The 72089-nt window shown below is 44.0% G+C and overlaps 4 protein-coding genes across 5 annotated transcripts; all 4 read right to left on the minus strand.

The window, feature by feature from the left end:
- Positions 1–12951: 12951 nt before the first annotated feature.
- LOC139660244 (CD109 antigen-like) lies at positions 12952–29959 on the minus strand (the record flags this gene model as incomplete). The annotated part of the gene is made up of 32 exons (XM_071538339.1): positions 29880–29959; positions 29012–29172; positions 28898–28926; positions 28495–28731; positions 28254–28379; positions 28078–28117; positions 27894–27975; positions 27755–27773; positions 27417–27549; positions 27212–27321; positions 26911–27102; positions 26578–26682; positions 26391–26453; positions 25846–26016; positions 25239–25391; positions 24241–24310; positions 23890–23974; positions 23588–23705; positions 23280–23393; positions 22818–23036; positions 22357–22498; positions 21070–21246; positions 20798–20879; positions 20108–20339; positions 19708–19876; positions 16285–16475; positions 15685–15840; positions 15390–15455; positions 14448–14590; positions 14094–14250; positions 13371–13473; positions 12952–13113 (listed from the first exon to the last, which is right to left on the minus strand). Coding segments are annotated over exons 1-32 (4087 nt in total), but the record flags the coding sequence as incomplete, so codon positions are not given.
- Positions 29960–31370: 1411 nt separating this feature from the next.
- Positions 31371–44865, minus strand: LOC139660253 (cytospin-A). Of its 2 annotated transcripts, none has more exons than XM_071538351.1 (12): positions 44737–44865; positions 43803–43937; positions 41487–42071; positions 41225–41277; positions 35025–35554; positions 34160–34253; positions 33905–33971; positions 33585–33645; positions 33083–33179; positions 32760–32876; positions 32611–32670; positions 31371–32499 (listed from the first exon to the last, which is right to left on the minus strand). In XM_071538351.1, the coding sequence occupies exons 2-12, from the start codon at positions 43840–43842 to the stop codon at positions 32410–32412; spliced, it is 1794 nt and encodes a 597-aa protein (XP_071394452.1). In that variant the 5' UTR covers positions 43843–43937; positions 44737–44865; the 3' UTR covers positions 31371–32409. The 2 variants fall into 2 exon arrangements, with proteins under 2 accessions (XP_071394452.1, XP_071394451.1); XM_071538350.1 differs by having other exon boundaries at positions 34160–34256.
- Positions 44866–48854: 3989 nt separating this feature from the next.
- Positions 48855–51341, minus strand: LOC139660243 (uncharacterized). The gene is made up of 2 exons (XM_071538338.1): positions 51175–51341; positions 48855–49374 (listed from the first exon to the last, which is right to left on the minus strand). Exons 1-2 carry the CDS (start codon positions 51223–51225, stop codon positions 49090–49092), a joined length of 336 nt encoding a protein of 111 aa, XP_071394439.1. The 5' UTR covers positions 51226–51341; the 3' UTR covers positions 48855–49089.
- Positions 51342–53842: 2501 nt separating this feature from the next.
- erich1 (glutamate rich 1) lies at positions 53843–62046 on the minus strand. The gene is made up of 6 exons (XM_071538352.1): positions 61761–62046; positions 60640–60777; positions 60214–60360; positions 57196–57603; positions 55989–56186; positions 53843–54046 (listed from the first exon to the last, which is right to left on the minus strand). The coding sequence occupies exons 1-6, from the start codon at positions 61777–61779 to the stop codon at positions 53928–53930; spliced, it is 1029 nt and encodes a 342-aa protein (XP_071394453.1). The 5' UTR covers positions 61780–62046; the 3' UTR covers positions 53843–53927.
- Positions 62047–72089: the final 10043 nt, after the last annotated feature.

Genomic DNA, 72089 nt, shown 5'->3' on the forward strand with positions numbered 1-72089 from the left:
GTTCATTATTTAGAAATCCAAGGCCTCGTTATCGCTGTCATGTCGGACTGTTATGAAAGTGATTGTGATTTTAGGGTTAGAGTTGGTGAAATACTTCATGTATCCAATCAAAGGTCATCTAACTATTACCGGGTGCTGTGCCTTCAATGAGTCAGCCAGTGTAATATCCTAGTACACGTGTTGAAATTATGTTAAAAATGCATATAAACTGTAACACACCCGTTGAAGTGAGATTGTTTTTTTAAAGGGCCAGTAAAAACAAGACCACAGTGAAGGAAAATCCAAATGTTGTTTCTATGAAATTAAGTCATATGTGCTTAGGAAAGGCCTGCTCTCTGTCTGCAGCGGGTATTGCAATCTGTTGCTTAAATCTTTACACAATAATGACATCAACACCAATGTGTGCCGTAACTCTCATGCTCACTGACAGGGATGGCAGAAATGTAGGACAACAGGAAATCCTTTTATTTGGCGTGCATCTGCTCAACAGCTTAAGAACCAGGCCGAATGGATGAATAAGTGTGTGGCTATGTTATCGGACAGCCAAGGACTTCTAATTCTCTCCTGGGACCTCCCGAGACTGTCGGTAGTTAATGAATGTACCGAGCCCAGAACGGTTACGACAGCTTATTTGATGTTAGACTCATTTATTAATATTTATATAAACGGCGGTGAAAAACCAGAGCTAAAAATCATTTTCCCCAGCAAAGAGATTCATCACTCTTTAAGCATTTGAAGCTTAGGTCAAACTTCGGAACCATTCCTCTTGGCCGCCCTTATACCTTGAGAGCAAGTTATCCTTTAGCATGAGGGTTCATTGGACTATAAAGTTTATTATTTCCCCTTTCTATTCTGGTCCGCTATTGTTCTCCGGCACTGGGGTGGCCCCGGCCTAGGCCCCCCGGGGCCGCAGGGTCTGCTGACTTTCATAGCGCTTCAACGCTCAAGTGGCATAACGACTTGGCCAGAGCGACGCTCACCTGGGTGTTCCGCTAGAGAAAAGCAAGCGCTGATGTAAAGATTACTGTAAATGCAGCAAAAGCGTGGCCCGCCGAGAGCTGTGAATAACCCATGTGCTGTAGTGCAAAGTATATAGTGCGCTCATATTGGGCCAAGTGTCTCTCTGCGGGTTTGTGAAAGCGAATACAGGAAGTTCAGCGGTAACGTGGCCCACTTTTCACGCTACTCTGGAACAGAGGAGAAAGGAATCGTATAAAAGACTACAGGAGGATGAGAACTTGCCAGGTTTGTACAGCAATACACAGCGCAGATGATTTACTGACCTGGTGGAATCACAGATAGTGAGGACGAATGAAACCTGGAGTGCTTCAGCCAACAACCAACAAGAAAAAATCTTCAACAGGTTAAATGAGATGTTATCAACATTCCTCCAGTGTGTTCATTAGGACCCATGTTTCACTTTTACTGCCTGCTGTTGGGGGCGGAGGAGGAGGTGAAGTCTGAGTCACCAGAGACAAGACACAAATCACTCCCCACCCCCCCTCAGGTCCAGGTCTGTATCCTCAATGACCAGCGGCCCCAGCATGTGAGGCTTGTGGTGAGGAGTGGAAGAATGGCTGTGAGTCAGGGAACCGCAAATCACAGGGAGGCCCGCTTCATTTCCAATACGCCGCCCGGACGCACATGCAGGCACACGCACACACCTCCGAGCCTCAGCCTTCTGGTTTATGTTTCGACCGTGAGAATGTGTCTATCTAGACAAGGGGATAGAAAGACAGAGAAAGAGATTGGGGGGGGGGGGGGCTATCCAATTAACCAATTACAAGCTTTGGGGCCCACAGTTTCCATGACTTCATCTCAGCAGCTTCTGGTTGCTCACCATGGAGGCTCCGCAGCGTCTCCTGGAAAGAGGCGGATGGTGGCTTCTGATACAGATGGATGTCCACCCCCTCCACTACCCCCTGCCCCCCCCCCCCCCCCCCCCCCCCTTCAGAGACAGTCTAGACAACATAATGGCCCCTACGATGCTGAGGAGAAACAGGGGGCCACAGTCGCCCAATACTCAATCTTTTCTACCTCAAATTCTCCTGTTTCTCTTCCATGTGTCGTCGCCTGTACCTCTCTTTCCTTTTCTCTTATACTCTCTTTCTTTCTTTCTTTCTTGCTTTCTGACCGACTTTATTTCTGCTTCCTCTCTGGCTCTCTCCTGAAGATCACCGCAGCGATAATTCAGCAAGGTCAACCCCTCTAGGAAGCGCCGTCTGCTGCGGTTACCTGGGGGAAAGGGCCTGTCTTTAGGTTGGAGCGAGCTGGACTCGGCTGTCTGGGCGGGGTTATGTAAGACTTGGCACGCCTGGCCCTCTCTGCTCCCTCCGGTTCTCCGTGATGCAGGCCGCGGCCCGCATGGCATTGAGCTTAACTCGACTATTTTTCATGTCAGACTCCGCACAGGAGAAGACAATGTCTGCCGCTCACCTCCACTTGATGTTTTCTGCATATGTTGGCTCCCCCAGCGTGGAAGGAGCGGCTGTAAAATCTATTTAGGTCAGAGCTATTACGTTTCAACCCTTGCTCCCTGTCTCAGCAGTTTAGGGGGGTTCAGAGTGCCTCGACTCCATTTGTCTCTATTCAGTAGATGTTACTGCCTTATGTATAGTGCTCCGTTTACAGGAGGCAAGACGGACAATCTTCACGATGATGAAACGCAGAAAAGAAAATGGGAACTGTTTTGTTTTTCTAACCTTCCTTTAATCCAAGGAGGGATTTGCTCAGCATGCTTGCTCTTTTTCAGCAACACCTTCTTGACTTTCATCCAGTTATGCACATCCACACCTTCTGCACTTGGCCCCTAAGCAACTCCACTGGAGGAGCTTGAGGTTAAGTGCCTTTTTATAAGGGAACCTCAATAATGGTTGATAAGGAATGGGAAAGTGCTAAACGCAATCTCTTACTTGGGATTTAAGAAGTTTTTAATAGTTATATTGTGAATTTGAGAGATCTCTGCAACCGTAAATATTCAACTTTATGTAAGTAGAAAAACAGAATCACATAATATAATAGTTTCAGAGAGTATACACTTTTTCTCTGACAAACCATATACTTTTTAATGACATTTACAGCCCAGTATACAGTTCAACATGCCACAAATCATCACGTATCATAATTTTGTCACAATATTACAGCACCTTTCATGGATATCTTGTTCCCAAGCACTGGACTGTAATGATTTCCATCTCATTTCGCTCCAAGTAAAGTATCCTTTCAGGGTGTGTGTGTATTTATATATGCAGTGCATCAGATGGGTGCGCCTATGTGTGTGTGTGTGTGCGCTAGACTAGACATGTTTCCACGTACATGTGCACCTACACGAAACCGGTGCTGGAGAAGATCCATTGCAGCAGATGACCGAGCGGCCTCATGTGGACCTCAGATGTTGGAAGTGAGCCGTCAGAAAGGGAAATTCCACAGAATACAACCCGTACTTCAGCAGCAACAAAGACTGCAGCAGCCTGACAGTGTATGGTGCGGTATTCAGAAGAGGGAGTCAGTAGGGAACATAAAGCAACATGCCTGACGGGGCTGTCAGTGAAGACTTCAGCAGACAGGTTGCTCGAGATGAGGGAGGATGAGGGTACAGGAAGGGTACGGTCCCATTGTGAACCCCGGGACCGTCCCACTCGGGGTGACGGAGAGAGATAGACGGCCCTTATATAAGTGCGGGGTCTCCCTGTCAACACTGGGGTACGATTGAGGGTCTGAGCACATATCATTCCTTTATTTTACTGTCACTGTCTGTTAATGCAGTGGAGATGGAGAGGTTTGGAACTTTTGATGAGCTACTTTTGAATCCATTGTGTCATTTGATGGCCTTTTGGTCTTATAATAGTAACTTTATTCATATAGCACTCTTCTAATACAAAGTTTAAGTGCATGACAAACAAAAGGTACAGACACAAGCAACAGAAAAAAAGACATAACTGGTTCGGGGTAAGTGGTAGAGGAGGGAGTTAAAGTTATGTCAGCAAACCTATGTAGTGGAACAATAGTAGTCATTATACTGGTACTTGTATAACACATTTCAGACAGAGTTCCATAATAGATTCACAAAGTTAAAAAAAAAGAAAAAAGATGGTGCACCTGCTGTCAGTTCAATTCCCCAGTGGCCTCACAGAGGACACTCACGCATGATTCCACACATAGCTAATTCCCAATTCCAAGAAAAGACCTCTGTTGTTATGCGTCAGTGTCTGAGCAGTAGCAGAAACCATTTCCCCACTTAGTCATGTATTAGAATGGCAGCTCGCCATCAGCATTCTCATGCCGCATGCTTTGGACGTGCAACAGTCCATTCATTATAGTGAAGAATAATATGAGACTCAGATAAGCAAGCACCTAATCTTACAAGTTGTGTTATCTTGCATATATCTGTATATCTATCTATCTATATATGGTGCAGTGCTACTGACAAAATGGAGATTCAAAACTGCTTGGTTTGACTCCAACCAGTCACATATCAAGTGCTGACACATTCCTACTCCGTCTGTCTGCCACAACAAGATATCCTTTTGTCTCCAAACATCAACAGACCGACAGGGGAAATTTAGAGTGTAAAAATTAAGAGCAGATTGGGTGTGTTTCCCTGATGTGTGGTGTGTCAGCAGCCTCTGGCAGGGCGGAGTGCTCGATGACTGGCAATTATCTACATGCACATACAGATGCAGGCTGAGGCCGAGAGGAAGGAACGGATGTAGCAAAGATCCATAAACGCAGCACACCTTCAAAAGTGTGACTACATACCACATACAGCCACTGTAGAAATACCACCACCAGCACCACCATGCTGTATTCATCCTGCATTGGTACAAGAGAATCCTCCAAACAATTCCTCCTTGGTGATAAGCAACAGTTCATGGAGGAACGTGTGTTGGACTTCAGGAAACAAGCTCACATTGCCTTACCGGTAGAGAAATGGTAAAGATATTATCCTCACAGTGTCTATATGACATGATGACGCAGCCTATCTGGCACTCGAGAGCAGTCAGAATGTCCTGTAGGTCGAGTGTTTATGTCACCAATAAATGAATTTTAATGGGACAGAACAGAAAAGATGAGAAACCAGCAGCACAGAAAGGATTGTTGAAATCATCGCAAGCTCCATTTCAGATTGTAAAGAGAGAGCTGGATGCACTCTTGTCTTTACAATGCCAATGGCCGTCTTCCTTCACGAAAATCTGTTTTCTAGAAATGGCCTTCTTGCTTACCGTTTCTGACCAAAGTAGTGGTGCAGTTCCCTCGACCTGGGTCTCAGGCAAGAAACAACATTTTTGATATGGGTCCAGGCTGTTAAGTTTATGAGCCCTTGACCGAGACCAACTGAAATTTCAGCTTGGGGAGATTGTAAAAGGTAAACTCATTTCAGGCAATGTGATTACAGGAACAATGCGTCTGAACTGTGAGTACGAACATACTTGTAATTGGGATTTTTCAAGGCTGTGTGCGTTTTATGGTCCGGATTTATGACTCTTGGTCACTACTGAGTAAAGAAATACATCTACACACACGCGCTCACACACATATATATACATTTGCGCTCATTAATGGTAATGGAGTGGCACCCGTCTTACACCAGGGAGAGTTAGTGCCGGTTATCTTGCCTGCGTCTACCCAGGGTGCCTCCCTATAACTCTGTCAGTCAGAGTGAGGTCTGGGCCCAGAGTGCCCCGCAGCCTAGTAGCAGTGGAAATATTATGCCTCTGAGTTTTATACCATCTGCCCTCCTGCAAAACTGCTTAAACTGTGACAGGAAATATTTAGACAACAAGCTCAACTCTGTCAGAATCACAGGAGAGAGAGATCTGACAGCAGAGAGAGAGAGAGAGAGAGATAGAAAGAGAGAGAGAGAGACCACTGCATAGCACTGTAGTATCTGAACTGTCTCATTCCTGCTCCATGAGAGTGTTTACACACACCTCCAGCTAGGCCAACATAGTATGTCACTGATGGTAGTTTCATTTTCAAATGGAATTCTGCTTCATATACATTATCAGAACTAATGTCCCTTTAAGTCTTGAAATCGTTTTACATCTTCATTATTTCGTTATCTATTTCTAGTCTTTCTGCTGCTCTTTCTTGGGGTAAAGAGAAACCAGATGAGTCCACATTGGGCTTTGCGATCTGATTTTTTTCTATTCATTGACAAGGATATATAGTAATGGTTATTTTCCATCCCAAGAATCAACTATACAGCTGGGAAGAAAGATCATCTACTTGTTTTTTGAGTTGAGTCGACAATAACACATCATCTTAGAGACTTATGCACATCATCTTAGAGACTTATGGCATGAATAAGCCACTGTATGGATAAATTCTAGCTCTAATAATGATGTGATACTTTACTGATCGCCACAGTAGACACAGAAGGTCATATCTTCTTTAGCTTGGTGACTCAAGTCTTTTTCAGCAGCATTCAAGTCCGCGCCGTTTAAGTGTTCATTATCAGCAAGGCATATGTCAGTGGAATAACAGAGCAGGAGCGTTTATTTTCACAGTTCCCTCCATTCATCAATCCCATGATCTCGGCTACTGCGTAAACCCTCGTGTCACGCGTGTTTAACTGAGGGAAGCACGGCCCGCGTGTTTTTTTTTCTTCAGCGCAGAGTAATCAAAGCAGTCGATCACACACATGGGTCTGAAATCCAGACAACTCAGACAGCAGCGGTGTTTGGGTCCCCAATCAAGCTGCAGGAACTCCCACTCTTTCTGTGGTTTAGACCCATAATAATCCCATGTCAGTCAGATATGTCTATGCAAACACATATGTGCTGTGTTCATAAGCTCCACCCCGCCTTCTCTCTCTCTCTCTCATACACACACACAGAAAATCTTTCTTTGATTTTGTCTTTTTTTTTGTCTCTCTTACGCTCACATACACACAACCACAAATACACACACACACACACACACACACATACACAGACACATACAGGAGCAGTGGTGTAAACCCTGTAAAACCTATTTCCACCTGTTTCTGATTACTCTAATTGGCCATTGTGGCTGAGGAAATGTGTGACAGCTGAATCTGGGGTAGAAAAACTGACCCTGGTGAAAAATGAGTGGAAAACGAGTCATATTTGGATTCAGGGGGTGCTCCCTGTGTGTGTGCAGGACCATAGTTAAGTTTAGTCTGTCTCCTACTGTGAGACATTCTCTCTCTCTCTCTCTCTCTTTCTCACACACACACACACACAGACACACACAAAGATTTAACACAGCCACCGCTCGCTGTGCTTGACCGACCCGCCGAGTCATGCCAAAGTGTGAGGCTGGTTTAATGGAGCGCGCAGGCGATGAGTCAAGGAACCAACCTGAGCCAGACAGACACAATCAATCACAAACCGCGAGACCCGGGTATCGCCGACGCCTCTTCCCCGCTGATGCCCTTTCACCGCGGCGAAAAAACGGCTTCATTCTGTCGTACGAAAAGTGAAGGGCGTTGATGTGGTCGTTCTCTTGAAGGATGCGCACTTCAGAGGGAACATATATGGTAGGCCAGCTGTGAAGCCTGTGAGGAAGAGGAACGGACAGGGAGAGAGGAGGCCCGAAGGCTGTTTGGTATCGTGTCTCAGCGGGGCTTGCAGTAACTCATCCTTGTTCAAATAACAGTGACAGATACAAATAAAGGCGCTTAGATACACGCATAGGTAGCTACCGAGAGACAGTGACTCACATAAGCGTGCACACACACCTACTAGTCACCTCAACCGCAGTCTGTGCTGGCGACAAAGCATTTTCCACGCCGGTTGAGTTGGGCATCGCCTCTACCTGGAAGGGTCATACCGGAGTGATAAGGGGATGGAATCAGGGACGGTTTGCCTCAAGTAGGACGCCTGTGCGGACCGTCAGGCTTCCTCTGCAGTCCTCTCTGTCTGGAATGGGTTTGTCCCTAGCCGGCCCGCGCGGGGTCGCCTGGGGGTTGTGTAAATACACACTCACTCTGGGTGGGATGGAGGCTCAAAAGGGATTTTCCATGACTCGCCCGTGCTCTCGTCTAGAGCGTGCCCTGCCAAACAGACGCATCACCCCCCCCGGCAGACATAGGGAGTCATTTAGGTAGCATCGCTAGGGAGCCGGGAGTTTTCCCTTCCAATTCATCTTTGTTGTTGCTGCCGCCCCCGTTTTCTGTCATTACACCGACGGCATCGGGTTTCCATATGATCCGGTTGTTTGTCGTGATGGTAATTCTTTCCTACTGATGTCATCTGCAGCAGGGCCCATCGGGAGTGATTTTCTATCTGTTTTTGCAATGATTGACCAAAAAATAGCATCAAACTTTGTGTCAAAGGCAGTGCCAGGTTTTCCTAACCACATGGTCTTACATGGAATAACTCCATGTTCCAAAATGTAACCTATACAGCATTTATTTTGCAATATATCATAGAAAAAGGTTGTTATTGTTAACCGTTCACAGATGATAAGGGCCTTACACTTTTATTAAAAGCACATAATCCTCATATCAGACTTTTCCTAATCAGTACATTTGTTTTTTCTTAATCACTGTGCTAATATTCAGTGAGTTCAATATTTAGTCAGATCTCTATCAGTTATGCAATACGTCTCATTCTGAAAAATCATCTGCACAATTCCCCCAGCTGACCCTCTGTCAATGTGGATTGCTTATTTGAGCACAACACACACTTTGTCTTGCCTCATGTCACAGTGTGTCCAACAACAATATTGCATGTTTCTCTAATGGCTCCCATCAGGGGATGAGAATCATAAATAATCATTTCCTTCTCTTTGTTTATCCCATCTGCATCTCCTTGGTGACAAGGCCCCGTTGCCAACGCTGCTCCTCTCAGAGCCACTTTGATGTGACTGAATATCAATAAATGTCATCAGACTCAATGGCCCCGATTTATGATTCGCCCTCAGCGTCATGGGCATGGCAAGCTCAGCGAGCTCCGAAAACCTGCGTAGGAGTGGAGAAGTGCGATTTCTGCAAAAGCAGCACTTTAGGGGATATTGTGTCACTTTTTGTTTATATCTGGTTGCTCTTCACAACAAAATGGCAAAAGCAAAATCATCACACACCCAAATACTGTACATGTATCCACACATGTAGACACAATGCATTCTCTCTCTCTCTCTCTCTCTCTCACACACACACACACACACACACACACACACACACACACACATTGACTTTGCCAGTGAAGGTTCATTCCTTCAGTCCATCTTAAACTCTTAATAGTTACACGGCACTTAACCTAAGCTCTCTGTCATTTTAGTCCACTGCATTTGAGCATTGCCAGCCCCCTATCACATAGTTACTGCATGACATCATCGCCAGTGCATGACCTCAGGCTGATAGTTTGTTTGGGTAGTTTGACCCACAACAAGGCCCTTGTTAGTAAGGGTCATCTGTCATGACCTTAATGTGATTTTATCCCTCTTTGAGCACACATAGAGCCAGAGCATGGCTAAAAATACTGTTATTTACAGGCTAAAAAAGTCTGTAGACAGTCCACAGGATTCAACTGATCATTTTTTCCATTTTTCTATGTATCTCAAAAATAAAAACAAAATAAGCTCTGAGGCATTCTCTATCTCTTTACTGACTGAAAACTGCCTTAGTTGTGGATTCCTTGAGGAAGGGAATAGCCTGCCTGACATATAACATCCCATCATGATAAGCTATATTTATTTGCGATCACAAAGTTATCATTCAATCACGGATATGTATGCAGGCCAAAAGCATTTCCTGATGTTTGTGATCCTATCGGTTTCTTTGGGCTTGAGCTTTAAGAACCATCAGAAATATGATACCAAGCCTGCCATCTAGTGTTCTTGGAACTGCTACTGCAGCGTTTTGTCTAATTTACTGGACAGCTGCTGTATACAGTGCAGTGTACCAAGCAATTTGCCATAAAACATGAAAAAAGAGGTTTTGTTTTTGATGGAAAATGTATGGAATCGTTTGACAGGCTTTATTTCTGCTTTGGGGTAACTGGGATGATAATTGGTGGTGCAGGGGGAAAAACCCTCTGTATTATGTATATACAGCAGGCAGACATGTTTATATCCGCCAATGATAGATTTGTGTGTCTGTGTGCACGGGTACATGTATGTGTGTGTGTGTATCCCCCCCTCCCCCCACCCCCTGGTTGGTGAAGTTGTTTAAACTCCCATAGGCCTTGTGAATGTAGCTGTGTGTAGTCACAGTCGGTAAAGCAACATGTTTGTATGAGGTCATGTCTTTGATTACGATGTGGTTGCCATATTCCCAGGATGCAGGGTAAGGGGAGGGTGAGAGCCTAGGAGGGAGAACAAGGGACGGGACAGTGCGGTGGTGACTCACAGACAGTGGGAATTTGGGATACCCCTGCATATTCACATGAGAAGTGTATTTACACAGTCTCTGATGAACAAAACCCTGTGATCATCCACTGTTGTCCCATGTGTCATCGCCCAATTCTGTCTGGCTGTGATGATATTCTCATCGGTTTGGTCTTTCTCCTGGGAGCAAGAGGAGAAGAGAGCGGATAACAATAATAATAGTAATAAGTAAGCAACTTATTATTAGTAGTATAAGTAACAAGTAATAACTGTAACCACTCCCCAGCCTTTTGGGTTTTCCCAATGGTCTATGAATTGTTTCTTGAAGACTTCTTCACAATTGACTGATTCTAGTTCAGCTTACCTTCAGATGTCTAAAAGAAGAGTTTTGATGCAAGCAACCTTTCAAAAAACATGACATGACATGACATCATTGATAGTAAAGGGTAAAACAAGGATAGTCGGTAACATAAATCCTACGTTCACACAATTACAACACTTCTACAGACTTGTTCCTCTAAGTTTATGAAATATTGAATCATCAGGATTTTTTTCCTAAGGGGATATACAGTGTTTTAAAATGGAACTCTTTAAATAAAGAGATGATAATTTTAGTTCATCACCATGTAATGCATTCACATTAAGCTAAAATGTTGCAGGTTCAAATAGAGAGAAATGTGGATGAAAAGTGTGTGTGTGTGTGTGTGTGTGTGTGTGTGTGTGTGTACTTTTATGGTATCAAGTGATATTCTAAACTCCATGTCCTTTTATGTTTGTGTTAGACTTCCACAAACAGGCAACAGAATATAATAATAATAATGTGACATTACTTTGATCCCAGTATGGAATAATTTTTTTGCTTGCCCTCTTCCACAGAGGTCAGAGGTCAGGTTTGACTACAGAGCAGCACCCCTGGAGCTGGTAGGGATCAGTACAACAGAGTCTATACAGAATAAAGTAGGTTCACCAAGATGCTGTTTTTCTCATATTTTTGTCATCTTTAAAGTCATTCTGCTTGTGTGAAATTATTGATAAAAAGAGAAACCTCTGAAATGCCAGAATCATGAGTATGCCGGAAAATGTTTTACCATGTTGTTCAAACTGAAATATCGCTTTGACTGAGCACAGTAGGCTAAAATCTTAGAAATAACATTCATATATTATGATACATCAGCAATGTCAAACTTGATTATTCCCTGGTGATGGTTAGCATGTGTTCCCTCAGCGTACTACTGAAGGTCAGTCTGCATTCCTTTGGCTCTGAATCACATGACGTGGCTCTGGAGTACGGTGGGTTTTATCTCGCCCCAAGCGACCTTACAGGTTATACACTTCCTTGATGCCATATTCACACCAACTCAGTGAGGTCTACTGCACTCAATGACCAGAAGCTGCCAGGAGCGTTATATATCAACATGAGCAGAAACACATTGAACCCAAAAGTCAGGTTGCAGGGGAGTACAGGGGAGCCGGTAGAATAAATCTTAATTTAGCCTTTATATTGCTTCAGGCAGCTTAACATGTCTGCCTTTTCTGCCAAAAGGGCGACGACGGGACACATGTGGAGCTGGGAAATAAATCATTTTCATTTGTTCTGCTGCCAACTGTACATCAGTTCTTTATCAAAAGTTATCCTCAAGTCATCAATATCATATGGAATATGGAGAGTGGTAGGATAAAAAGTGAGGTATTATTTATTTGATTTGTTTTCTAACGTATCCATCCCCTCCCAGAAAAAAGAAATTGCATTGAGTACAGTTGAATGGTGAAATTTTACAGATACAATATTTCATTAGTAAGACAATAATTCCTGATGCACATTCCGTCTATCAAAAACACTCAATACAGTAGCAGACAGCAGAGGGCACATGGGCACTATACTTTATATACTACTTTGCATATAAAAATACATTCAAAATTGCATCCAGTGCATATCAACATGGCATGACTATTACTATTACTATGGGTGCGCCACAACTCCGCGCAGACTTGCCAAAAATGTGCATAAACAGCGTAAATTTGGGAAAATTGCCTATGCCAATGCTCAATGCCCATGTGCAGTTTCAGATTGATTGGCCAACCCATTGAGGAGTAGAGCTGCAACGATTAATCGATTAGTTGCCAACTATTATATTAATTGACAACTATTTTGATAATCGATTAATCGGTTTGAGTAATTTTTTAAGAAAAATAAGTCAAAATTCTCTGATTCCAGCTTCTTAAATGTGAATATTTTCTGGTTTCTTTACTCCTCTATGGCAGTAAACTGAATATCTTTGGGTTGTGGACAAAACAAGACATTTGAGGACGTCATCTTGGGCTTTGGGAAACACTGATCGAATTTTTTCACCATTTTCTGACATCTTATAGACCAAACAACTAATCGATTAATCGAGAAAATAATCGTCAGATTAATCAACAATGAAAATAATCATTAGTTGCAGCCCTATTGAGGAGCAAAATGGATACAGGCAGACAGACAGAAGGACAAAGTTTTCCTCATTTTATAGTAGGATTCATTATTTTTCATTAAATCAAATAATATAGTAGCTTTTTTTCACATTCCAACATTTTGTTCTCCAAATATGGCTTTCAAGTGAGTGCATCAATCTAATTAGACTACAATAAAAAAAGCAGTGATTGCAACAAGTAGGCATCCTAAGCTGTAGGTGGCGCTGCTTGTTGAATGAGACAAGAAGGTGGAGGACACACTGATGCTGATCCCTGCCATGCAGCGACTACAGTCTGTACCACAGAAGGCACAGGAGTCCATGTTGTGTATGATATCTGAGTTGTATGTCCTTATTGCTCTTCTTTCTGTGGAACAGGGGGAATAAGATAATCAGAAAATTATGATCATCAGTACGTAATATATGTAGATTTATTTTATGATATTGGCCAGTATTAAGTGGGTCTGTAAATCGGGAGTTTCTTGAGTTTCTGGATTTTGCCACAGTCCAATACTAATCCATCACAATTAACCACTTGGGGAAAGACTAAGCAGTACAGCTAAAGCAGGATAGTTATATACATACGCATACTATGAAACTGCAGAAACTAGTGACAATACTTACTAGGCTCATAGTAGTCGTAAACCTGCACCACAGCATCTTGTACATGGGCCACTCTGTATTCTCTGATCAATGGAAGTCTAATGCACACTTCTGATTTGGTAAGCTGCAAAGGAACCAGGAAGTGAATGATACATGCTGTCTGTAAACACAATATAGTAGATATCATAATAGATCTCCAGCTACTAATTGTGCCTTCATGTGCTGGTGAGAAAGTACGACATCCAGGACTTCCAAGTCGGCTGCTCACCAGCGTTGCAATCACATGATTTTGTAGGAAAATCAAACCCGGACGACAAACGATAAATGAACATGGATGTCCTGTAGCTTAACAAGCTAATTTAACTGACACAAACCTTCTGCCATGTTGAATAAGTTAAAGGTATTTTCTCCCGGTTTCCGACTTAATCATCCGACTTTGAAGGGCGTTCATGTGAAATCTCCAAGTAGGAAATTCATTTTTCCGATAGAACCGATAGCACACGAATGCACAATTAAGTGGAGAAAATGTGGTTGTTTGGCTTTGAGGTTTGGCATTGAGGTTTAACTCAACCAATGAGATTATTTCTGTCTCCAGAGCAGCTCTGCCTGCAAGGAATGTTTGTAGAACTAAAACCTAGAACCTAAAAACTAAAACCTAGAACCTAAAAACTAAAACCTAGAACCAATCTGCCTCCAACTCACCTATCTGACCATGGAGCAATGACATAATGCTGAAGCACTTACTGAATCTAGGTACAGGCTGACTTTCCCAGGCGATGTCTCCACCTTTCTGATGAGGACCCCAGGGGCAGTGGCCCTGGGAGCGAGAGTGAAACCACTGAGCATGCCCACATCTACCATGACCATGCCTGTTTGAGATATCACTTGATTCTCCTTTAGTCTAGAGAGCAAAAAAACACAAGAGTCAGATATTGTGTGATTTGAATGCCCTAGTTTTGTATAATGTGTTGATACGCACAATGACAAAAAACAGAAAGATGGATGAAGAAGTCATACAAAATGATGTATAAAAGTGAATATACATATATGGAAACTGACATTTATAACTTGTGTTGCCTACCAGTAGTCACTACTTACCTGGTGCATATAGACAACAGCATGTGATTGTGGTCTCTCTCATGATCAAAGACATCCACATCTAATGAGAAAGCCTCATGGTCTGTGGCATGCTGGAGTCCTTGTGAAAGCGATCTGCTCTCCAAGTTGTAAAAGACATTCATCTGGATGGATTCATGAAGGTGTTTAAGAATGTGACTACTGAGATTTCGTAGTGTGTTCGCTACAGTTTACTGCAGCGCCTGGTACCATGGCCAGGGAATATATGATCCTTTAGATGATGAAGTGCAAATGCCTCAAGGTCGGGAAACAATATCACATTAGCTGTTAAAGTCTTGAGTAAACTCACCATTCCATAAAGCCAACCAAATAAATAAAGACCGAATCTCTGGATTTGTTTAACGCATTTCAACATAATGGCCCTGAATCAAAGACACAGTAAAAAACAGGATGTGTAGTAGAGGGGGTCTGGAACTGAAGACAACAGACTCTAAATTGAACACAGTGAAAAGATTAACCTTTCACCATAGTCCTCTGTGTGATATTATCTGGACACACTAAACACAGACAGGACATGAAGCTATGTGTTCCAGATGTTAATTGCTGAATGAATGCAGTCCATTATCATGCTGCATTTGCATTGACCTGTTTTGCTTTAGCATTCACAATACAGTACATTGTGCTAGGCGGAGCTATCATGCACAGCTGTTGCGTTCAATTCATTCTGGGCATGCTCCAGTTGTCAAGTCATACTTTATGTTGAGGTGGGAGCGCTGGATGCATGGAAACATCCCTGCTTTGTAAGGAGTTGTTTGGAGTTGTGCTGTGACATTTTCCTGTAACATGGGTAGGTTTAGCAGAATTCGTGCAAAATTGTGTTCAGATCTGCAGTTTACCATGAAAATGTAATCAGCAGTACAGAACTGATTCAGCACAAGTAGATAAAATAGTATTTAACTGTACCTGAAATAAGGTGTATCCTCTTCCTTCCATGTATATATCTATGTGTAGATCTTTTTCTGCATCAATCTAAGAAACATACAGTAAAAAAAAAAAAAGTTATACAGCAACATGATACTGTAAATACAGCGTCATACAAAATATCCCAAATATTAAATCCTATATGCATGAGATAAGAAACTCTACATAAAAGCAGGGGATCAACTAACATTTTCAACATTTAACACACTGTTATACCTATATAGATACAATTCAGAAACATCAGATGATCTGTATTCCACCCAGGTGAATCTATTACCTCCTGTCTCTGATACACCAGGTAGGTGGAGGAGTTGATACTCAAGTGTGACACAGAGTTAGAAGTTGGGATTGACATCCTGAGCCTGAGATCAATGGCGTCAGCCCCACTGAAAACAGCGTAGTAGCTCAGGGCCTGCAGGGCAACCACTGTGTCCTGAGGAAAACAAAGAATCAAAGGTCAAAATGACAAATCTGGATTAAGAGATATTTCACTTTCATGTGTCGATGGTGCGAAAGTGGGGAAACTATTTGCTATACATCTTTGGTGCCACAGTTGGTTAAAGCTGCAGGATGCATGTTTTTCACATTACAATAACAATAAATAAATATGATATTACAGTGTCTGTGTCTGTGTGTAACCCTGTGTTCATGCCTAAGTCCCCTGTTTCCCTGAAATTAGCTTTTTAATGATGTTCAGGACATTTTGGGGCGTATACCATTTGCTGTGGGTGTGGCCAGAGATGAGCTCAGCAGTGGCTATCAAGGTGAGGCTAGCGACCACAATGCAGGGAAGTCATAGAAACAAAAGGGCTGAGAAGCGACACAGTTGCATAGTTAAACATAAGTTCCTTGATAACAGAAAATGTTTTAGGCTCACCTGTGTGGTCCCAAAGCCTCCTAGATGGTTTCTCTGCTTGCTGAGCCACTTCAAGAGGACAAAGGCCTCCACGAATCGGAAATTCTTATGAAGAGCCAGCAGCACATAAGAGACCATCTCAATCTGTGCTGCGTGCAGCTGCCCTTCATCTGGCTCCAGGCCATCGGAGGATCTCCACATCTTGACTCCACCTGGAGACAAAAAAAAAACGACAGTCAAGGTAACATATCACCATGTCCAAAAACGACTCCTACAGATTTAGCATGCGCACTGTGTGCTAACCATCCTATACTGTTAAATGTATACTACTCACGTAGGCTACAGTATATGCAGCAAATGGTCTCTACCAACTAAATTTGAGGCACAACTTGTTTGGTTAATTTTACCATCACTCACTTCACATGCCGTCAGAGGGACATGGATGGATTACTGAATGGGCCAACCGGGCACAGGCCCAGGGGCCCAAGAGCTCAGGGGGGCCCCTAAGCCAGAGCCTGATACATGATGATACTGTCACTAACTTTACATTTACTGCCCAGTCGAAGGGCTTAGTCATTTATATCAACAACAAAGACCCAAAATTCCCCCTAAACATTTGTTTTGAAGGTGTCACCATGGCACTGTCACAGTGAGTGTTCCCCTTGGTTTATCTATAGCGCTTTAGCAGTAAAGCGCTGCATTATTGTCCAAAGGCCTCGTAATATAAAGTCATGGTTTACGAAGACCCCAAAATGTTGTTTTCCACTCCTGATCTGTCAGAATAGGGCCCAGTGAGTCATGTACCATGCAGCTACTGTGTGGCCATACAGTAGATTTTGGGGCATTGCAGGCAATCAGAGGCATTTTGCACTAGAATAATATGTGTTTGCACCTTGTAATTCCTTTGCAATTTTTTATTAAGTTTTCTCTCCCATAAGTGCAATAACAAAAAAAGATAATAGGCATAGCAATATTATATACGCAATGAGGGCATACAATTGTTTTTTATGTTCATCTCACTTTTGTATCTAAAAAACTGTTTTGAATATGAATTTGAATGCAATCTTTAATAGCCTAGTATCCCTATGTTATCATCATCTTTCAAAAAAGATAAGCTTGTGTAGGCTTCCACTTTCATTTCCATTCTCACTAGATTAACGGGTGTGTAGGGGCCTGTCGATAGAGGGCGCTGTTAAAGTTTGTGGACTGTCCACTCAGCAAAGTGGAACTCACTGTGTCCCTTTGCTTTTCCTCTCTTTCCTTTCTTTCTTTTCTCTTCTGATGCCAGATTATGAACTTTTTAAATATTTCTGCTCTAAGATTTTTCATTTCAGATGTGACAGAGTTGCTGCTCCCACCGGAAAGACACTGGGGACCATGGGGACCATGGGGACCATGGGGACCATGGATCCCATCGAGCTAGCCAGGAAGCTGAAGGTGTGTGAGGCAGAGAAGGCGGACCTTCAGCGGAACTATAAGGAGCTGGCCTCCGAACACGAGGACCAAATCCACGCAAATATGGGTCTGCAGCATCAACTGAAGGCACTCAAGAAAGAGATGGCCAAAAGCAGACGCCAGAAGCCTAAGGCAGACAAGGACCACGAGTTCCTCTGCCGAGAGAATGAAGACCTCCGCAGGAACCTGAAGGAGCAGGCCATGAAACTGGAGGCCTGCGAGAAGGACAATATGGCCGTCCAGAAAGAAAAGGAGAGGCTCAGGGAGCAGGCCACGAACATTCACGCAGGGGAGGAATGCCTCCGCCGGGTGAACGAGGAGCTCCGCAAAGACATGAAGGAACAGGCCATGAAGCTCTGGGCCTGCGAGAGGGAGAATATGACCCTCCAGAAGAAATGTGAGCAGGCCACTAACCCTCAGAGAGAGAAGGAGGAGTTCCTCTGCAGAGAAAACAATGACCTCCGCAAAGAAATAGAGGAACTCACAGAAAGGCTCCATAACACCGACGAGCTGGCCGGGAAACTCGAGACATTTCAGTTGAAGACGACTGAGCAACACCAGGTGATACTGGATAAGAGACTTCTCCTGAGAAAGATGGGCCACTGCAGAAAGCAGCTTTCCACCGAGCTGATGGCAGAGAAGGAGGAGCCAACAGAACGAGGACCTCCGCAAAGAACTGAAATGCCAAAAAAATCTCCAGAGTGCCTATGAGCTGGCAATGAAAAACAGGATCGGTGAGATGAAGCATGCGCACTGGCAAGAAGTCGAAAATCTCGAGAAAGAGATTGCCACGCAGAAGGAGGAGAAGGATGCCATCCACCTGGAGAAGGAAGTCCTCAAACAAAAAATGGAGGAAATGGTCAAGAAAGACCATGAGCAGACCATGAGGCTCAAGGCGGTGGAGGAGCTGGTGATCAGGCTGAAGCAACAGAATGAGGAGAAGGAGAGGGCAGAGGAGGCTTTGACCAGCCACAATCTTTCTGGAGAGAAAGATGGAAAAGAGGTGGGAGAAGAACTCCACAAAAAGTCCAAGAAGCCTTCCATGATGAGGAGATTTTTCAAACTCATTACCCCAAAGAGGAAGGAGAAGAAAAAGAACAAAAAGGACAAGATGGAGTCCGCTTGAGCTGCTTCAAGCCAAGAACCTTAGCACACTGACACCTGTGCTCACTCCCTCTCCTCACCCCATCACCCATTTACAACCCACCACCTGACAACCCCCCCCCCCTTTACCTTGTATTTCCCCTTAATAAACGATATCACCAATGATATCTTTAAAATAATGAACCGCCTGTATCGTTTTAATTCTGTAAGTGGCTCTACAGCCAACATTGTATTTAAGACAGCTGGACATACAATGTTGTAGAGAAAATATCAAAGCTGTGTTGGATCTATAGTTGCTTTTATGTTTTTATGGTATCAGTTGTTTGTGTGGTTTTGCAATTTAAATGCTGTTGTCAAACTCAGAAATGAAAGTGGAACTGCTGTGGCACATTTACCTCATCCTGATGTCACATCATGACCTTGGAATAATAAGTTCCCATCTGACATTTTAGTCAAAAATAAGTTATTTATATAATGCAGCTCTAAACATGTCTTAACATATTGCTGAATATAGATAGGTAAACTATGTGACTGAGACAGACTGAGACTTGATTTAGACAGAGGATGGTATCGTTCCTACATTGTTATATTTGACAAAAAACCCTGCTTGTAAACTATGAACAGATATAGCATAGGCCTACTGTGCAATGAAAGGATTCCAAATCTTTAAAACTAAAATATCTGTGCAATTAAAAATACATTTATCCATGATATGAAAACATTTTATCATTCTGCTTCCTGGGGAGAATTTTCCAGCCTACTGATCAGAAAGTAACAGTGGGAATATTCAGTATGTCAGTACTTGATTGGTTGGTGTAGAATGCTGTGGGATACCAGTGTTTATGGCTTTAGTGTAATCTTTAGGAGCAGCCTTTATAAAATTACCTTTGTTTTCAGCTCTCCTGTTGAGCTCAGCCAGGGCAGTTTCAGCTACTGGACTGTTGGCCAGGGTTAAAGCATACACCACCAGACACAGGCTGTAGTTACTGACCACTCCACCAGGCACTCTGTTCTCCAGGTACTTCTTGGCCAGGGACACATTATCGGGTATGTCCTTCACACAGAGGAACCAAAGGCGAGACATCAATACTGCAAACTGGCTTCCTGTGCCATTTCTTCATATTTTTGAACTGAAATATGACACATATCCTAAATCATTTCAAATTAACGTGGTGGTTGACACAGTAATGGAATATTTTTCAAGTGTCCTATGTAAAATTCTGAAATTCTGTAAAATCCCTTATCTCAGCCACCTTCTGACAATCACACATTCCCCCTAACTCACCACATAGGTATGATCCTCCAGCAGTGCTATCAGTACGTAGGCGGTGAGCGCCACCGGACCGTCATCCAGGCCTCCCTGCAGCTCTGTGTGGATCACCCTGCCCACCTCATCGAACTCCCCTTCGGGCCCCTGGTGGCTCAGCAGCCAGCTAGATGCCCTGGAGAGGACACTCTGGTCCACCTGCATGAAGGGCTGGGCCTGGAGGAAACACCTCAGCACGAATGCCGTAAGCCTAGGACCAGAAAAAGAGGAGTAGGAGCATCAGGGACCAAGAGATCGAGGCAATCAGCTGGCTCTCTTTCAGATATTCAGATACTTTATATCTCTGTTTGCGTACCATAACTCAAGCAGAACACAAGACAAAAGCTCATTTAAAACATGTCCAGCTATGCACACAGAAATATCATTTGATCTAGTATTAAGTCTTAAAATCTTGTTTCTAACGCAACTTATGTCAAGAAGTTTATTGACTCAAGCGTCATTTTCTTGCTACTAGTGGAATGATCTGCCTTATTCAGCCTTGTTTCAAGATATTGACACTTGTTTCTAGACAATTCCTGAAACAAGTGAAACTGCATTGGCAGAATTTTTCACTTGTTTTGAAAAAGAAATGACAAAAGAAAAGACTGAAAGACTGTCAGCCGTGTACCACGTAAATAAAACTATGTACAATGTACACTGGTGACCTACCATGTGCTCCCAGAGGTGTCGCTGGCTCCAAAAGCACTGAAGGAACCATCATCTCGCTGGTAGGACAGTTCCCTCTGGTATCCTTATCACCACAAAAAATATAACATGACATCCAACAAGGAAATGCACTAAGCAGGGATATAGAACCATATTACAACCCCCTGAAGTAATCCTAAACCAGTGAAGTATTAATCAGAAGATTCCCCTATTACGTGGCAGTAGCACCTCTAAACAAGTCAATGACACCAATGAGTCATGTGAAAGCAGATTACCTTCCATCATATAGCCCAGAGCCCGGGACCTGATCTCCTCATGGTCCTGCGGATAGTTGCTCAGGTACTGGACAACATAAACGCTTGGTGCAAAGTGGATCATGTTCTGCTCCCCACAACCATCAGGCATCTGAACCAGCAAATCCAGGCTGTTGATGGACAAGCCAAGGTTTTCACCTGTGTAAAGCAATACAGGAAGGAAAGTAGGAAGGATTCAAGCATTGCGCAACATGTGGTTTGCTAAGACAGTCGGCATACTGTCTGGGGCAGATGGTATTTCAGACCAAATAGAGCTGAAGGGGGAGAGCGAGTGCATGTGGTTCAAATGTGATATCATGTAGATCATGTGTCAGTAGGGCTTTAATGGTGTGCAAAACGCCACAGTGGCCAGATGAGGACTGAAACCAGGTTAATGCAGAGCTGAATGACAAGCAGTAGATATACTGCTTGTCATTCAGAACATAGATTCTTCCCACCTCTACCATCACTGTCCATCACTGAAGACACGATGTGAACAAGAAGCTCCTCTAATACCTGTGTCCCACCTGTCTCCTTTATTCACTCCTTTAATCACTAGGCAGGTAATAGTATTTCAATTCATTACATGTTCTGAAATGTATGTAATCTGTTTGGTTCGATATGTAGAAATAGTGCAATATGGTGTTATTAACAGATAAACTCGGATTGTGGGAAGAGTGAAGGTGTGCAAAGAAAATATATGCTTCACAAAATATCTGCTCAAATGTGGAAACTGTTGAATCGTACGCACAGTTGAAATGGCCACTTGGAAAGTCAGACCTGTGGTTTAAGTTACAAGGTATGAAAGAATGGAAAATAAGTCATAAAACAGCATCACAAGCACAAAAGTACAGACAAAAATACCAGCATCCTAGACGCTTGCTTGATGTTTAATAAAGCAGAGAATCACACAAGCACAGGAACCATAAGTTTGACTTCAACCAAGAGAAAGATGGAAGCTCGCCTCTCTACCGTGACAAATGCCCAACACCCTTCAACCTGAATGGAGCTAAGCCAAACAACCTGACAGCTGTTCAGAATCTGCCCCGCTGTGAACATTCCTATTTCGATGGCCATCGCCGTTTCCATTTTCAACATTCAATACCCGAGCGCTCTGAATTCGATGCCCATCTACCCCGCGCACATCATCCAAACACAAAGCGAAAAGTGGGCACATATTGCACATGCCTAATTCGCTAAATGTAAACATAAACTGCGCTCAGATGGAACCGCCATTGGCAGAGCGGGGAGGACAAATGGTAGACTTACCAACCACTGCCACATGGGCCCTCTGGCTGCCCGGCACCACATCTGGTGGAAAGGAGAAGGAGACGTCTCTGGAATCGTTGCGCATATGTGGTGCCAGCTCCAGGAACAGAGTCTTTGAGTAGGACTGTTCAACTCCCTCCGGCTTCAGGAACATGGAAGTAATTCAGTGTTATCATAGGATTAACTGTATGCCACGTAGCACGCTGCATTATACGTTGTGTAGTATTCTGAGGAGTAAAAGTAGGGTGAAACAAGGACTTCACATCAACTAAACCTACTGCATTCATAATCTAAAAGCACTTCTCATACAGACACATCATAGCTACAATGCATTTTCCCAGCCCGTCCAGGGATTTGAACAGCCAACTTTCACGGTCACAAGCCCAGTATGTTAGATCACGCTTAGATTTGCACCCACAGAAAAATTCCTCAGTATTTGCCATTGTTTCAGTCCTCTATACCTTCACAAGCGCAGTCCGCAAAAGGCTGTCTGAGGCCTCGGCAGATATGGCGTCCACAGATATTTCCATCTCGCCCAGAGCCAAGGGCCTTATAGGAAAGAGGGCTGAAGCAGCATCCTGACTTCCTGCAGTGAGTTTCCATGCATTCACCACAGAGATGTCCCCTCGGTCTGCCAAAACAAACTCGAAGGCGTCACTCTGTGCTACCAGCAGTATGACCTGTGGAGAGCAACGCATGGGGAGATGGGGGTGAAAGTAGGATTGTTTTAGTCAAAGAGTGGAACACACACTGTATGCCATGGTATAATATTGAGAAGAAAAGAGAAAAGAGGTTGGAATTATTACAAGAGCTAATTTTGTTACTGGAAGATCAGTCAGGGAGTTTCTGGGAATTGTGTCTAAAGGGGAAAGTAATACATGTACAATGATTTGGTAGTGGTGTATTTACAGTAGTCCCCATACCTCCAAGTCCCTGTCAAGATGGTTGAAGACGTTCACCTCCAGGACAATCTCCTCCCCTCTGATAAGATATGATGGGACATCCACAGACAAGAAGAAGTCCTTGGAGACTGTCAGCTGCGAAGGAGAGGACATAATCTAATTCAATAGCAACTTTGGCTGACTTTAGAGGTACTGAACAGGTTCAGCTGGTAAGGCACAGGGCTGCTACCAGTACAGTGATAGCCTAAGTGGTCAAGTAATACTACTACTACTACTACTAAAACCTTTAAGTTGAGGTACAGTATAATAGAAATAGAGTTTGTACATACCCTCTGTGGCACAGGTGTGAACCCCAAACCCCGGTTCTCTGACATCACCAGAGCTACAGCTCTCCAAGAAGTAATGCTGTCTGGTACTGTTACTGTCGGACTTGTCCACGTTGAATCACTAAATGAAATAGTATAACACAGTATTTATGTTGTGAGTTCAGCCCCAAATATGAGTACGCAGTATAAATTTAATAAATCTGTCTACTGTGCTTATAATAGACAATGATTCTTGCAATGGTGTTTGCTGTTCAGTTATTTCATACTTCCACCCATTTCAAGCATGTGTGCCCTTTCGCACTCACCTAACATTGGTGTCCAGCCACAGCCAGGAATCAGTAGCAGCCTGATCCATCCAGTGCCTCCAGTACTTCTCTGGCATTAAGGCATCTCCCTCTGAATGATGTAAAGGAGAGACAAAGGATATCAGAGGGAGACCAGAAAGCACTGATATCCAGACAACAACAGTTAAATCCAACAATGCAGAACTTGTCGGACCGATGCAATATGCTAAATGTCCACAAGAGGGACTCCAAACAAAAATGTGGTGCCATATATATGTGATATTCCACACAGTAGGGACAATAGGGTGAGATCCACATTTTGTGTGTGAGCATGAACATTAACTTTATTCAATGGATTATTTATCATCATACCCTTTTTTGGTTCATCGGGCTGCTTTGCCTTATACAGTCTGGCATTGGTCAGCACCATAATATTACATTCCTGCGGTGAAAGAGACACAAAACAGATGTTAAGAATACCAAAGGTGTTATTGCAACCCATAAAAAACAGCCAGTGTGTTTAGACAGGTTGTGAATCGACATGAAAGCATGTACCTCATCCTTGTTGTGAGATTCACAATCAGATGAAACATCACTAGGATGATAGTAAAATCAACGCGGTAGGTAGACATTCTGACACTCCTTATGATTACAGACAAAGCCCGTGAAATATAGGTCAGGTCTTGGTGTGTGATGTAAGACGTAAAACAATCACAGATCTCTAGGCCCCCAGGGTGTTCCCAGGTAGAGATGGAGAAAAGGTCACCCTGAGACAATTCGCTGTGGTGTGGCTTTGTCTCCTCGGTCATGCATCCATCGATCACCCCCAGGTCCTACGTACACCCCCCCCTCCACACACGCACACAACACACTAGAGTTACCAGCTCTTAGAAACAGCAGAGTCACCTCCTAACAAAGCGGACAGATAGGTTACATCCAGTCCAACCGGTTTAGCCGCCAGACTCCAAATACCGATACAGTAGCTGACTGGGGAACGCTTGTCTAAGAAGCTGTTACAAAAGATTAAGGAGATTGGGGTGATTGGTGCTTTGTAATCAAACTAAAAGATCTACAAAGGAAGTCAAGCAAATCTGACAGTATCTAAACAGGTCATGTTCATTTGACTTTCTGAAGGAGGTTCACAGAAGTTTAAGTTTCAGAGATTCGATCGTGGTCTTTTGTCTCTAAACACAAACAATACAAAGACATACATTGTATTGAACGGTACATTTCACACAAGGATTTACAGTATAGTGTAGCTTCTGGGTATCTGTCAAGATGCCGATAAAGGATCTGTTTTGATCCTGAGACAGCTGTCCCGCTCTGAGGTTTGGCCAATCAAATACAAAGTTCTTGAAGGGTTGGCATACCTTCTCCACTGTGAAGTCCTGGTCAACCTCTGGAGCGCTGTCATCCACCTCCATCACCAGGATTCCTACCTGGGACGCGGGTTCGGTGACGGTCACAGTAAGGGACACCTGGTCACCTGGCTTGGCCTTGTCACTGCTCCAGTTCAGAGACACCTGAGGAGAGCAAATACACACCAAATCACAGGCAAGTCAAGGAGCATCGACACCATCAGTATCATAAAGAATAAGGTAACTCAAATCACTGCTCAGCGCTCATTGCTGTGGTGTTTCTGCACTGCTCTTCCCACAGATCAGTCAATCAAACAGTGTGTCCAGTACTGTGACGTCTTCTTCCTTGAATTTTCTGTTGAGTTTGAGTTTCTGTAGGTGGCACTCTTTTCTCTGTCTGTTCAGCCAGAACAGCAACTGATAGAGCAACTGAACTGGACAGAGGTTGAGTCACTATTATGTTACTTCAATTGATGATAGAAAGCAGTAAAAAGGGCATTTATGTATATGAAAATGTCAGATTATTACTTTAAATCCACTAGCTATGGGTTTGAAATAACAATATCCACCCCAAATACTGTTTGAATGTGAAGTGATCAAGCTCAGGAAAACAAATTACATAGTTGTGTTGTTGGATGGGCAGGTGCGCTGTGTCACTGGTGACCTCTCCATCAGGAAGGACACAGTAGACAGTGATACAGGCCTCAGGAGACCAGGACATTGTTGGGGCCAGCGAAAAGGATGAGGAATTCTTTGTCCCAGCAGCCACCACTTGACCTCTAGAGCTTACCTGGAAGCGCAACAACACAGGAGAGATAGAGATGGAAAATAATCAGTACGCTAGTTACTGCACCTGGGAAAAAAAAAATGTGTTGGGTAGTTGGCATTTTACAGACTTCTCCCCCCGTAACTAATTTTTAGCATAGTGATATCTATCCATCTCCAGACTTTGGGCTGATAATGTTGCATCATTATCATGATTCATTTCATTCAAAAAGTAACTGACCACCTGAGCTTTAATGAACAACGCTTGCTTCTGTGTGATTCATTTCCTAGACAAGTGCCTGATTAAAACTTCTACAAAGTAACATGGCATCTATAAAGTCTTCAGTACTGATTATGTTTATTTGAGTGATATTACTTTATCTGTGTGACCAGACATACCACATAGTGAAGCTCACTGGGTTGAAAAGTGCTCTCCACACCTATTTCAAGAGGCAAGCCAATCTGGAACACAAAGAAATGTTACATCAAATGTGTCTTGACGGTATAATTAACAATACAGTATAATCCAGGCATAAGTTTTGCTTTATTCTAGTGTATGATGCTACAGTGTATATGTTCAGGTTACCTGTGCAGGGACAGCGTTGACTGGGAGGATCTGAATATATGAGCCACTAGGAGAGGAGTAGTTGCTGTGGAGCTCCAGAGTCTCCTCACTGGACATATATTTTGCCTGCATGTAAAACACCATTATTTTTCTCAGACTTAAAGGAAACTAACACCTCACCTGAACAAATCTGTTAGGATTTTTGGATGTTTGCATACACCTGCCCTTCCTGTGACATCTGACACAAACACATCTATAGCCTTACTGCATTAAAACTGCACAGCCTAGATACAACGAAACTGCTGAACATGGCTTTTTCCCTGAGGACCAACATTCACAAAAAACAACACTCACATGGATGAAAAGCATCACTACTCCATCCTGTAACGTGAACTCTATGTGGATATTCCCGTCCTCAGGCACTGCAAGTGTCAGTTTTGTAGGTTCAGCATCCATCTGGGATGTTCTCTGAGTGACTTCAACCAGTACAGGGTTCAGTAACTCAGATGAGCTCAGCGGCCGTCCATCAAACCTAGATATACTAAGCTGTGAAATACACAGAGAGGAGGTCGGTTACTGGTTAGATCATGGCAGTGACAATACATCGGTGATACAAACAGATGTCGAATAAACAGGAAAATAATAATTTGCTCACTTTTGTAGAGAAGTGTAAAGATGGCTTCAGGACTTGTGGGAAATTGTAGAATGTGAGCCGGAATGCGTTTTCCATAACCTGCACTTCAACTGTTCTGTTCACTTCAAGTCCTGGGGGACAAGAGATCATGAAACAAAGTGGAGTTGCAATTCATACTACACTTTCAGCATCTTTCTTCAAATTAGGAAAAAAACATCTCACAAACCTGTTTTGATCTCAGTAATGCTGGCAGTGATTTGCACGACAACATGACCGTCATCGCCCATTCCTGATGAACTGTACTGGTGCAGGGCCGGGAGCTGATCTTTGCTGAAGAAGAACTGTGTTGACCCATGGATCTGAAAATGACGGGTCAAACGATGACTAATAATGCCGATACCTTACAATACTGACTCAATGTGCTGAATATCTCCTGCATACTTCTTAATGGGGCTGATGGGACAGTATAAACCTCACCTCTTTGGTTTGATTAAGGATGAATGGACGGCCAGAATTGAACAAAGCTGAAGCCAGAGTGATCGAGATAGATAGTGTCCCTTTTACAGGCTGTCCACCGCGGTGCCTGGAGAAAAATAAACAAAAATAATACACTCCACAGCATGTTTGGAATGTAAAAGACAAACTGAGCTCATTACACTTGCAAATGCAGTATTATTCATTTGCATAAGCTCATTGAACTCACAGGGCTCTCACAGTTCCTGAAATGTCATCTCCCACTAGGACCTTGGCAGCCGTCTTGACCAGTAATTCAAAGAGATGAGGTTCTGCAACAGCAGTCAGTAGAAAATGAAGGCATGGCAGTCATTATGTGTGTCTTTAAAAAAACAAAATTTCCAATAAATTGCTAAATTTATGTAAAAAGTTACCAGAATGTTCCACAATGAATGCTTTCTCATCGCTCATGCCCTGCAGAGAAAGGGAGTGGAGGTAAAACATCTGGGGCTTTTCTGCAATTGTTCATTTCATATCATTCCTTTCAAAAACATCCACTCGTTTCAAACAGCATAATGATGAAGAATACATTTCAATACAGGATCCTTACATTGACTGTAGTTGTGATGGCCCACCGACCAACAGAAGCAGTCTGGGACAAATTGAATTCCGTCGACACAATTCCCAGATGACTGCCAGCGGAATCCCACCTTTGGACAATGTTCCCCCCGGGGTCCTGAGCACGACAAAGGAACGCCAGTCAGACTCTCCACGGCCACACAATGCCCCGACTATAAAATCTATTCAACTTCTCTAGGCTTTGTTCTCTCACACAGAGGACTGAGACCCACCTGTATGGATATATCCACCGGGCCTTTGTATGGACGGTTATCCAACTGGACAGACGCAACTCTCACTCTGACCGTGTCCTCGGGCCGGTAGCGTGATCTGTCAGTTTGGATGAAGGTGGAGACGCTTCTGAGGTTGAAGCTGAGGGCGGTGATGTTGGCGAAGAGGAGTTCGTTCCCCCGGTAGCCCCTCACCGCCAAGGTGAAGAGGGAACTCTGGGTTAGAGAGTCTCCGGGAATCTAGAGAGTTCATAGAAAGCATCTTAATAAAGGTTTACCTGTGATACCAGGCTGTAGGAACAGCTTATTGAATCGCTACAAACCTTGATTCTTCACGCATCTGTTGAAAGAGACATGCTGTGGTTTTATAAATGTAAAAATTAAAGAAGAGGGAAAACATACTCACAGGAGGGAGAGTGAGAACCCCAGTCACACCTGAAAAAACAGAATGATGCTTTAGGATTTCTCTTGTCAAACCTGTGTTAATATCATAGTGGTAGACTTATAATTCCAGTGTCACCTCCTTGGAAGGTGTCCTCTGCCAGGGCTAGACTGGTCTTGCCAAGCGTCACTTGGGCCGTCACCCTAACAGGGGAGTCGGTGAGGACGGTGACACCCAGCGGAATGGGGATCCCACCATGCAACACCTCCGGACCTGAGATCAGATACAATGTCCTCATACTACAGGAGGGAGGACGGAAATAATGAGTTGTCATTGATTAGGGAAACAAGTAGGGTTCAACTTCTATGGGTTTTTGAAGGATAATACCAATATTTTTGTACTGAAGCTGCCAATAGCCGATCCTCAATATCTTTAAAATTTTCCATTTTCATGCCAAAAGATTACAAGTATTCAGTGTTTCCGTCTGGAATGTTATTCTTGTCAAGGTGACAAAGCCTCTGAAACAGCATTTAGACCATCAGGTGATACTAAAACTCTTCATTGAAACCCAGACGAATGAAATCCTTTTACGTTTAGGCAGAGTGACCCACTCCAGCTAAACTCTGGGAGAGATTACCAGCTTTAAATAAGGAATTCATTTAAAGAAAAACATTATTGAACAATTAAATGAATGAATAAAATATCCAAAGAAAATAAAATTTAAATGCAGGTTTTATATAACTGTGGTCATATCGACATGACTGGCCAATGTCTGATATTTAATAAAAGGCCAAACTCTTGATATACTGTATATACAGTATATATATATCAAGACCCATATATAAGTCAACCCTAGAAATTACAAGAGAGTAAATCAGACTTTCTTACATATTTCCAAGGAAGAAATTATTTGTTGAAACGCACAGTAGAATATGAGGAACTATTATGTAACTGAAAATCTCAGCGTTGCTGAGACTGGTACTGATTTCATTCACAAGCCACTTACTTGGATGAATCCTGAGCGGAACTAGGTGTAGCCGAGCACAAGACTCCCACACACACTGCCAGGATCCAGATCCCACTCATGCTTCTTCTGCTGCCGGCTCAACAACTAACCACAAGACCAGCAGTCTCTTCTGGTCCAGACTCCAAACTGACGACGACCAGCCCGCGAAGCTCGACTGACCTGTACCTGCATGTGACAAAACCCCACCTATTGTCCCGTGCCAAAACCCGCTATGGGGTTATACTCGCACATGCATATACACACTCTCACTCTCACTGCATAATATGTATATTCTTACACACAGCCATATCATATTTTGGTTCCTTGTCCTGGAGAAGGGTTGACGTTGATCCCCCACACTCTCAACACCTTTGCCCAGAGGGACATGTCCTGTTTGTCTATTCACACACTCTGACAATTCCCAGTCCTGCCCAAACGCACAGTGAGACACTGGTGTTACTCTATCCATACTAAGCAGCAAATATGTCTCAAATGTCAGAGGGAATACACCTAACTGTACATACAAAACATGTTACATGACACAAACAGACTGGGGCTCGCAGTTTGGTTCTTGGAATGTTATCTAAAAGACAAAGAGGCTGCTATTGGAACTTTGCATCAATCATGAGCAGCTTTTGAATGATTTCACCGCTTCATGCAGATCTGAATAGGGCTATGATTATGGATAGTTCTCTGATTATGAATCCATAGTGTCATGTTTCTCTAATTAACTCAGAAATACTGTAGGTGTGCCCTTTTATTACCTTGAGAGCACAGAAGGCGACAGGACAGCCAAGTATCGGCGAGGCTTTGTGCCAGGGAAATTTTTGTCAGAATGGCGACCAGTCTCCAAAATGCGGTGCTTCATTACTTTCTCCAAACACTTCCTATCCAATATTGCTGCCACTACTGTTTTAAATACATTTTAATGTATTTGAACAAAAGATGCCACTCATTTTATCCAAAACAACAACTGTAAGAATGGGAGTGCTACACAAAAACACAGGTTGCACATAGACTATGCAGTAAGAATAGCACCAGAGGAGAGACAAGTTGATATTGTGAGTGAGAGACTGACCATGTTTTCACCACTGACTTATAATAAAGGTTTTAATTGACAAACATGATGATGGTATAGTAAAAGCCTGCATTAACTGTTCATTACCAGCAGGTGGTAGTAAAGTCAAGGCTAAGCCAATACTTAATCAAACTAGTGTTATTTCCTATTAAACAAGAAGCTCAATACTTGCATTAATACTTCCAAAGCATAATAGAAAGGTTATGTTATAAGTAAGGAACAGAGGACCCTAGAATAGATAGGAATAGATGAGAAACTAGAGAGAAACATAAATGGATGTTCGTTGTTAAATCTTTTCATTGTACTAACTGTTAAATGAAATATAAAAATTAAACACATTTTTCTGGGGAACCCATAAGAATTTGAAAAAAAACCCAGTATTGATTGTTTCATACAACATTTTATTTCTTTGGTATCACTTTATCTTCACACTAGTTACATATAAACATGTTTTACAATGGTCATATTCCACAAGAAGTTTCCAATATTTGGCAAGCAGGACTTTGGCGACACAAAGACACAGTAGAAACTCAGTTTTGAACCCGTCTTAATCTCAATTACTAGGTGCTCGGGACAGAGCACCTATATAAGAGCTGGGATGTGTATGTTTGTCAGTGCTGGAGGAGTGTGTGGGTGTGTCTGTCAGAATGTATGCACAGATTTCACCCCAATGAGACGCTAGATGGCGTTGACATTGGACGTGCGAGCATGTGTGTATTTACTGTTGCTCTATTCCACTCAGTAATGCATTGCATACCTCCTGAGCACCTAAAAAGTGCTAGTGCACTTGTGGGGGCACTTGTGGATGTTTAGCACTGACTGTTACTCCAACTTCAATTTTAAGAAGACAAACTTGATCAAATTGGACACATTTTCATAGACAATTCCTACTGAACTGCAGCCTTGCTACTGGATGCCTACCAAGCCCATAGAAGACTACAGCAGGTCTATAACATCTATACATTCACCTATATTACATCAACAAAGTGCGGACAAAAGTGCATATGTACAGAGTGCTAGAGAGGACCAGAAAACATGATAATCTTTGCAAAGGATCACAGACGAGTTAAAAGGCACAGCAAACTGGCAGATGGGCAGATAAGTCGAGGCACTATTGGGGAATTGCTCGCAGATTTGGTCAAAGACAAGATGTAATACAGTACTTTCTGCCAGGGAAGTACCAGTGTGGAGACGTTTACAGCAACTCAACCTGCACATACACTATTTTCCTCAGAGGGGCGCTGTTGCAACAAATCCCAATATTCTGAACGGCTACCAGTCAGTGACAGCCTTTACTTTTAAATGTGCTGTATGGCTGCTAGGAGTGATCAAGTAGCAGAATGTTGGTCTTTTAAGTCTCAGGCACCCCACAAAGGTATAGCAAGCTGGTACTCAGCTATAGTGTTTCCGACTGTGGACGACTGTAGGATTGTCTGTCAGTACCTGCGGTGGTCACATCTCAAAGTGGCGGTACATGCTTTCCACGTAGCTCAGGACCCTTTGCCAGTCGGGACCCCCTGCTCTCAGCATCTCCTCTACCGTCTGTAGAACAAAGATTTCAACCAAATTTAAAGGCTTAATACAGCCAAATCAACCTCATGACTGTCACAAAGATATGTGTAAAAGGATTTGTTCAGCTTGTGGTTTTCTTACCAGTGATTGTGCAATCCCAACGTTCTCTCCCGTTTTGAAAGCCAGACTGAGATTCTCCCTCTGCACAGAAAAGAACAATTCATAGGTTTGACAGCATAAATCATTTTGGCCCTCTCCATTGCACAGTGCAATTTCCGCTTGGCTCCTACCTTGCTCTCTGGGCTGAGGGTGCAGTAAGGGATGTGCGAGGGAAGGTAGGTGTGGTAGACTGCACAGAACGCCAGACCATCGGCCCAGCTGCTGCTGAAGTTGGTAATGTCAATGTTCTGCATGGAGAGGGAGAAGAGAAAAGAAAATCTGATGTCTCCTGTTGTTAGCATTTGAAACACATAACACATTAAGTTTCGATTCGTCACTTTCTGTGCGTGGAGAAAATATCCCGCCGGTCACCATACCTGATTCAGGCTCATAAGACTAGGCCTAGTGCAGCTTTAAGAAACACAAACACACATAAAATCACATCCAGTTTTACCTTGTAGCCTTGAGTTCGGCTCTGACACCAGCGCAGCAGCGAGTTCCTCTTGGAGCCTCCATGGCGACGCAGCAGCAGGTTGAAACCATCCTGCGACCTGACAGCAAGAGCAACACACAACCTGCTGAGGCCCTCATCTTTAATAAAGTGATAGCTTATCTTAACCAGCAATAAGAGATTAGGTTTAAACACTGAGCAAGAGCTGGACATCTTTGTTGGACTTTCATAAGACAAAGACTTAGAAAAGTCTTTGTCATCATCAAGTGAGTTGTGAAACTGAATTACAAAATAGCTGCCATATAGCTGAGTCAAAACAACAACAACAAAAAAACACTTTGTGGCCCCAGTATTGAGCTTTATGAGTTCAACAGACACATGTACTTGGGTCGATATGAGTAATCAGATTTACAGCTACAGGATGTAACAATTAAGTTGGTCTCTAGGACACTGTGGTCTGTGTGTGTGTGTGTGTGTTTGTGTGTGTGTATGTGTGTGGACTCACTTGGTGGGAGGCAGCTCAGTGAGGGAAGAGTTATACTTGTTTAGAGACTCCTCTCGTTTCCCTACAACGACATAAAAACAGACTGTATAATCCACCAGCAACTCATAATCATGAACCAGTTGATTAAAAGCCAACCACACAGATGCAACTCACATATATAAGCATGCATGTACACACACACACACACACACTTTGACTGACTCTGATGAAGACGCACTTGGCGTCAAAACATTAGTCCCGCAATAAAGTTTGTTGCCTTTAATCCGTGTGCTCCAGTATACTTTGGACCATATCTCTGAAGTCCCTCCTGACACACACACCTGTGTCAGTGCTTGACTTGCTGTCTTGCCAATCCAGACTTCTTCGCCCTCTGAGTTGACCAAAGTTCTTGAAAAGAAACAAAATTCACAAATCATAAATACTAATCATTTAGCATATTATATTAATATACTATATTATACAAGTAAGTGCAATAAAACACTCCTTTTCTGACTAATGCAATAACGACCCCTGCAGGAAACAAAACACTAATGAAGGATAATCTTCATAGACCCCCGAGAGTCAAAATGTCTCACCTTGTTGGTAGATGCAGCTGTTATGGCAGTGTTGGACTGGGAGGTCCCATTCTGCACGGTGGGGGAGTCCGAGGAGACGGGTAGTCTGGAGAGGCTTCTGTACCATTAAGAACACACACACACACACACACACACACACACACACACACACACACACACACACACACACACACACACACATAGATAATCAAGAGTACAGGCCTGAGCAGCCAAACCAACTATTTTTGATAGCATTTTTTCTCGACCGTTATTCCATTTCAGCTCCAGTGGTAAATAAAACGATTCTAACAAAATCCCTGTCCTCAAGAGGCCCTGTGAGGTGAGGAGCGAATGAAGCACATTCAACACAAACCACAAACACAGTCCTGACCAAATTTGGTTATTGTTATCCATTTTCGATTGCCAAAGAGAAAAACAAATGTGCACAACACTAAAGGGATTTATTATGTGTTACTTTGAAATATCTGACTGTCTGAACATGTTCAATTGCCAACCGTACAAAATGATATCAGTACTCTACCATTACTCTAACCGTTGGGTCATAACGCATAATTTAGTAACATGCCACAGTAATGCTTTATGTCCGGATCATTCACAGAAAAGCACACAGGCGAGGCAAATGAGTTTTGAGCTACACAGTGTGTCCAGTACTGTGACGTCTGTTTCCTTGGATTTTCTGTTGATGCAGTTTGAGTTTCTGTAGGTGGCGCTCTCTTCTTTGTCTGTTCAGCCATGATGGCTCAATTTTCTCAGAACAGCAAATGTAAAAGCTTTCATAAACTGGGTATAGTTTGAATAACTATCGTGAGCAGATATTTATTTAGATATTTATTAATATGAAAACTTTAAACCTTCTTCATCTCACCTTGACCTCTCCGTGGTTACCGTCCTCCGGGTCTCATTGGCCCGAGCCTCCTCTCCGCTCCGATCCTCATTGGTCACATTCCTCAGGTACCGCTTGGCCACGCCCTTAGAGTCTGTTCTAGCCTCCTCAGTGACAACGCTCTTGACTCCTTCATCCTGACTCCCTATTTCCGTCCCCTCTCGTCCCAACCTGTACACCCCCCTCTCCCTGCCCCTCTGGCTTCCCTCTTGGCCGTCGGCGTTGTTGGTTTCGGCGGCGGGCCTCTCCGGTGCCTGGGCCTCGCTCTTCGCCTGAGCCTGGGCGAGAGCGGCCAGCCTCAGCCTGCTCTCCCTCAGCTCGCCCCTCAGGGTGACCACCTGCACGTCGGCCTCCTTCTGCCTCTGCTGGGCGGCGGCCAGCTCCCTCTCCACGTCCTTGTGGGCCGTCCGGAGCACCGTCAGCTCCTCCTCCGCCTCGGCTCTCAGGCGGTCCGCCACCGCCACCGCCACCTGCAGGTCGGCCTGGAACTGCAGCCACTCGCCGCGCTCCGTCTGCGAGGGAAACAGCGGCTTCGGTGACATGCAGAACACTTCATCATTTTGAATGAATTCCTTCTGAACAAGGATGCCAAATGAATAAATAAAGGGATCTGATAAGGTGTGTTTACACGCAGCGAAGCATGTAATCAGAATAAATGTTGGGAATAGTATTTTAGACTTTCCAGAAAACTCCTTGATGTCAAGTGGAAGACGATATACAGAAAGAATATTATGTATTCAAACCAAAGTGGTTGATTTAAGAGTTTATATGGCTTTTAACATTCCCAGAATGAATTATTAAAACTTTATACCACCAAATTAAATTGAATTTAATACAGCCAGATCAACCTATCATACCGATTATTTATGGAATATTAGGCTCCATGTAAACTGTATTGTAAACTGTATTTTTTGGTAGTTCATCTCTAAACACCTCTCAATATTACCAAACATTTAGCTCAGAAGGACCCTTCAGTTTACAGATGTGCAGCTGCAGCACTTTGTCGACTTTCCAAAACACATCACAGTGTTAAGAGGTGCAGTAAGAGATAAGGAACAAAAATCATCTTAGTGCAAAAATATTCTTTTGGAAACATGGGTCCAAATCTATAATCCACGCAGCTTTTCTTTTCACATATCACATTTTCACAGCAGTGTGAAGGTGTTATTTTATGTACACAAGCAAACAATGCTGCGATCCTTAGACAAGCATATTCTACTGCAAATGGTTTTCTGTGGCAAATAACTTCATGAAGAGGACAGAAAGGATGATATCTGGCAATCTTACACCCCAATTATATGCGACTGCCAAAAACAAACATAGCTGAACCCTCAACAGACACTGACAACAATCAAATGAATGATCAAATATCCATTTGACCCTCATTAGGAAACTAAAAGTTGGACTGAATGAGCGGCAAGCCTCGGCAAGTAGAGAGGAGTGGAGCTGGCAAGTCAAGTCTAATGAGCCGCAACCGAGTCCTGTGCCAAAAGGTTTTGCTCTGTGTCTTCTATTCAGGTCATCATCTAAAAATCAGATAAACAAGAATGCACATTCACTTGCTCAATTTCATAATAACCACACACACACACACACACACACACACACACACACACATAAAGGGCCGCTCACAAGTTTGAACACGGGCAGGAAAATAGACTTGGGCAACGTTTCGCGAGCGAGGCCAAGGATGGATATCATGCAACTGGTTCCCAAGTCGCCAACACTGTGTGTGGCTCCATCTCAACAGCCTTAAGTGTTTTCCTCATTGTCCCCTGTTACCGATTAGAGCTGACCGGGGTGGCCTGCATCGGCTACATGAAAACCCTATTCTGAAGAGGATTCGGTTTCATATCTGTGAAGATGAGCGATTAAGAGGGGGAAAGGTTCCAGTTAAGATGCATTCCTTCAGACTATCCTCGCCTTGGACATGCACAAACACTGCCCCTGTGGATATGGTACACAGACATCAAAAGAGGCACAAACCGAGCCAAGAGGTAAACGATACCAGACCATTTAAAAAAAAAAAAGTTTAGCAACCATCTACATAAAAGGAGAGAGGGGAATGAGAAAGAGAGAGAAGGGAAAGGAGAGAGGGAGGACAATAAAAGCATGCACAGACGTATACTGTGGGCCAGAGCATACTGAGAGTTTGTGTGTGTGTGTGTGTGTTGCAATGTAACCCGCAGAGAAATGAGGGAGTGCAGAGGAGAGGAGGGGTTGGGAGGGCTAGTAATTAGATGAAGAATGGATTGAGAGGTGGAGGGGAGGAGGAGGAGGAGGAGGAGGAGGGATCCGAGCCAAGTCCGTTCCTCATCTGACCAGCGACTCGAGACCACAGCTGGGCCCGATTATATTGGACTGGCTCACACACACACACACACACACACACACACACACATACACACACACCGCATGTACAGACACATATCATATTCCCTTCCTCCCTCCCTCTCCCTCTCTCTCTCTCTCTCTCTCTCTCTCCCACACACACGTCCCCTATTCTTTCACCTCACCGCCAAACCACACTGTTAAGTTCTCTCACACACATCCAGAGTTTCACAATACGCTGGAACACACTTTCCCGGGCCAAACGCGTCAAATGGTGACTGCCATGTCAGATAGTAGTCCATATTTGGAGAGGTTCTATATTAAGACGTCCCGAACACACACTTAGCCGTGAAGGATCCTGTCGTCACACACCACTCGTTATCTGGATGTGGACACTCCAACTAGAGCGCGTCTGCTAAAGGAAACAGGAAGGGGCGCTCCTCATTCACACTGAGATAAGGGTGGCGATTCTGTGTGTGTGTGTGTGCCTCAAGACTACACACACACATACACACACAAATCCCTGAAGAGCTGACCTAGTGCCCCACTGCAGGCCCAGATGTGGACTCCAGCCTTCACTAGTGCGCACACACACACACACACACACAAACGTGGACAGAAGTGTGAACGCACACACACACACTTGTCCGTGCTCCAAATGCATCTGATTTCCTGACAATTCCTGGAAAGACGCCAGCACACACTGGGAGATTGTGTGTGTATATGTGTCTGTGTGTGTGTGTGTCTGTGTGTGTGTGTGAGTTCCAACCATCTGTCCCTGTGTCTGACTTCACCTCCACACCCCGTCTTCCTAACACATACTTAGGGAAACATCCAAACTCTGTCATGGGCCCTCTCTCCAGCTTTCCACAGTCTGTGGCGTGTGTTCCAAAAATGGTTGAATACACTCTTACACCTATTAAGAGACGTTTCATTCCCTCTACAGCAGTCTCTCACACACACACACACACACACACACACACACACAAAATGGCCCTAATTCCCCCCTGCTGCCACATGAAACCGACTTGGAAAAGCCCAACACAAGCTGCATGTCTAAATGTCCACACACATCAAAGAGAGGATCCCCAGTCGCTGCCATTTAATCTGCACTGCAAATTTGGCACAGCACGCATGCACACACACACACACACACACACACACACACACACGCACGCACACACACTAAATCTTCATTGTACATGTAAACTTATTCAGCCGCTGTGGCCTCCAGATACAGGGCTTTTTGAGGCCGGGTTGCTGGAGCAGCCTAGCGAGCAGAAGCAAGGCAGAGGGAGGCTGAAGATCATTCTTGGAAATCTCCGGCAGCGTCCACCTGGAACCGATCCCGAAGCGCGGGGCTCCTAAATCTCCGGGAGGGAACCGAATCCGACCAGCCGCCCACACGCGCACACACCCACGGCCCGGCCATGAATGTACATGCAGTGTTTTCATTTTTGTCGGTGGAGACAATTGAGGGACCGGTGCCGGACATAAGCACAAACAGATGGCGGCCTACGTTGGATAACATGCTGCGGAAGGGATAATACTGTATCTTTCAGCATTCAAATTTGACTAATGCAGACAATGCATAGTGGCTACTGGGTGGACAGATGGGCTGATGGGAAGACGAGAGAGGAGAGTGTGGGAAGATAGATAAGGAGGCATAGGGAGAGGTTAAGATGACAGTCACTGGAAGAGTTCAGGGATGAGAGAAAATGTTAACAGGTAAAAAGAAATGGGAGATTAGATCTGTACAAAAAAAAAAGGGGTTGAGCAACTTTGCGTCAGACGAAAAGATAAATGAAAGTGTAAGAATGGACCAGGAAGGGAGGAGGAGGGGAGGAGGTAGATAGAGAGAGGAGAGGAGGGGAGGGATGAGAGAGAGAGAGAAGGGCATAGGAGCAAAAGTTGTGAGGTCATTGTTTTGAGTTCCTGCGCTCGGGGAGGAGCGGTCAGCTCTCAGACGGAGAGGGAAAGAGAGAGAGAGAGAGAGAGGGAGAATGAAAGAAAAAGACAGAGAGGCACAGGGAGAGGGGGAGGCTCCCATACAAAGCTAAACCCGAATGCTCAAGCCAAGACTCTCAATGCATCTGTGGGTGTGTGTTTGTGTGTCTTCTGTCTCTCACACACACACACACACACACACACATACACACATACACGGCCAGTCAGTCGTAGCAAGCTGGACCCCCCCCCCCCCCCCTCCACCTCCCTCTCACCACAACCCGCCTCACACCGCAAAACAAAACAAGTTTTGTCTCCTGAACAACCGAATGTGAACCCCCTCCACCGCAAACCCCCCCCCCCAACCCCTTCCCGGCCCTCCACAAAAGGCTCCCAGGACGGCGGAGCAGACTGGAGAGAGGGTTCATAAAGTCCAGCTTTAGCTAGCTTATATTGCCCTACCGAGGGCCCGCGTAAACACAGTGTTGGATTGCACTGGATTTCAAATACAGGGCTACCCGCTTCATATAAACCGAGACCTCTTTAAGGTTTCGCTGGAATACCCAAGGCTTGTATTCCCAGCCACTCATAGGGATGTGGGAAAGTGGGGAAGAGAGAGGAAGGAAAGAAAGGAGAGATGGGGGATAGGATAGCGAGGGGAGAGAGAAGGGGAGGTGAAAACCAGGAGGTGTGAAGGGAAGGAGAGAAGGGGGAGATGGACGTGAGGTAAGAGCTTAATGCAATTAGTCATTAAAGTGATTTGGATTGTGAAACACTGAAAAATAAAGCAGAATTTGAAGGGTGAGGGGAAGACACAGAGGGAAGAAAAGATTGGAGGGAGTGACAGTGAGAGAGGGAAGACATGGGTCACAGTCCAGCTGTTGTAATCTGTGGCAGATCTGGAGGAAGCTGGGAGCCTCTGGCTACAATCCTCATAAGGGCGGGTCAGGAACTGGAACGCACGACTCACAGGAAATTACCAGAGAAGCACCATCCTCATAAGAGCACGGAACGCCTGAGCCATCGCACTGCGTAACGCTTGGAGAATTCTGATTCTTATTGGTTTCATAAAATTTGGGTTCAGACATAAAACGGGTGTGGGGGCCAGAAAATGTGTCAGTCCAACATGACTGGTGGGTCCCCACTTGAAAAGAGTCTTACGCTATAATGTGCCTGTGTTCCAGGAAGAGAGAATAAACTTCTATTTTGGGTTTAAACAATTTTGGGAACTCCTGTTGTATTAGTGTCTTTGTTTCTTACTTTTCTCCACAGTCCTTATTTTTAATTTATAACAATGAAGGGTACAGGTGTCCTGCTAACATTCAGGAATTACGATCTCCTTTTGTAAAGGCACCACAACCATATATGATGGTCTTTGATACACTTTAGGAATATGAATTATGTCTGCTTTCCTCTTTGGAAGCACAAGGAAACACTCAGGGTCAGAAAGACGATCTAAAAAGACTTTCCTCTCCTGGGCCTCTCAGGAGGAGCAGAGGACAGGAAGACCTCCATTACCAGGGCCGCAGCTCCCAGGGGGGCCGAGCAGGGCCCTTTCCCACTCTTTGGGGGGGGGGGGGGTGCGCTTTGTCGTTATCTCCTGGATGAGAGGTCACAAGCACCACGCTGACCTGTGTGTCGGGGGAGTGCGCGTCTTCCTGTTTACAATTCTATACTTATCCACTGAAGTCCTTCCAATGCGTTTCCAAAATAGTGACTAGGACTAAAGACAGGAAAAAGGTGCCTAAGAGTAGGAAATGCACATAATTGGACCACTTCAACCTGCATAGTAATTCTCACAACAACTACAATCGTCAGAAGATTCACCGTGCAGCCAAGAATAAGAGAAGACAACAGAGGCCTGGATGCATTTAAAACAAATAATAAATTCCAGCACATCTCACCTGCAGCGTACTCCTCAAACTCTTCACTTCTGTCAGTAGATGCTTCAGTATTTCTGAGGGAAGGATACAGAAATGTCAGAAGGCATCACATGCATATCAAACACAAAAAAAATGTCAAGGAAATGGATTTGCCCTTCTCCGAATATGGAAATGTTAGGTCCACAATGATGTGAAATGTAAAGTCGCACCAGTCAGACATGGTTTTTGTATACCTGAATATAAAGGGCGAAAAGCATGTAGAGGACAGCAATATGACTCTTACCTGTTGTGGTCATGGTCCCATCCTGACTGGCGGTGACACCCAGTGTTGTCCTACACTCCTCCAGCAGCTTCTCCACCTCCTCCCCCCTGGCGGCCTCGTGGCCCGGCAGCGGGGACTGACTCAGCCCGCTGTCCCTCTCCCTCCAGCTCGGCCCGGAAGAAGAAGAGCTGGCCACGGGCGACGCGCTACCCACGGATGAGGAGGGGCTCTTCGCGGGGCTGACGGGCACGCTCTTCCCCTGAGAGACCGGGGTCCTCGGGGTGGAGGTCGGGGGACCCCCGTTCCGCCCCGAAGCGGCCTGTCCTTTGGGCGCTGGGTTGTACCGCACCGGGCTCAACCCAGGTCCGATCGTGGAGCTGCTCGAGCTGACGGGGGGCGTGAGCTTCCAATCGGGGGGGAGGGTGGGTGTGGTAGGGGTGGTGCTGGGCTGGGATCTCTTCCCAGTGGATGCTGGGGCTGGGGCTGGGGCTGGGGCTGGGACAGCAGGGGAAGGCTGGGGCGAGGTAGGGTGTAGGAGTTGGGGGACACTGGGCACATCACTCACTGGAGAGGTAGGAGGAGTGTGGAAAATATCCACATGGGCCCCTAGAAAAAAACAAATAATTAAAGACCCCACGAAATGGCATATTTACTTCCTGGATTTGATGCATTTCCTGTTGAAACAGGATGTTGGGGGCGGGACATAACGCAGTGAGGGATCATTCAAAAGTCTAAACCAATGGAATATGAGTCAGGGAGAGAAAGGCAATTTTATTTGATGGGATGTGTGCGGAAGGGCAGGACTGTTCAAAAATCGGATGGTTTTATTGGTTAGAAATGTATATTTACGCCTATTAGTGCAGCATGAGGTCACCATGAAAGATACTCTGTTTTCCTGGAAGTAAAAGTAATGGGGACTTTAAATAAGAATGAAATAAGACAGCAAAGCACGTGTTTATTGTGTGCAAGTGTGAGAGAGACAGCAAAAGAGACTGACTGGCCGACTGGCATACCGAAAGACTGGGGAAAACTGGAGGCAGAAAAAAAACAATATTAAAAGAATGTAGTCTAGTGGTCACTAGTCTGGCATGTTGACATTGCAATAGCATACAGTAAGATGACCAGACCAGTTCCCACTGACATCCAGGCCGTCATTGTGGAGGATGAACGGTCTCATACTTGTCTGAGAACAGACATTCCTCTTGGACGGCTCATCTATAATGTGTCACCGCTACACTCATTCTCTAAATTCATGGACACACACACATACCGGGAGACCAGTGTTTTCCCATACATAGACTTATTTGTGGTGGTCCGCCGCGAATAGATTTCCAAAACTGACACAAGTCCTTCCTACTGTTTGACTCAGCGCCGCTTGCCCACAAATACCTTAAGAACCTATGGGAAAACACTGGGGACCATCTCTCCCTCATTCTAGTCCTCCTTCTCCTTGTTTGGACAATAGCCTCACTGAGCGTGTTTTCAAATATGACACAGAAATAGTAAAATCTGCAAAGTTATGCACCACCTACTGCAAGGCCATGTCATAGGGAAAGAATGGCAGGATTGTCTTATAACTTTCTCATGCCACCCCTGTCTTTTGTTTCCTCATTCCAGGCCTTAATGTGCTCGTCCAGCCGTGTGTATCAGTGGCACACTGACTGAACGAGAGAAAGCATGTGTGTGTGTGTGTGTGTGTGTTGAGGTGTGTGTGTGTTGTGCGTGCAAGTCAGACAGCATTAGGCTTCCCATGATTAATCCGTTGCCCTTGTGCTGAGCCGGGGAATTCTGCCGATTCATCACAGCTGGCCCGGCGGGGCCAGAACGAATCACACGGGGACGCGAGGAGAATGACCGCTCACTGAGCAACACACAGCAGAGCAGCCAAGATTCCTGCTGCCGCTCAACACACACACACACACACACACACACACACACACACACAATCTTTCCGCCCGGTACTCCTTTTGTTGTTTTCAATCTCTTTAATACCCCCCCCTCCCTCCATCTTCCCCTCTCTTTCTTATTCTCTCTCTCTGTCTCTCTCTCTCTCTCTCGCTCTCTGAGGAGCAGTTGAAATATGTATTGGAGCCTCGGGGCGTGCTGGCTTTGTTCTCAAGAGATGAAGCCAATACAGACTACTAGGTGTGTGTGTGTGTGTGTGTGTGTGTGCGTGCCGTGCCAAATATTTGAAATTCGTTTCAGTATGCAGAGACACACCAAAGGAGATTCAAGGAAAGTGATTTGACCAGGGCGAGCGAGGGGGAATAGTGAAAGTAGAACTGCAGGCTGCTAAGTTGTGGTTGTGTGTGTGTGTGTGTGTGTGTGTTGACCTACCTGTGGGTCCATGGCCGTCCTTGCTGGAGAAGTTGCCCATACTGCAGTGAGGGAGGGTCAGGGCACTGATGCGGCCCTGCAGGTGTTAGCTGCTTTTTCTCTCAGTCTAGACAGGGCAGGCACTGGGGAGGTGACCTACACACACACACACACACACACACCAGCAGGTCCGATAAGATGATGGATGGTGGAGTCACATCACACACTTATGCAATTACAGTACAAAGGCCCTACAAATGTAGTAGTCAGAGAGTTACTACAAGTCTGACCAACACCACTGGATTGAGCAAGACAATGATTCCCTTGAAGTGATGAGAACTACTTCCCAGACAGATGGAAGTACACAAGCATCCGCTGCGGTGAAGTCATGCTTGGGCCTATTTGAATGCTCATTTGGATGGAGCAAATGAAAATGCGGGTGTTTACATAACCCGGCTAAATCTCAGGGACGAGAGCAGTGCAGCTGGCAACCAGTGAGCACATGTGAGCAGTGTTTATACGGCAATACTGAGCGTCAAACAAACTTATTTGCATAGCATATCATAGGTTTAGGCGCATCTGAACGCGCGTGAACTGCACACCAAGAGGAATGCGCCCAAAACCAAACCAAACCCTGGCATTTCAAATCCATCGCCCTCTCATTGATTTCATTAGTTGACTAGCCCAGTGTGTATGTTCCTCCCCCTCGAAACAACAAAATGCGTTCAAGTTGGCAAAGCTAGTTTTAGCTAATATCATGATAAAGCAAATAACATCATTTGTCGTAACGCCACAGACATGAACGCGCAGTCAAAACTTTCACGCACGAGGTGAATGAAGTTTGTATCCAAAACTGTACAAAGATAGCGTTCATGTGGAAAGTGACTGAACTTTCCCCGCAATAAGTTCAAACCCAAGCTTCTGGTTTTGCGAACGATAAAAAGAGGATACAAACCGTTGAATGCGGACAAAAAACTGCTAAATCCTTTTGTTCAGTTGGGTGAAAGTCCTCTATAGTCCTCCGCACCTTCCTTCCTCCAGCGCCGCTCCACCAAGCCGCACTGCCTTGGTCTGTCTTCAGTGAGGAGGAGAACGGGACACAGAGCAAGACAGCTGCATTTCCTCTAAACACTGTGTTATTCCAGGCTGTGTTTTACATCTGGAAACATCTTAAAAGATAGATACGCGTTGCTTTTAATCCACACAACAACGCAAAAAGGCAAAATCAGTGAACATTGATGTCTGATGGCACCTAACCTCTGGATCATGTGTCCACTGGAGGGCATAGTTAGGCTATATTATGAAATACCTGTTGCCTCTGGGTGGTGGTGGCCCTCTTCTACCTCAATCCTTCACCTAGGCTATATCGCTTCAGTTATTACAAGGCACACTGGCTGGTGACCCACCGACCTGCAGTACCAGACAGGCGGAAAATGTCTATTCCTCCAACTAATTCCACTTAGTAAATTTAAACAATTTAAATCCCTAATTTTTGGCTACTTGATCCCACAGATTATTTGAAGACACTTGAAGGAGATGACAGTTTTACTGCTACATCTGCATGCTCATTGTTCTGAATGCTTGCCTGTCAAGGGCTATAAACTAGGGTGGTAGTTTCATGATAATAAATTTAACGACTTGGTTAATTTCTCCATAGCATTATTGCGCCTCGTTGGGATTTATGGCATTATAAAACCTGTTAGTCTAAACTCTCAAGTGTATCCAAAAAACTAATGGCAAAATGTCACTAAATTATGTCTGTAGTGTCACTATGGTTAAACCTATTCTAACTAAAATCTGAGGATTTAACCAAGACTTAGTGGGTCTATCAGTGGGTCAAGTCTAGTTCATTGTTGTCTTGGGTCTTGAAAGTTGATTATCTTCCTGGATCTGCTGAGGTTCTGGGTCATGATTATTTTTAATAGACAGGTCTTGCGTGTGGGAAGGAAGGTTGCTGGTCTTCTCAGGTCAGGCAGAGATTTTTGGAGCCCTGCAAACCTCTAATATGGACCACCAATCACAACACTGCTGCTTCTGAATTGTGTTTTTAATCCAGATCTTCACTTCAAAGTCAAGAGCCCAAAACAGCATTAGGTAACAGTGTGGATATGTCTCCACTCCACTTGTGTGTGTAGATTACTATTATGTTGTCCATATCCTTCCTATCAATCATTCTAATATTATGATGGCTATGATGTAGCCGTGTTAAGCAGGCAGCTCTCCTATCTGAATGAGGTTTTCGGGATTGTAGTTTTCTACAGTGTAATTAATTTCTCCAAGTGTAATTATGAGATTATGAAGCCTAATGGCAATGATGACCCCATATGTTATTCCAGTGAGCTAACTGCAGCTTCAGGTATCTAAAGTCTAAAATCTACACATGGCTGGATAATTCAACTGTTATTGGGTGGTAAAATCAATAAGTTTCAACTCTAAAAGCTAAATACAGCAAAACAGCATAAATTTAACTTTGACTTGAAAAATTTATTGATTTTCTATGTACAAATAGAGCAACTTAAAAACACGTAAAACACTGAAAAAAATAAATAAAATCTCTTTGATTTCACACATTTGTACAAAAATAATCTGACCCAAAGGTATGACTAAAGTGCAACAGTAGAACAGCAACTTTGCCAAATTCTTTTATTTAATAAATCTCCTTCAACATATTTTCATTAAATATTAATTATGCGTTGCTAACAGAGCAAATCTTTCTTTCCATGAGCAGAGTTGACGTTGAGCGATAGCAGAACTTCACAGTTGCACTGATGTAAAACCCACAGCAAGCTATGCTGTCAAATGTTTCCCTGTGTTTTATTCCAACACCCAATTCTTAAAACTAAACATGTTTTCACATATTCTTTTCCATCATTGTACTGTCTTGGCAGGTCTCTCTCATAAACTGTACAATGCAGTGAGTGAAGCAGGGCAGAGTGTGGTGCAGTGGGGGGACTAGCTCTCCCTTACTCTCTGATTGAGATCAATAGGTTTTCACAGTGCGCTGTGCCCACTGTGTACCACTGCAGCATAGAGAGAATCCATCAAAACCAGTCAGGTGCATTACACAACCTCCAAACCCTATCCACATTGATTCCAGACTCAGGGGTTTGTAATGCCTGAATGTGACTGTGCAATGCAGTTTGGTGCCAGCATGATGAACACTTCACAGTGAAGTTGGGGCAGCATTTCTCCGACATCTTCAGTTTCAGACTCAAATTTAATTTGCACAAGTGAAGACCATGTTGATTCATACATGTATGTGGATCTCAGTTGTTCTCAGGAAAGAAAGCACAACTCTAAAAAGCCCCAATAGCTTAGCCTGTCTTTTTCCCTCAGCCATGCCATTTTATGAAGTCCATGGTGAACACCGCGCTGCTGCTTTGAGCCCATCACAACCCCATTACCAGATTGTTTATGGGTGTCAGTCTCTGTCTCTGTCCAGAGTAAGGTGACCAATTGTTCAGTCTCATGCCAGTTGGAACCATTAGCACCTCCGCTGAGTGGATTAGGACCATTTTGTTGGTGACCTACAGAGCGAGCATTCAGGAGAGCCACTATTGGGGCGCTAAAAACTCCCAACCTGCCACAACTAGCTGCTGCTCCAATTTGGCAGACACACTAGGATGGCTCTCCAGCAATGAAAAAATGGATTACAAGGTCTGTCTGACCTCAACACCCAACTTTCTCACCATCCTCCTTTTCACAGCCGTCCAAAACACTACCGCCTCCTGTCCCTTGGTCAAGGAGAAATAATATGCTCCCTTTCATGGCTTGGCTACTGTCATCTGTCTCACCATCATGTCTGGAAATAAAAACATCTGCAAGTGTTGCTCAATTCCCAGACAGCTTAACAGCAAAACAGAATTCTTATTGTAGCTTCAATAAATTTCTGTGTAACCATACTCCAACTGGAAAGCCAGCAAAGACAGTATGACCCTGCACTATCCATAAGGCACAGCACGCATTCTCAACCACACTCAGTGTCTCGCCACTTCTCAAGTCCCTACTAGATTTGAGAAGTGTAAGATTGGTGTATATACCAATTCTACACTATCCATATGTGAGAGGGACGAGTGGTGGACACTGCAGGGGGAAAGGTACAAAATCGGGATGCACAGGAACTGTTTGCCCCTCATGGGTCCTTATCCCTAATACCAGATTAGGTTTATGAGTATGTGTGCCAGCGGAGTGATTTTCCACCTGGCTTAATCCCCATTGAGGAAATTGGCTTATCCTGGAGGAATCGTCATTCTTCTGTGCCTGTCGCCATCAGTGTCTTAACTAGGTAAATTAAGATTCATAATCCAAGGAGGTGTATTTATACAGCAGTGTTGTTTACATGACTCAAGATGTTGTTTTCCAGAGGGATATGAAATATACATGCATACAGTATAGGTATGTCTTGTGCAGCACACACTGTAAATGGTTAAATGTAGCGCTTCGTAATACATAACTTTCTTCATACAACTTGAGGAACGATGAGCTTAACTCCCTGCCAGCATCCTCAAAACTGCCCAGTCGCTCTCTACCGTTCTTTTATCATTCTGACCAAACTCTTGGAAAATTGAGCTCTTCGGAAAGGGGAAGCACTGTACATTGGCTCAGCCACAAAGCCAACCTGTGTCTTCCCTTATACTGTGTCTGATTGACAGCTGATCCCAGGCTACGCCAGCAAATGCCAGGGGCTGGTTGATGGACGGCACCTGGTCCTCCTCCGTGGAAATCAATTGAAGTCGTGGGCCAGGGATGAGCTGCTCAAGCACTTACACATGGTTGGGGAGGGAGGGGGGAGGGGGGAGGGGGGTGTACAGCAGAGGGGGTTGCCAACCATCTGTGTACAGAGGGACCCTGCCAATCGCCAGTCCTCTTTTATGCCAGTGCCTCACAAAGGCGCACGCAGTCTCCAAATGAAACATGTTAGCTCATTCAAGATCCACTCACTCAGCTACAGCCTTTGGGAAGTTCCAGCATCTTTAGGTATTCTTCCAGTCATTCACATTGCCTGGTGTCCGCTCAATGCAATGAAGACTCTAATATAAGCGGCTCTCATTGATATCATCTTTAATAGGCTAGAGTTGAAGGGTTGTTACACTTGTTGCACAAGCTACACAATACCACACTACTATAAGATATCACTCATCCTTCCAACACACAGGTTAGGGTCTGTTAGCCACACTTAAACATCTTCAGAGAGCATGGGCCACATTGGCTCAATGGGCCAGCATTGCTTCAATCTAAGATATGCACAAGTGTAGTTACTGGAACCCAACTTGTGAAATTGGCCAACCTGAATCCAACCTGTCGCAGGTTAATTCAGGGGAACCTTCTGGCCCACAAAGGTGGGCGGTGGGACCTCCTGGCAGGCACTGGCCCGGTGACTTATATCCAGGAAGGGCATCCTATGGGCCGCCATGGTGGCATCAGTGTGTGTGCCAGCCCACTGGAGCACACGGGCGGAGGGGCGGTGGTAGAGTGCCAGCTGCCTGGAGCTGTAGCCACACATCCCGATCCCCAGCGCCCCACACAGCATGGCCATACGAGGCATGGCCTTCTCAACCGGGGGCTTCAGAGACACGTTCTGGTAAGCCTGGGTCTGGAAGGAGAGGAAAGTCAACAGAGGAATGTGGTGAGGAAGGAATGCTTGATTTTCTTAGTTGGTACAGTATGAATGATTTGAGTATGGGAGATGAGTATTGTTTGCCAGCTAACTTGCTGGCAAACAATGGCCACAGAGTTGTGATTTGTTAATGTCCAAAGTAAATGCATGGATAGAGATCAATTTCAAACCTCAGGAGCACAGGAACACTTATGTGTGTATGTATTGCAACACTTTTCCCAAAGCGTTGTCTGCACCAACTGAGTGAGCCACAATATGCCGCCCTCACCCCTCAGCCCCCACCCTCCACCCTCCCACCCCATCTAGCCCTCCCACCAAGACCCAAGAGATTAAAAACCCATCTTCTCTCATTTACCAAATTACGGTCTGTCTCTTTGACAAACAAAAAGCCTGTCTATTTTGCGACATGGGCAATTTCCTCACTGGGCCCTTGACAATAATAAAGGGCATAGAGGAGGAAATAATAGAAACTTCATAGTTTCTAATGGGGCTGCGTCACAGCCAGTTAAGAAGCCATTCCTGTAGCTCACTCACCCAGTTACTTCCACTTACAACGCAATAGACTGTCGCAGGCTTGGATTTCTCCATTGTTTGTGATAAAAAACACCAAATAACTGACTGAGTTGTGACTGACTTCTGTGAGCTAAAACAAAAGACATCCTACAGTCAGTTACTGAAACAGCAGCCTGGACCGACCTTATATTTGTGGATAGTGTGTATATAATGTGATATCATTTCAAACTGTCATTCTGTCACAATTGGAATTGTTGAGACACTTGAGAAAAAATACGTTTGGCATTTTGGAACAAAATGGCAGCATTAGGCCTAGTGAAACAATCTGTTGCTGTGTGGCATACCTCTGTATATAAACCTGCACTTTGCAAACTCTTGCCAGGAACATTACATCAATGCGCCACTCTCAAGATCATCCAATCATTTCATCTGCCACATACTCCCCGGGGACCAATAGAGGCAAAGCATGCCAAGGACCAAGTAATCTATACTTCAAATCCAAAAGATATTGCAGAGCCTTTCTGTTTGAAAGGTCTTAAATCAAAACAAGCTGTGTAGTGCAAATAAAGTGCAATCCACTTCTGCTTCTAAGATCATGGTTGTGGGCAAGCAATTTCTAATGACTCAGCACTCCACGACCCTGCTACCTGGGAGCTCTAGTGTCACTACGCACCTGGGAGGGAAGAAACGGCACAACAAAATATAGGTGGCTCACTTACTCTGTTATCTATTCGACTATGACTACACATCTTCTGTGTATTGTTTCTTATACACCTACACTACCAGGCAAAAGTTTGTACACACCTGATTGAATGTACTATGCTTTTCATTCTCTTAAAGCCATTTTGATCTAAAGGCTTATACTTAAATGCTTGAAATTTGTTCCTTAGACAACTATAAATAGTGAAGCTGATGCCTATGTATGAATTTCTTTCTAAAGCTTTTGCCTTTCAATTAAGGCAAAGGGCGGCTACTTTAAAGAATCTAAAATATAAGATAGTTTTGATTTGTTTAACACTTTTTTGGTCACTGCATAATTCCATTTGTGTTATTTCATAGTTTTGACGTCTTTACTATTATTCTAAAATGTCACAAATTGTAAAAATAGAGAAAAATGCGTGTCCAAACGTTTGACTGGTAGTGTAAATAGAATAACAAGGGAGCAAAGAAAGAGCTATACCAGTGTCAATTCTCATTCAACATGTCACCCTGTCGTTCTATGAGATGTTCAAAATAAATGAACTTCAAAAATGTTGTGCTCACCTGCAGATATCGGATGTACCCAGGAGTCAGTCTTGGGAGTCTGAAAAACATCTTGAAGCCTTCCAGGAGGGCCGGCTTGTTAGGTCAGATAACCCTTGGTGTTCCTCTCAAGCTCCTCCTCCTGGACTCCCGGGCTGGGAACCCCGCTGACAGAGGGTCTGCCCTGGTGTGTGTGAACAACCTGCGCTCTGCTATCTGACCCAGGACAGTCTGGTCAGCCCTTATAACGCCTCCATCCTCTCTTTACATAACACGTAAATACACACTCCGCAGGTGGCGTGTCTAAGGGGATTACAGGAGCTGGCACTGAGACAATGAAGTCAGTCTAAGCGGACCGAAGGAAGGTTGAGTGGAGTGTGTTACACTGTGTATGGTGTGTGTGTGCATGTGTGGTGGGTCGGAAGCGAGGTGTTAATCGATTTGCACCCCAGATGACAGTGCGCAAACTCTCTTTCACTCACTTTTGGCTTCTGTTTGGCACCTGTTGTGGGATTGTGTGTATTTTTGTCCTTTTCGGAAGGGAGTCGTGTATCCAAACACACAGGACAGAATGATGAGTGAGACACTCATTCGAGGTCAGTGATTAGTAATTGAGGTATTCGGGTAGATCAGGGTCAAATGAATGTACACAGCGCCCCGGGGGGTTTGAGTCCCCTATATCCCTATACAGAAGGCCTGTGTTGTTTGAAAGCACAGCCACAAGGACCAATTTGAATCTGGCAAGGTGGTCGATTTGAATGTTTTTCTGTTGATGTTTGCAATGTCTCCTCTTGCTATGTCAGCGTATTTCTTAAGCTTTAATATCCTTTGCTGGGTCCTCGCCTCGCCTTGCCTCGGGGTCCTCAGCTCAGAGTGAGGCCTCATAATGAGGTTGTTGTGCTGATAACGTTTCCCTCAGTGGACAAGAGAGATACTCTCTCCAGTAAGAACGACCAGCAATGGCCTTCTTCTCAACTCTGCTACCAGAACCCAAATCTGCCTCCAAACTCATGCATCCATGTATAATCACAAACCTTGGTGTTAATCATGCAAAGTCGTGTGCATAACACCCAGTGCATAACACTGGGTGTTATGCACATGTCCAAAGAAACCATAATGCACGTAGAGTAGAATGAAGGAAAAATTACAAACTTCACTTTGTTTCAAACTGAGAGAACACAAAACAAAACAACACCAAGCACTACAACCGCTAATGAGCTCCATAAAATACTATCTAAGCATGATGGGTAATGTGGTCTTTGCCCTCATTGTCCCCTCTGACTAATGTATCCAGAATGAACCCATAAGCTTTAGCCAGACACCAAGCACCTGGTGGGTCCATCCATGAGTGCAGGCCACAGATGGTGGCCCTCACGTTAATAGTTCACCGCTATGATACCACACACACACAGCTTTTTTTTTGGCAGTGTACAGTAGAAACCTACTGGTGGCTAGATTGCATCCCAGTCATGGAAAGGCAACAATTCCACCTCACTTGGGTCATCACATGGCACAGTCCAGACACGCTAATTCCCTGCCCTTTTACTGACCGCTTCCCTTGGCAAGAGGCTGTGGCTAATTGTATTAAAATAGATTACCTGAGCTGTAGACAGGGACAGGGATGTCGAAGGTTAAGCTGCCAGCTCCCTGGGTGGCACTGGTCCCCAAGGTCCATTCATAACACTTCCCTATACTGTGCACTGTGAGTATAGATAAAGGCAACAAATGTATGTTGAGGAAGAAATAGAAAAGTACCTAAAATAAGCAACATTCCTATATTTACACCTTAAGCCATTTGACCCATATTTACACCATTATAAGATTAAACTTTAACTTGTTCAGTCGTATTCATATGACCTTATACTGTACCTTTTGACCAATAGATTTATTATATTCTACCTGCATTAACATAATCATGAATATTCAACACTATAAAACTCTATGTAATCATCCTGATTTTGAGTTCCTTGGCTCCCAACCTACAGATTGAATAAACTTGTCAAACTGCCACTCTCTCGTCCTGAGTTTTCTTCCACATGTGTGTACATGTAGGAGTGTGGATCAGGTAATGCGACGTTTACGTTGTTATTGTTGGAACTCATTGTGTGCTAATGAATATCCCTCCTAAGACAACGTGCTAGAGTGTCAACTCATTGGTACTGTCTACCTGAAAACTACCAATCTATCCAAGTATCCAGTGCAATTAGGTGAAATAGTAGCAAATTTGAAGAGGCATATGGTATACCAACTTGGTCTAAAATTGATTTGAGAGTTTGGATAATTGAGGAGCTATTGAGTTAGCCGGTTGGTTTTAAATGTCATGACATCTGCAAGCGAGATGGGAGCTCCAGCAGACCTGACATTTGTCTTTCTGGCAATTAGGGGTTAGAGGAAGAGGATGAGTGTGATGCTAATAACAATTAGGTGTTTGCTCCATATGAACTACATGAAACACAACTCTAGCAACGGGGAGGGAAGCAACAGCTCGGTCGATAATGACAACATCAAAGCTTACTCATGGTGGGAGGAAGGATTTCACCAGCTCAAGATGAACTGGCTTTGTTTTTTCTTGTACAATAAGGCATGAAAATGGACTGGACAAAAGCACGGATCAAAAGTAAAATATATTTATTTATCTAAAGCTGTGCTCAGCACATCAATTACTGCCGGGAGGTTTTGAAATGTACGTGGAAATGTATAAGTATGTATAAGACAATGTTCTTGTCTGAAGTGATGAAGTGAGGTTGATAAAATCCTTCAGAAGCGTTGCTGTTTCAGTCTGATTGACAGTCCTGTGGCTGTGTTGTAGATGGCCCTGTCTCCGTGTCTCCCTGCATGGGGAGAATGTCTGTGATCCAGTATTGGAACAGTGAAGCGACTGCAGCGGTTTCCTCTGAAAAACAAAGAGACAGAGAGCGAGAGCTAGGTTTCAGTTCCACTTGAGAATGCTGACAGCACAATACCTGAAGAACAGTGAGTGTTTTTGCCAATGAGACAAACCAATTTGCTGCTAACATTCAGAGCATAATAAATCAAAATCTCCAGCCAATATTCTTATCTGCTTCCTACCTCTATGCATGTAGACATCCATCCTAACACATCTCATTCTCTTCCGCAAGACAGATTGTTCCCTTTCACAAATTATGAATGACAAAGTAGCTTTCTGTTCAACGGATCTATACGGAAAATCAAACGGACCACAAAAGGGGGGCAGTCGAGCCAGCGTCATTCATGCTCCAGGGTGGAGCAGTAAAATAAGGTAGAAGGGAATATTTAGACCTGCACCCGTGGTCAATTGATTCCTACTGCGAGGACAGACAAGAGTGAGGGAAGCTTCAGTGAACTGTGAAAAACACGTGAAGGACCTTGAAAACAGGCTCCACCAGAAATACATGGGCTCACGTGCCTCAGTGACAGCAGAGGGTGTTCACAGGGAAACAGCTGGATCAAATACAAACCGCAGAATGCCGCTTTAACAAGACTGATGTTTATCAAAAATTTGCATTGCAGCAATTCATAAATCTGAAGTCACAGAGGACTCTAAGCCCATATGACAAATGTCACTGCTCTCCTCTAATACGCCAACATAGCAAAGAGGGGATGAATGAAATAAATCTTCCTTTCTTTAAAAACTAAAAAAGATTGATTCACAGCGAGTTTTGCTTTTGGCAGAAGTGTAGACAAATATTTTGCTTCTCCGATACGATCCGCTGGCGGAGTTGCATTTATAAACAGTGAATTAATGCATGACTCATACAATATAGGGCGGGCAGCGGGGGGTAGAAAAGCTTTCAAGCAGCTGTGGAGCAGGTGCATGGAGGGGGATAGGCAGAAGTAAAGCTGGCTCTATTGTGGGGCTCTGCTTATGAGGGAGCATACTGGTTTTTACATGGTGTCGTCTTAGCAACTGGGACAGAGGGAGACGAGCATCACTTTGTGGACACCTATTTGGCTGCTCTCTGTCTCTCTTTCTCTCTCTCACACACACACACACACACACACACGTACGTAATAAACACACAGCAAAGTCCCCGCTGATCCTATTATGCAGCCAGCCAGCCAACCACGCAAATGCGTGCGCACACACACACACACACACACACACACACAGACACACAGACACACACACACACAGGCCTCCTCCTTCACTGATTCCAGACTTCCACACAATGTGCTATCATGCGGCAGCTTTTCAGTGTGTCCCTAGGTGAATCAGTGTCTAGGGACTCATGAGATTGTTTAGCTGTGGATGGAGTGAAGGCAAGATGGACAAGTTGAGGCACGTTGGGTAACTCATGATGGAGGTCAGCTGTGCGTGTGAGAGCTAATATGGACAAGACCGGCTCGAGTATTGGCAATTACGGGCAGGTATGTACAAGTGAAGGCTGATGAAGGCGGGTAAGGGCAGGTGTACTCGGCTGAATGACAATGATCATGTAAGGAAGTATAGAATGGGAGGCAAGTACGGACAGACAGAGGCAAGTGTTGACACGCCAGGTGAAACGCCTTGGGCAGATCCCAGCAAGAAGAGGCTAGTATGGACAGGGATGGGCACATGTGCGTGTACACCATCTAATGCAGTGTGAAATAAGTTGGAAAATACATTCTGGTACATTCCTGTAAGTGACCCTTTTGTAAAATGAACCGATATTCCCTGATTTGCCCAGAGATTTTGTCAAATTCCCTCGTCACGAATACACCTCTTTAAATTCCATGATATTCCAGAGATTCCATGACCTGTGGGACCCCTTGATCAAGGGAGAGGATCACACATTGCTTTCTACTGGGAAGCACAACGTAAGGTTTGATGGTTGATTGACTGATGCATGACTGACCTGGAGACATGGAGGAGGTGTGGTGGAGCTCCTCCAGAGCCTTGGCCAGTCTGTCTGTCTGTTTTTGTTGCACAAAGGTCTTGAGACTATGGAGCTGCCTCAGGACAGAGGCGGGCACACTGCCACTGGCCATGCTGCTCAGTAGGTCGTCCACTGCCACAGACAGCAGAGGAAGCCTGTCTGCATGCAACCTGGAGCCTGAAGGAGAACAATAGAGGTGGAGACACACTGTTAATCAAAGGCGTCAATGTCACATTTCAGGATTTTATCTGTGAGGAATGTAATGTATCTGCAGTTGATAAAACACCCAAGTTACTATTATGAATTGCACCCAACATAATAATTGTACAGTTATAAAACCTCATCACCTTATGCTTCACCTAAGCCTACACCACAGCTGTTGCCAATGGCTACTGAGTATCGAGGCTGCGTTTCAAACTGTCTCTCCATTCAGTTTGTGTTGGCACAGATGCACCACAACTCAAAGGAGCACAGATGCGCTGCGTCATATGTGCAATGAATTATGGTCATTGTAGTTTACTAACTCGCTTTCAGCGCTTGGCAGCAGAGCAAACAATCTTGATTGGTCGAAAACTACAGCGACAAGAACAGCCAGCTTTGTGCATCATGGCACCCGAAATGAACCTTAAACAAAAATTTACTAAACAGGCTGTTAATTTACCACCCAAATATTAACACTGTATGGGAAACACTGGTATTTCCGAACAGTTCTGTGCAGAGGAGGAACCAGAAAGAGGTCTTTTGTGCTCCCATAACACACCATCGCTAGAGAGGAGAGTTAATCCCTGAAACCAATGGACTGGAGGAAGCAGCCAGGAGGACAATCAGTCAGTCAGGCAGTCAAGTCAGTCAGTCAGGCAGTCAGGCAGTCAGTCAGGCAGTCAGTCAGTGTGAGGATTATTCATGACACATCAGATGACTTAACTTATCCATTAAGCTTGAGAATGATGAAGCAGTCCAAAGGCCTCGGCGAACGTCGTTGCCACTGAATTTCAATATTAGTTGCTGTGCTTCGATATATCAATGTCAACCTAGTCGCCCTGATAGCCGAGGTTCCACAATCATCCTCCCCCAGCCAATATGAATAAACCTTTATGAAAAGCCTGTATTGGTTACAAGCTTTAGCACAGAGCACACAAGCCCCCAGCTGCTCCTAAAAGGCAAACAATCTTTGCTCGATACTCACGATCTGACATGTAGATTTCCATGGTGGTCCTGAGGAAGTCCGACACCTCGGCAGCTCTGCTCTCGTTCTCCTCCTCTTCCTCCTCCTCCTCATCCCCCTCTTTCTGGTAGGTGAACTCCAGGGCAGCGGCCCGGGGCACCAGACCCATGGAGAGCAGCTTCTCTTTGTGCCGTTTCTTCTTCAGCTTCCTCCTCTTGTTCCTGCTGAGGCGCTCTCCTCCCTTGTCCACGCGGGCCTGACTCTGACCTGCGCCGGCCTCGCTCGCTGGAGCTTCTCCATCTTTCAGTGGATGAAAGATGGAGGGTTCATGAAGGGTTAGTTTCCTCTTCCGTCTTCTCCTTCTTCTTTTCTGTTCTTCTGCCCCTCTCTCTCCGTCGAGTTCCTCGCTGCTCTCGGGGGTGCTCTCTTCTGTGGGGCAACGAGAAAGTAAGCTCTTGGTCACTTTAACAAACTTAGTCAAAGTTACTCTGGGTGTGTCTTGACTAACATTCTGAGCAATCCATTTCACGTGCACTTGTGCTGGTAAGCAGAATCACAATCATACAGTATCATACTATATTGCAACCAGTGGCATATTTTCAATCCTAATATGCTAGTGGGTTTTAGGAATATAGCAAATATTTGGCAGATTGGCCTGTTCGTCAACATACCTGTTCATAAGAGATGAAAATATAGACACCAAAATTATCCATGTTTCCCTGGTAGAATATTTGTACCAGTGCTCCATGCTCCCTCCACCTCCCCTCTCTCTAAGAACTCAGAGGCCTTGAGGGGTCAAAGGAACTAACTCCCCATCTAATTCTTAGTGACATGCTCACACTAGCAAGCGATGGGCTGGCCAGCAGCCAGAACATAATGTAGCTGAGGAAGTGGCAGTGCAACAACAACCATAACACTGAATAGCAATTCTAGAGGAACGACAGCTCATTTTAGTCTAACCTGGTTTATAGTGATAATAAAATCACTTAGCGGACCATATGTCTACACGAGGAACAATTTAGCAAAAGTGTTATTTGAGCTTGCGGTCATTTTGTTCGTCACATGCTAGATAGCCTTGCAAGCAGATGTGCAGCTCTGCTCTGTCCTTTCTCCTGCAGTCACGTGAGTGCACCAAGCCATGTTTTTCCCAGAGCATTTCCAAAGATGTAATATTTATGGTGATTTTTATTCCTTCCTTCCTTTGGTGGTTAATTAAAAATAGAACTCAGTGTGCAATAGGAGAGAAATCTTCTAAGCCTGAACATACTTCTTAAATAGCCACATCTGTCACACAGCAGATATCAAGGGATTTAGAGGCAACTATAAATGGAGAGTAAATATCATGTCTTGGCATGACAACTTAGAGAACCTGAGCAACTCCTTAATAAAGAAAATGTTTTTTTTCCCCATAGCAATAAAAAGATACAGTCAACAGTAGGTCCAGAAACACAGAATCAGCCCACAAATCATGGAACAGGACCTACCACAACCTCCAAGAACTAACTGAAGCCTCCAACCAAAGCAACATGTCAGTGTGGAAGAAGTTTTCATATTTCACTATCCAAAGACTGTGTTCAGGCCATAGAGGTTGTGCATTTTCAGGTAAATGTAAAATACTCACTCCGAATATTTTAATCATTTGACTATACCGCCGCAAATGCGGTTGTTATTTTTATAATGTTATAATGTTTTATTGATGGTTTCATTACCAAGAAGCTTTTAGGAAGCCCAGCCTGAGTTGACCTCAAACAGCACTTTGTACTGCAATTTGCATGCAGGCCCGCTGCCCACTAAATCAAAAGTATGTTCAAATGAAGGTGTGGTTAGAGCGAGTGGACTTAATCAAACTTAACCACATCCTGCATTCTACCGAGTGCTGCCTGACGGAGCCAACTTATCCCTTCCATTTCACTGAGGCAAAGCAGATATCTGTCGGGTGGGAGGAGGGCAGCATGGAGGTAGATGAAGAGAGATGTGTCAGGAGACCGGACAGATCATCACAGTCTGATCATTCAGCTGCTTAATGACAAAGAGAATCAAGAAGTCTTTAGATTTTGCATCAGTCAACCGCTGATGGCATGATGTACCATGGAATCAAACTGCAAGCCAACACTACTCATAGACCCAAGACACATCCATAAGTGATGTGTCCTGGGATACATACAAAAATTTATTAAACTAGCAAAAGAAAAAAAAAACAGTAGTAGTTTAGAATCAAAAGTAGTTTCTTATGTCTATAAAGGTTTATTAAAAAGGTTTATTAAAAGTTATAAATGGAAAAAATGTATCAATCAATTTGATATGTTCCATGTAGCCTACAATTTTAAAGGCCTTGGTGAAAGATGCTGAGCATTACCTCAAAATAAAGATATTCATTCTGATTTGTATTAAAATGAATGTGTTTTACAACTGTTTACTTACATACGCCCATATTCTGTATATTGGGACAATGTTTGAGCCAAAAAGGCGTATTTCACTCTTTCACCATTTTTAAAAAAGTTAACAAATATAATTCAGCTTAAACTGTAGCAGTATTGTTTTTATAGTAATGCTCAATTAAAACAAAAAGTTAAAATATTGTGCTTAGTATTGGTAACGGCAGCTGATCCAAGTTTGATCAAAATTTGTTTTGGCTCCTGTAAAATCTACTATAACGCACTTACGCCCCTTTGGCTCCAAGCCCTCGATTTCACCACATCAGCTCACACTTCAGCCTCAAAGACGCCACCGCTCAAGATAATTATCAACCAGCTAAGTTATACTAGTTTCTGTCAAACAACACAGTCAATAGACAGATCCAAGTGAAAACAGAATCCCCCCAACTCAAAACACCATCTGCGCCGCACTCAGCTTCTCTTCAGGTCAGGAACACAAATAATTGTCATTGTCTGTTTCCCTTAACTGGAGTGGCAAAGACAATCAGGGAGAGCGATTGTAATACTAGTTCCAGCCAACCTGGAGAAACCCCATGCAGTAAATCTCTCCTAGTTTTACGGCGCACAGACGAAGTCCATAAATGTAAGATTATGGCCCTCTTACCAGCTGGGTCCTCGGCACTATTTACGCTTCCTGGCTGGGGGAGTGTGACGGATCCCTCTGCACCTCTCTCGTAGCCTGCGGGGGGAGGCAGGGCGGTGTAGACCCGCCTGCCCGGATGGGCCGCGCTCCGTGCCGTCCCTCCATCACCTGAGACAGAGAGAGCAAATAAAGGAGGGTTATGAACCACATCCTGAAGAGGAGGAGGGGGGGAAATAATTTTGTATGAGGGTGTGTTGGTATGAGAGTGTGTGTGTTTTGAGGGAAGGCAGAGGACAGAATCAAGATTCAAAATTTGTTTCATTTTACACCAAAAAGTAGTATTTTTTTTGTCAGTGCGAGGATGGAGGAGGGACAGTGTGTTTCATACAATACACATTGATCTGTCAGTGCAAGTGGCAGGCACTGGCAAACTGAGTGTGAACTTACCAATGGCAGCATCCTGGGACACTTTCCTTTTCACAAAGGGTTTTTTGGCCAGGGTCTCAACAATGCGCAGTGGGCTGGGTTCCTTCTCCTGTTTGGGAGCTGTAGGGTAAAGCTTCTGGAGCACCTTCGATTGAAACACTAAGTGAAACAAGACACAAATGACAAAAACAAATATTAGTCAGTGCCTTTCTGTAGCTGGCAAACACTAGCTTACTCCTAAATTAGATACATGCGGTTTTCGGATATGTGACTTTCTCTCTCTGTATGGGAGAAAACTGTAATCTGAATCTCAATACTGAAATCTGGCAGTTTAACACTGTAATTCAATGAAGTGTGAACTTTTTAAATTAATTTGCACAGCTAGAGGTCACTGCCTATGGCGTATTTTGATGTAAGAAGACAAAGGAACAACATGCAAACCAGTTATACAAGTTGAAATAAATGCTGCTTGGTGGGTCATGTCATATGCACGCTGTCTTCATAATACAAGTAGCTTGGCATATTTGGAAGATGCTTGCACTGACATTATTATATGACCTATATATACTATATTCAAATATACTCTATTTATCCCCAGGGGAGGCAATTTGAAGCAGGACAACAAAACAGCACACATTCATCAGTATACTTGTATACTCTTCTAGACCTGTTTTGGCATTCGTGTATTCCCTCTTTTTAGCCTTTCTATTTTTATTTTATTACTCGTATGTACATTGTCTACTGTTCATTGGTGTACTGTCTTTATATGCCCTAGGTGCTGGAACATTGCAATTTCCCCTCGGGGATCAATAAAGCATCCTATCAAACTGCCAGAAATCGACATGGAGTTTCAATGATCTCTCAGAGAGAAAGTGAAACCCCACATATGAGGTCTAACTTACCTATTAAGTTCATATGATTGATGCATTGCAAAACTTGACTATAAGCAGCACAGTGTGAAGAGTGTATCATTTTGACAGACGGTATCTAACACGTGTATTTGTTTACATCATATCCACGCGAGACTTGAAATGGCGAGACTTAGGGACTTAGCCAGCTATCTAGCTTAGCTAATTAGTTGCGTGCAATACGATTTGTTATATTAGATTGGCAAAGCTGTAGGTGGAATAGATGATGCTCACCTTGTTTCCTATGTGTCATATCGTCATATTTAGTTGACAAGAAGCGAGGAAGAAGCACAGCAGGATGAGAATAACACCGGTGGCTAGCTAGCTAGTATGCTAACAAGCTAAGCTATGTTAGCCAGCATGCTAGCTTTTAAAAGTAACTTGCGCCGAAGCAAAAGGCTACAACATCACACAGGTGAATGTAAAGAGTTGTGTATGTTAAGAAAGTTTTCAAAAAACGGCTACTGCAAAAAATAAGTCAGCTACGATTGTCAAATCACAATATTGTCCTTAAGTTCTCAAGCAGCATTGTCCCAATTAGCTACTGACACTACTAGCAGCAAAAGGAAACAACTCTATCCACGATGCGTGACGCTGTTACACCAAACAGCATTCAAACACCTGACAATTTAATGTGTACTTGCTTGTCGGCAAATGTGTATACCCCACAAAAATAATACTCAAGATTTTTTTCGAATCATTAGTACCCATTCTTCAAATCGGCGTACATATAATCTACGAAACAGCTCTCATTTAAATATAATTTCAATTTTTAGAATTGGTTCACACTGCTCGCTACTGCCCACCACAGTGTATTTGATGGAAGAAAGATGGAAAGATGATCGTGGGAATAAGGCAAGCCACGTTCTTAAAGTTTAAATGTTATTGGAGCAAATTGGTTCTGGATGTCTTTTATGTACGCCGAATTGAAGAGTTATCCCTAAGTATTCGTAAATGATATTGAGTCATATTTTAAGGGGCATGTAACTTCCGATAACCAAGACCACGTTAAATTTGCAGAATTTTAATGGAGTTTGGTACACAGTTCTCTCCATACAAAATAACGGCATGTATCAGGGCTAGAGCTCCCCCTGTGTTTGAATCCTGTAACGACAACCACTTTGGGCATGCGCAAACCGAACCAGCTGTAGGACTGGTTGGAAGCGAGATGAGAATACTAAACAGGCGCCTCATGGCTCAGCATCAGCACCGGGCTGAGTTAGGATTTGCGCACCCTCCAAACTTGGCTTGGGACCTCAGCATGTGAACAGGCTTTGAAGGAGGAGGATCCACCTAGAATGTCAGCTCTGAAGAAGGTAAAGCCCTCTCTTTCCTATTAACCTTAACGCACATATGTTGCTTTGGAGTCTTAATAATGTTAAAGGTATAGGATTCAAAGGGTGTATTTAATCATCCTACAGTAAATGAGATGGTGCATGCAGTAGTGTAAAATGGGTGGGTTTCAAAGCAGTTAGGTTGCAGGCATTGTATTTTCCCAGTTGTTTTAGGTAATCAGACTTCTGGATTATTGGCAATTATAAAATGAAGGCATTGTGAAATGTTCATAAAGCTAATTTGTTTAATGACGGTCAGTCTCCACAATAAACAAAAGAATCAATAGTGATTTTGCATCAATGCCATCACTTTTGCATGCACATGAAATTTGTTCACTACCACTCCTCTGCTTTGCCTCATGGATGCTGCTCCTGCACTTATCTTCATCCCTGAGGGGTGGAGATAGGATGAGGAACTTTCCAGGCAGAAAAGAGCCCTCTTAGTGCAAGGTTAACTTCTCAAACGGATGTCATGTCAGGTTTGATCTCTGCCAGACTCCTCCTGTGGTCCGCTGTCACATAATACTATGTATGTAGCATGCCTACTGTAGACTCTGTGGGCGGATGAGCTTCAGAGTCTGTGTCAGACAGAGCCCAAGCCCAGTGCTTGCAATTTTGAATGAGAGGAGTGATCTGTACAGTTCTGCAAAAGAAGGCACTGGATGAATAGTAGGTTTTGTAAGACTCAAGGAACTGCACAGAGACCTGTGTAAACATGTTACATAATACCTTGCTGTGAAGACAGCATTGAACAACACTTGGACAATTCCCACAGGGGAAAGGGCTAGTTTGTTTCTGATTAATCAAGCAGTGAGACTTGTATTCCTGTGAGAGGCTGATTAATATTCGAGTGGGAATCAGAACTGTTTTGTTGTTTGCGATGATGCAAGATTAGAAATACGGTGCTTATCTGCCTGTTTGTGTGAGACACTTGTCACCATTGTCAGTGCTAAACTATGATACGCCGTGGTATTTAAGATTTGCACAGTGCAGTCGCAAGTATTGATGTCTCCTCAAATAGAATCCTGTTACTGAGCGTTACAAAAAGAAGGGAAGTTGTGTAAAATAAAATGCCTGCTTCAGCACTGCTACCGAATTCACAGCAAATACACAGCACTCAGCACACACTGTGAGTGACAAAGTGCCGGCTGCCAGAACTCACACAGTCAGTCATCATAATCACAGAGGTGCTAAAAATAGGGGAGCATATTCATTGCAATTCTTCAGAAGCTCAATGGAGTTATTGCTGTTCACCCTCGTGGCTAGAAGTTTTACCTTGATTCTCCTGCATGCTATACCCTGCTCAATAATACAAAAAGCCTTTATTTTTAGCCGTAGTAGTCAGCTGGTCTTTCTTCAGTGACAGGCAGCTGTGTGGGTGAGACTTTGGTCTCTAAGTGACGGACTCATCCACTCTCTGGAGCAACGGGGTGTGCCGCAGTCCAAACATGGAAACTGCATTTTCTGCCATAGTAGCATGCATGTTCAATGCGGGTCCTAGCAAAGTGTCCCATGTTCATTCATTATGTAGTTGATGAGAAGTGCTGTAGAGCGGTGGCAGTAGCGCCAAAGCAATCGGAAGCAAATGAACTGAGTTTAAATCAATGGGGTGGGTAATTAAAAGTGTCTGTGAGTGTGTGGATCTGGCTGTGTACAAGTGCTTACATTTGTGGGTGGGTGGGTGGGTGTGCCTGTGCAATATGTATGCATATGTAACTCAAAGAGAGGGAGCCCGTGGGTGGGCAGGTGCCAGGTGGCTGGAGAGACATGTGTGCCACCTGCATAAGTCCTTATGTAACCCCAAAAGAAATTACCTGTCACTTACCAGCTTTAGGGAGCAGCACCTCTCACCTCTTCCACATCACCACCTCTGCTTCTAACCAGGCGACTAATCAAACAGCCTTTCAATGAAAGCTTAATGATTCATGCAGGATGGAGGATTCTGCCTCTTTCCTCATCCTACCAGGCAATTTCCTCACTTAAAAAGAAGAGAGCCTAATTAAAAGCTACCGCTTGAGTACAGATAGAAGAAAAATAAGGAGGAAACTGACAGTCTATTTCCCCTCAGTAGCGCATGGGAATTGAAGCTTGTTTGAGGATATTTAGCCAATGCTACTGTCAAATATGCATGTACACTTGTTTGCACACACACGTGTACACACACAACACACACACACACACACGTGTGCCCACACAAACTCAGAGTTGTCAGTGGGAAGCTTGTTTGGACTTTGTCTACTTGGCATTGACATGATAAGGCTCTCATCATCTGTTTGAAGATGCATAGCAAGCTTGAAATGCTGCATTTATGGGTGTGATGATGTCATCTTGGTCTACAGGGGAGAGAGGCAGCGCTGATTGTAGACTAGACTGGCTAAAAGTAAATGTTGAAACATTCAGCAGGCTCTTTTTTTTCTTAATCTTCCACTCACCGTGAAATATGTGTTTCTACTTTCTCCCGCCACATCCTCATTTTTTATCCTCCTTCATCTCTCTCACTTTCTTACTTATCCTTACCTTGCGCTCTCTCATTCACCTCCTTACTTTCTCTTTCTCTCTGCCTGTCTCTCTCTCTCTGTCTTTCTGTCTGTCTTCCTCTCTTTATGTCTCTATTCATCCCCTGATGAATGCAACCCTACATCGCTAATAGTTTGGCTTCAGTAGAGGGCTGCGGAGGAAATGGAGAGGATAGATGGGACTGGGCTTTATGAATCTAATCATGCATAAGAGCCAAGTGCGTGTGTGTGTGTGTGTGTGTGTGTGTGTGTGTGTGTGTGTGTGTGTGTGTGTGTGTGTGTGTGTGTGTGTGTGTGTGTGCCTCTGCGTCTCTGTGCATGCACCTGTGTGTTTGCATGTTTGTGTCTGTGCATTCCTGTGCATCACCGCCGCTCAGTTAATCCCCGCTGCGCTGCGGTAGGCACACATCTTTCTGGCAGGTGAGTGTCATTGCATTCTCCCAGTGTTAGTGTTGGTGCAATAGCTGCCACATAGCTGTAGGTCACATCTGACTCATTACAGGGTCCATTAGCAAGCTGCTGCACTATCTGTAAAATTCCCTCTATTCTAATTGCACAGCCATTAATACAGGCAGTTTGAACCCAGCGCCACATTGATGAGTGTATGTATTCCCACCCTGTCTCAGCCAGACATTTTCATCATAATAGGAGCTGTCACTTTGAAAGTTTTCACAGCGGCAGAGCCCGGCTATCCGTGTCTCTGTCAGTCGTGGGGGCCTTTGACATTCTTTGAATGGAGACGGAGGTAGTGAAGGTCACGGTGTAAACGGAATTATAAATTTGCCCCTCAGGTCCAGTGTTAACACTCTATCTAAAGGCGAGGTTTGATTCTAATGTGAGACCCCTTGCAAAGACCCTCCAGTTCCAAGCGTACTTCACTCCTGCCTTGTACAGCATAATACCATTGCTGCTGGCGAAAGGCCCCACTTTTACAACCAGGTCTTTTCTAGACCCTTAAAATGAACTTGAATATACTGGCTTAATGAAATAGCCCACTTTAACGAAGCACCATAAAGGCTGCAGATTTTTTTGTTGTTGCTTGGAACAGGTGTAAGTAATTTGATTAAGCTCTAAAGGAGGACTTTGTGCTTTAATGGTCCTAATGTAGTCAAGCTATTATAGCTAAATGGCAGTTGTCCACTGATATTACCTGTAGGCAGCTCAATTTCCCTCAGTTGCCATTGCTCAAGAATGAAATATTCCAACCTGTATGGTTTCGCAGTCAAAACCAGAAGCACAGTGGCCTCGGGTGCAGTATGCTGAATATCATTGTGGAAGTGGACTTTTTAAATATTTTTTTTTTTTAACAAAGCCCCTTCTAATGGGGCTGTCAGCTCGCGCCTTTGGAGAGCTGGCCTATGAGAGTTCAGTGGAGAGATTAATAGTCCAGCGTGAGAAAACCGCTCTCTTCTCTGCCGTGGGACATACGGTCATGGATGGGCGGTGATATCGGTGACTAGGGTGCAGTATAGGCGAGTAGTTCTCATTTGAGGAAACCCTGTGCGCCGAGGAGAGACGTGAAATTTGGGAGGATTTAGATAAGCAGGAATCAAGTAGTGTTTTTTCGGAGTAGTTTGACGGTCCTCTTGTGGAGTCGTTATGCAGCTTGTTCGCTCTGTTCAGTTCAGCACAGTATATTGTTGCTGTTGGCCTGTCTGACTTTCTTACTCACTCACTATCACTCCTCTGTTAGTGTTTTCTTACCGTGTGCCTCCACTTTCCCCTGCAACACGTTGGGCATGTTGGCTGACGGCGCTCCCATAGCCCGCTGACCTCATTTGCCCCCCTGCTGTGCAGTAGCGGCAGATAACCAGTCTCTTGATGCTTTAGCCTAGCCCAGGGGTCGGCAAGTACGTTTGGCCTCGGGCCAAATATTTTCCAAGCAACTGAATGGTGGGCCAAAACATAATATCTTGGACAGAACCGTTTTTTTCTACCAAACAAAACTTTTTTTTCCTAATCTATACTATTATATATTGTACAAAAGAGTAATTTAAGAAAGTTATTTGTTTAAAATAAAGTAACTTGAATTTGCCACAGACTGTTATTAGTGTGTTATTACTGCTTTGTCTCCTGCTCCACTCTGTGGCTGCGTTATAAAACAGCTTATAATAGTAACCTGCTGATAATGTGACTGCTGTCTTTAATCACCGACAGACTGTCTTTTAAGACATGAATGTGTGTAAATCTCATATTTCCCCTCTCCACACAGTTAATAATAAATGTGTATCATTTCCATTTTGAAAATGACTACTTCTTTGAGCCTAACTAACGTATTGTAATAATTATTTTATGGACTCAGGATTGGATATCCGACGTACGTTACTCTCACGTTACATCGTTACCCGGGTTATTGTGCGGGAGGTTACATTGTGTGCACAGAGACATTAGCAAAACATTGATAGCTAGCAAGACAAAATGTCACTGTCAAAAGCAATGAAAAGAAAAGTTGACAGCGAAGGTAGGACGTACAAAGAAGACTGGAAAGACAAGTATGCATTCATCTTACCTGATTTTATTAACGCCAAACCAGTCTGTCTAATCTGCAACGAAGTTGTTGCAGTTTGCAAGGAATACAATATATGACGGCACCACGACACAAAGCATGGCAAGATCAGAGATTTTCAGTGTCATCTGGCGGGCCAGATACTATTACAGGCGGGCCAGTTTTGGCCCGCGGGCCGCTAGTTGCCGACCACTGGCCTAGCCTTTCAGCTGAAAGCATCACAAAATGTTGTTCCGTGCGAGGTGTTGACCTCTCTCCAACCCTGCAAACACAGCCCTGCACTTTTCAGATGTTGTTTGCACCACTCGCCTCCATACATGAGCATCTGGAGGGGATTTCAACTCCTCACGTTCCCTTTCATCTACATGCCTGCCCTACCCATGTCTCTGGTGGTGCATGCATGTTCTAAATAAGTGAAATAAAGGTTGTACATTAACTTTGCTGCCTAACAGCATCCTACATGAACAGCATCTTCAACTGAGATATATGAGTTAGGCCCGATGTGCTACATGTTTTATTACAACTGTACTATGTATGGAAGTGTTGAGTGGTAATCTGTTGGAGGGGGATTACAGTTAAGTTCATGTTTCATGTTTTTCTTTGAGGTTTTCTGCTGCTGGATGTAGCCTAATACTATGGCAAGTTGTAGGCCTAAGTTTGAGGTTTTATTGAGATAAATGATTGTGTACACAAAGCCTGCTAACCAATTTACTCTATACATGCTTAAAAATGTATTTTAAGAAGATACACAGTTACTCAGAGAATGATTATTTGCAAATGCTTGTAACTTATTAGTAATCACATCACAAATCCCAAAACAAACTTTTTAAACAAAGTTATGTGCAACGTGAGTCTAGGAGATGCTTCTTTGTATTGAGATGCGGTGGTCCCTGCCTCTGCATTTACAATACAAAGGACCACAACAGCAAAACAGCTGCTATAATGCTTCAAACACTGCTCCAGAAATCCACTATTCCTCTTGGGACACTTTATGTATTCAGTGCTAAATATATAAAATAGACTTCTCTGACTTTTCAGGGAGATTCAAATTTTATACATACAAAATGGCATACACTAGTGAATCTGTCATTGGCATAAACATACACGTACACAAATAATCAAAATGCACAGCAAAAACCTGGTTAGATAGATTGCATAGCTGCTTCTATTGTAGGTTTTGACTGTTTCTTTATTTCCCGTGTTATGTTGAATCCTCTTGTTCTCCAGCGTATTGTGTTTTGTTGTCATTTGGATTCCATTTTCCAATTCAGTTGTGTCTTTGCTTGTCATCTTGACTTTTTTGTTGCTGTTTTGTTTGTCTTCGTTTTTTAATCTCACCTCTTTAGTTTTTTTTTTACTCCACTGACTTCACTTTTATGTTTCATCACTGTGAAATAAACTAAAATTGGTAAACCATCCACCCTGCATATCTTGCATTGATACTGCAAGATTTGATAAACAATTCCCCATGTGGACGGACCACTGTGCAGCAGAAATTAGCTTGTGTTTGAGTTAGGCTATAGGCTACTTATGCCATTTATGTGTGCTCTATCCCCTAGCTACTGCTATAGGGCAAGTGGTAAATGTTACAGCGGGAGGCTTATCTTCCATTCAATCTGCACACCACTGCGCTTGGTAACTGGACAGAGCAAAAAAGGGAGCAGACAGTGCTGAAGGCAGACAGGACACCAGGAAGAGCTTTGAAATGCATTGGAGCGACTCCACTTCCCGTCCGTCCTCTCAGCTCTCCATTAGTTCACCAAGAGTTGCACTCTAGCCCTCAATAGCAGGCGCCAAGATATCCTATTATACACTGCCACTTGTGATAATTGCCTGTACCCAGCAGTAGTAGCGTGTGGCAATAGGTGGTGTGTGTCTGTGTGTGTGTGTGTATGTGTGTGTAGATGGAGAGAGATTTGCTTTGAGAGCATCCAGAGACCCCACTGGGACAAGAGCTGTTCCCATTGACTGCTCTCTGCTTTGGACAAACTAGGCTGTGTTCCCCCCAGCCTCGGATCATGTGCAGAACCATTAAATGAACCTGGTGTATCGGAGCCTGTCTTGTTTGGAGGGATCTACACCAAAGTCCGGCTGAACTAGTTTGACAGGCAGTGCGCGCGTCTCACAGCGGGTCATGTGAGACCGGTGGCGGACAAATTAGAAGTTCTACGACAAGAACGACTCATTTCGTTGAACTTTCTGATGTTGTGATTTTATGTTTATGAGTTCTGCACATAAATATGTTTATGTTTATGAGCTCAACTTGTGCACAAATTAAATTATGTAGGCTATTTCTGATCTCCACTCTCCAATCTCTCGAGGCAAGCTCCCTCAGACAGTAGACAAAGCAATCTCCCTGACAAATGGACTTTCAGGGAAAAAGTAATCAGTACTTTCTATATAAGGGGTCATTTTAAGAGAATTGATATCAGTGGGAAAAGTTCCTCTGTGGACTGAAATGGTGTGTGACTCACCTGAGGTGGGCCATTTGATTTTTCATCTCAGTTAATGGGTACGCATTTGGTTGCTTCTCTCGCTCTCTCTTTTCTTTACGACTGCCTCAACGTTCTTTGTGTTTGTCCCTCCAGAGCGCTCTGATATGTCTCTGTTAGCTCAATGCCTGCTTTTCCCAAGACACCGAACTATATTTAACACTCAAATAGTTGCGAAATACATCTATAAGCGTATGTATGGCAGTTTCTTGAAAAGATACAGGGGTGTTTTGATTCCCAAAAAAACACCCCTCGTGTTTGTCTTACTTGCTGGGAAACAGGCTACACTAGCGAATTTCCATGTACTACTCTCCAGCCTACAAGCCCAGCTATCTCATTTTTATTTGATGAGCCTTCCCAGCAATGACAGGTGTTGATGCTATAGGGGATACGGGCACCGCCACAATGTTATGGTGCACAGTCTTTATTGAAATGGTTGATGGTTTGTTTCTCTATCATATCCTGAATTGTCTGATAACCTTGCCAAACAAGCGTTATCATGAAAATAAGGTCAACTCAACATGTAACTTACTAGCACACAGTTCCATGATATAGCCTACCGCTGTATAGGCTACATTTGTTTATCTCTATAGCCTGCTTCAATTTGAAAATAATAGTGTATTCTCATGTGCATTCCCAGCCCATATGCCTTGTCGTTTCATTTTTATTTGATGAGGCACACCTTCAGTGAGAGCTGTGGATGTAATAGGGGATGTTATGGAGAGTGGCGCCGTATTGGAAGCATGTACATGAGAGGCGTGTAATGATGTCTCCGCAGATTTCTTTTATCTTACATCCTCGGGCCACAAGAAGATGGCAACCGGTCCTATTGGAAGAGCGTGACGGTAAACTGTTACAACATTGCCAAATGGAGCCTTTTATTAACTCATTGGCTCAGTGGGGTTTGAAGACTCATTCACAAGTTGGGCCTCTAGTGCTGAGGGCGCTGCTTGGGATCGTCTTTGTGGAACTAGTTCCATTATAGTTTATAGATGCTTCTCCCTTGAGTGCCATACTAGAACTGTGCAATCTAACTGCTGACTTTAATGGGTGATTATTTCTCTGTTTTGACTTAATCAAGGTTATTTATTTTAATTATGAATGGCACTGATATAAAATGAGGCTAGCCGTCCTATGTGATGCAGCTGAAACTGACTATCCAAATCTGTGAATATTTAGAGAAAACAAATCTGTACAAATACCCAAAATACCAAAGCTGATTCCTGACTGTGTTTTTTATTTCCAGTTGTCCCAGTTAAAGCGCGGCACTTGTGCGTGTACGTGTGATTGTCCCTGTGTGTCTTGTAAATCTGCCTCGTTAAAATGTGGTGACATAAATCCTCCCTTGTGCTCATCCCGAGATGAGCTTAAAAAGACAAACAAACGGATGCCTAACGCATTTATGTGAAATTAGACGCCCTGCCTCCAGGCTCCAATCCCTTTAGAGCGTAAATGAGAGGCAGGCGACAGCTCTCTGTGTGTCTGAAACATTGAAGAGCGTCCCTGACAGTCCGTTACCGCTCTCCCCATAACACAAGTCTATGCCAGCCAACCACCCAGCCAGCTAGCATCAATTATAACTGCCCATTATGCAGATGTTTGAGTCCCTACAAGCCAAACACTTTATCTTACATCTTTGCAGACTCATGTTCCACTCATGTTCCTTATTCACTTGGCTGCTGGGTCACTTGGGTCGTTTAGGTCTCCCAGGATCT

This window comes from Centroberyx affinis, unplaced genomic scaffold, assembly GCF_046629955.1.
Source record: "Centroberyx affinis isolate AG114_WGS23_722 - 3 ecotype Tasmania unplaced genomic scaffold, CSIRO-AGI_Caff_v1 ptg003262l_1, whole genome shotgun sequence".
NCBI lineage: Eukaryota > Metazoa > Chordata > Actinopteri > Beryciformes > Berycidae > Centroberyx > Centroberyx affinis.

Excerpts from the sequence above, each read along its gene's own strand:
- erich1 (XM_071538352.1), bottom strand. Across the intron at positions 60,361-60,639 it reads GTCCCAGGATGCTGCCATTG|GTGATGGAGGGACGGCACGG; the intron begins GTAAGTTCACAC and ends TCTCTGTCTCAG. Across the intron at positions 54,047-55,988 it reads CACCTCCTCCATGTCTCCAG|AGGAAACCGCTGCAGTCGCT; the intron begins GTCAGTCATGCA and ends TTTGTTTTTCAG.
- LOC139660253 (XM_071538350.1), bottom strand. The coding sequence starts at position 43,842 with ATGGGCAACTTCTCCAGCAAGGACGGCCATGGACCCACAG. Across the intron at positions 34,257-35,024 it reads GTAACCACGGAGAGGTCAAG|AAGCCTCTCCAGACTACCCG; the intron begins GTGAGATGAAGA and ends TTAATGGTACAG. Across the intron at positions 33,972-34,159 it reads CAGCTGCATCTACCAACAAG|AACTTTGGTCAACTCAGAGG; the intron begins GTGAGACATTTT and ends TTTCTTTTCAAG.
- LOC139660243 (XM_071538338.1), bottom strand. The coding sequence starts at position 51,225 with ATGTTTTTCAGACTCCCAAGACTGACTCCTGGGTACATCCGATATCTG. Across the intron at positions 49,375-51,174 it reads GGTACATCCGATATCTGCAG|ACCCAGGCTTACCAGAACGT; the intron begins GTGAGCACAACA and ends CTCTCCTTCCAG.